The sequence below is a fragment of the Apium graveolens genome, chromosome 5 (genome assembly GCF_009905375.1).
Source record: "Apium graveolens cultivar Ventura chromosome 5, ASM990537v1, whole genome shotgun sequence".
NCBI lineage: Eukaryota > Viridiplantae > Streptophyta > Magnoliopsida > Apiales > Apiaceae > Apium > Apium graveolens.
This window is the reverse complement of record NC_133651.1, coordinates 116,419,149-116,491,237: the sequence shown is the minus strand read 5'-3', so window position 1 is coordinate 116,491,237 and position 72,089 is coordinate 116,419,149. Positions and strand designations below refer to the sequence as shown.

At 35.6% G+C, this 72,089-nt stretch overlaps 2 protein-coding genes and 1 long non-coding RNA gene across 5 annotated transcripts; 2 read left to right on the top strand and 1 right to left on the bottom strand.

Moving 5' to 3' along the window:
• The first annotated feature begins 40,823 nt into the window (after nucleotides 1–40,823).
• On the top strand, nucleotides 40,824–46,592 carry LOC141661719 (uncharacterized). 3 transcript variants are annotated; one of them, XR_012550100.1, is made up of 3 exons: nucleotides 40,824–40,950; nucleotides 41,258–41,354; nucleotides 46,333–46,592. It is a non-coding gene; the product is annotated as an uncharacterized LOC141661719 (long non-coding RNA). The 3 variants fall into 3 exon arrangements; XR_012550099.1 differs by adding an exon at nucleotides 45,615–45,874 and having other exon boundaries at nucleotides 40,824–41,354; XR_012550098.1 differs by having other exon boundaries at nucleotides 40,824–41,354.
• Nucleotides 46,593–51,651: 5,059 nt separating this feature from the next.
• On the top strand, nucleotides 51,652–51,999 carry LOC141660327 (uncharacterized). Its single transcript, XM_074467305.1, has one exon. The coding sequence runs from the start codon at nucleotides 51,652–51,654 to the stop codon at nucleotides 51,997–51,999; it is 348 nt and encodes a 115-aa protein (XP_074323406.1).
• A 10,060-nt stretch (nucleotides 52,000–62,059) lies between these two features.
• On the bottom strand, nucleotides 62,060–63,390 carry LOC141724402 (putative glycosyltransferase At3g07620). Its single transcript, XM_074526549.1, has one exon. The coding sequence runs from the start codon at nucleotides 63,204–63,206 to the stop codon at nucleotides 62,136–62,138; it is 1,071 nt and encodes a 356-aa protein (XP_074382650.1). The 5' UTR covers nucleotides 63,207–63,390; the 3' UTR covers nucleotides 62,060–62,135.
• Nucleotides 63,391–72,089: the final 8,699 nt, after the last annotated feature.

Genomic DNA, 72,089 nt, shown 5'->3' with positions numbered 1-72,089 from the left:
ATACATTGTTTGTAAACTTGTGAACTAAACATATTGGATGCTTATCAATCTAATAGTATACATTAATGTACGCACATATATGTGAACCGCACCTGAAAACTCTATGGATTGTAGTTTACGCGCACACGGAGTTTTAGGATTTGCACATGTTTCTCCATATATGTGAACACCTACAAAACTTATAATAAATCAATAATTAGAGATATAGAATATTAGTATAATTTGTAAAAATCTGTGGCAAGTTATGATTAAGATAGTTTGTACAGTTATTGTTCAATTAAGAATTATTACAAATATTGACCTGATGTTTGAGTACATTTTGAAAGTGATTTGTTCCCAGCGGGAGTGTATATCAAATTATCGAATAATCCTGTATAAGAAGATGGCACTGCACTACAGAATATTGTTGTTTCTTTGGCGAGCTATTTCTTGCCATGCACGCTAAATTTGTTTTTATCTGGAAAAAAAACAAATATAATTATGACAGTTAATAACATTTAATTTACGTATCTAAGTTGTGTTCACTTGATAATTTATCAAGTCGTGCCTGATGTGTGAGAAGCATCCAAAGGTGAGGTGTTTCTTCCAGGAGTGTGTAAAATGGTTTCGCTCAAACTTGTATTTTGTGGCAGTGTAGATCGGAATACATTATGATCCTTGGAACTGTAATTCTTTCCACGCACCCTCACTTGCTTATTTTGATCTAATTTCCAATCAAGAATTTTATATTAGCAAATAAAATCTTTAACATTTCCTCAGTAGATACTCAGTCATTATTACTTATCAGGCTGGGTAAGGTGGGGATTTGATCTTGGAACAGTATTGAGCGCACATCGGTTGTTAGCGAGAAGTTCAAAACTTGGTTGGAAATCAGTGTCAAACACGTCGTGGAGATTTGACATTAACAAATATTCTGTATATAAACTGTCATTACCAATGGGGTGGTAATCACTGTCACCTTAATCTGCATGATCAACATGAATTGTGAGCTTTCACTATCGCCATTCCGAATACTAAGTTTTAGAAGCTTACCAGGCGTGGCAGTGTAAATACTGCGCAGAGACTGATTACTTAAATTTACCGTACGGATATAGTATTCTCCAGAAATTGGTTGACTACATATTTGAACCAGAATATATTGTAGTAAATTGTTTCTAATTTTCTCGTTTTCACTTCCATACCCTGCCAATCAGGGTATCATATAAATCCAAAACTATATACTCTACCAAGTGCTTTGAGACATTTCTATGTATTAAATTGGTTGACTCCATATTTGAACATATATAATATGGCAAAGTCTGTGCTTGTATGTTAATTTCAATTACACAGATTCAAGTCCACTATACGGTATAGGTACAAAAACTAATATTACATTAAAAAATAAACACAAACATCACAGAGTGGACTAACCTGATTCTTCTGATTCATTGTTAAAGTTATCAACTCTTGATAGAGGTGTTAGATGAGAATGATGCAAAGAATTACCTGCATCCATGTCAGGATTGATACAAAAGTAGTTATACAATATGAGGCATAATAATATACACGATTGTTCTGCGATAAATGTTCGGGATACTTTATTTCATATGTCAAGTTACTGTTAATTGCTTGTAGAGGACCACAGCTGAGATGTACTTCTTTCGTCGTCCATAAACATTGCTTGATCGGCGAAGTTTGGTACCTGTTTAAGTAACAAATATACGACATTAGCTATAAGGAAATTCATAGAGTGAACCTTGGATAGAGTTTCTTATGATCTGAAGTGCACGACATACATTGGCTCTGCTTAGGACTGAATCGGCTGAAAGAGGCTTTGGTAAACAATATATCTGGTTTCTGATTCTCCTTGCCACTAACTGCTCGTAACAATGCATCTTCATGCAAACTTGGTGGATTAGATCCGGATATAACTAAACAAAAGATTAAAGAAAAACTTATTAATGTATCCAACATAACTTGTAAGGAATCATAACAGCGGTCACATGAGATATCATGTAAAAATTCAAAAAACAGTAGGGTACATCTATCATTGTTAACGGATTTAGCATGGTCATTCTCTGTAGGCTGGAGATTAGTCCTGTTTGAAAGAATAGAATTGACATTTCTTCCACGAACCCTACGTTTTGTATCTGGTTCGATAAAATCAACAAATCAGTTAAAAATAAATAGGGAAATGTTTACATGCTGCATCATCATGAGAATTAATACCTTGTTCACCCGAGGCAACAGATGGATTCAAGGTTTTCTCAATATTACGTCCACGAACACGCTTGAATCCTAAAATTGAACATAATCAGAAGAATGTCATGTACCGTTTCTATCATGATAACATCAAACAATCTAACCAAACAATTCTGGAGCCACCAAGGGAAAACATCAAACAATCTAACAAAAACAGTTCTGGAGCCACCAAGGTTTAGAAGCAATACCTTGAGATTGCATTGTAAACTCCAAGGAAAGTTTTTAAGTTCAGAAGCAGTGTAACTCCATTGTAATCTGTCGAATGAGGGAGAGAGAGGGGCAGGATGATTTGGAAAAAGAGAGAGAAAATGATGTTATAAATTGGAGCAAATCATGCATGATTTGATTTGTTCAAATCATTTTCCATAGAAAGCTTTATTTTCGAAATTCAAATAATAACCATATAGATTAAGATGGGTCAATTGAAGTTAATTGGATAGTCCATGAATATAGCAAATTATATAGTAACTGGGTCATGGGTAAAAAAATTTACCCATGGATAAATTAAGGAGTAGTCATTAAATATTATAGATTTAAAAATAACATTTTTAGTATTAGTTCCAAACTAGTTGATAACCGGTGCGAAGCACGGGTCCGAAATTAAATATAATAGTATCACATTATTAATTGCATAAAACTGAAACTCATAATCCATGCAAATACAGATCTAATATAATATATATATATAATGTTGTTAAAATATGTAGTTAAAAAAATCGAAGTTAAGTGTAACTTTAAAATTTGAACGTATATTTCTAGTTATGCATGCAACTAATTATTTACTTATATAAATATGACATGTTAACTTACTAATACAATTATTTTGAAGTAAACCGACGATTGGATGTTCAGCAACAAATAAAAATTGAAGAGAAATAAAATTTACAGAGAGTAAAGTTAATTTTTGTCAGTTGAGATTTTGTTAAATAAAATTTTAAAAATAATTGTATAATTTTCTAGTGAGTACCAAGATTTAGGACCTAAACATGATTTCCTTATTAATATAGATAGTTGATAAACCATGCGACACACGGGCCCGAGACTAAAAACATCGAATTAATATTTGTAGAGAATTATTCATAATTCGTGCAAAACACGAATTAAAATTAATATATTAATATCAATATTAAATTTGTACTTGCAAAAAATAGTTACGTGGTTAAAAAAATCGAATCAGTTAATTCTAATTTTGCATTTTTTTACTTGATATAAAAATCTAACATATTAGTTTTATTTTTGTGAAACGAATTGTATCTCTATCTTATGAACCAAGTATTTGTTCTTTAGATAATTTGATATTAATTAATATAATTTGATAATTATCTTATAATTAGCTTTTGCAATATAGGTTATTTAATTATCGATAAAAATTACGATTGGATGAACAATAACTAAAAATTTTTTTACAAAGAATAATAGTTATCACATTATTAATTGCATAAAACTGAAACTCATAATTCATGCAAAATATAGATCTAAATATAATATATAAAATATTGTTAAAATATGTAGTTAAAAAAATCGAAGTTAAGTGTAACTCTAAAATTTCAACGTATAGTTCTGGTTATGCATGCACCTAATTATTTACTTGTATAAATCTGACATGTTAATTTACTAATACAATTATTTTGAAGTAAACTGACGCTTGGATGTTCAGCAACAAATAAAAATTGAAGGGAAATAAAATTTACAGAGAGCAAAGTTAATTTTTTTTGGTTGAGATTTTGTTACATAAAATTTTAAAAATAATTGTATAATTTTCTAGTGAGAACCAAGATTTAGGACCTAAACATAATTTCCCTATTAATATAGATAGTTGATAACCCGTGCAACACACGGGCCCAAGACTAAAAACATCGAATTAATATTTGTAGAGAATTATTCATAATCCGTGCAAAACACGAATTAAAATTAATATATTAATATCAATATTAAATTGGTACTTGCAAAAAATAGTTATGTGGTTAAAAAATTGAATCAGTTAATTCTAATTTTGCATTTTTTTACTTAATATAGAAATCTAACATAATAGTTTTATTTTTGTGAAACGAATTGTATCTCTATCTTATGAACCAAGTATCTGTTCTTTAGATAATTTAATATTAATTGATATAATTTGATAATTATCTTATAATTAGTTTTTGCAATATTGTTTATTTAATATTATTTAATTATCGATAAAAATTACGATTGGAGGAACATAACTAAAAAGAAAATAAAATTTACAAAGAATATAAGTTATCACATTATTAATTGCATAAAACAGAAACTCATAATCCATACAAAATATATATCTAAATATAATATATAAAATGCTGTTAAAATAGGTAGTTAAAAAAATTGAAGTTAAGTGTAACTCTAAAATTTCAACGTATAGTTCTAGTTATGCATGCACCTAATTATTTACTTATATAAATCTGACATGTTAACTTACTAATACAATTATTTTGAAGTAAACCGACGCTTGGATGTTTACCAATAAATAAAAATTGAAGAGAAATAAAATTTACAGAGAGCAAAGTTAATTTTTGTCGGTTGAGATTTTATTACATAAAATTTTAAAAATAATTGTATAATTTTCTAGTGAGTACCAAGATTTAGGACCTAAACATGATTTCCCTATTAGTATAGATAGTTGATAACCCGTGCCACACACGGGCCCCAGACTAAAAATATCGAATTAATATTTATAGAGAATTATTCATAATCCGTGCAAAACACGAATTAAAATTAATATATTAATATCAATATTAAATTGGTACTTGCAAAAAATAGTTATGTGGTTAAACAAAATCTAATTAGTTAATTCTAATTTTGCATTTTCTTACTTGATATAGAAATCTAACATATTAGTTTTATTTTTGTGAAACGAATTGTATCTCTATCTTATGAACCAAGTATCTGTTCTTTAGATAATTTAATATTAATTAATATAATTTGATAATTATCTTATAATTAGTTTTTGCAATATAGGTTATTTAATATTACTTAATTATTGATAAAAATTATGATTGGATGAATACTAACTAAAAAAAATTACAAAGAATATAAGTCGATTTGTGTTAAAAATAAAGTTTATTGAGAATAGAAATCAACTTATATCAGGTAAGTACCAAATTTGGTACTTTGGTACTTTTAACACCAAATTATACATTGTTTCGCTTATTAATAAAGAGTATAGATTCCCATGACTATAATTTAGGAACAATATTTTTTTTGAGTTTTTTTGATAAATAAATACACAAAAGTAAATTTTTGCAACAATACTCTCTCAACCAAAATTTCAAAGCAACTCGACATCAAAATTTTAGAAAAATCATCGCTGAAAGGTGTGAAATATATGTTCAAATTGCTAATTAGTTGTTTAATTATGTTCAAACGATCTGATCTAATTACTAACGGAAATAATATGAGTTCTAACGATTTACTCTAGTTTGTAGTTGCAAAAGTTAATTAAATCTTCAATTACATATTTCATAGAGTTTTGACACCTACTTTCAGTTATTGTCCTTTTAACTGTGTTAACTTACATAAATAGAGGTCGTTATGGGTTGATTTTAGTGTATATATTTGAGGAGTATGAGTTATACTTATATTTTTGTTTGAGTTGATGTTGTTGTATTAAAATTCATGTAGTCTAGGTTATTATAGTTGTTTTGAATTAATTTTAGTATAAAGATTTGACGAAGATGACTTGTAGTTGAATTTTTTATTCAAGTTGATGTTGTGTAAAAATTCATGTACCAAAGGTTGCTATAGTTGTTTGAGTTGATTTTAGTGTATCGATTAGACAACGATGACTTTGTAGTTGAGGTTTTGGTTTAAGTTGATTTTTGTGTTAGCGACCATATACTAAAGATTGTTATAGTTTCTTTAAGTTGATTTTAATATGTATCAATTTACCGAGAATGTTTTGTAGTTGGGTTTTTTTATTTAAGTTATTTTTCTTGTGTTAGCGGTCATATTATAGAGTGTTATAGTTGTTTTAAGTTGATTTTAGTGTATCGATTTGCTTAGAATGATTTGTATTTGATTTTTTAGTTTAAGTTGATATTGTTGTGTTAGCAACCTTAAACTATAGATTGTTATGGTTGTTGGAGTTGATTTCAGCATATTGATTTGACAATAATGACTTGTAGTTGATGTTTTTGTTTAATTTAATTTTGGTGTGTTAGCAATCATATAATATAGGTTGTTATTGTTGTTTGGAGTTGGTTTTAGTATATCAATTTGTCGATAATGACTTGTAGTTATTATTTTGTTTAAGTTGATTTTGGGGTGCTAGCAGCCATATATTATAGGTTGTTATAGTTTTTTAATTGATTTTAGCATAATGATCTGTCGATAACGATTTGTAGTTGATTTTTGGTTAAAATTATTTTGCTGTGTTACGACTTATTTACTATAGGCTTTTATGGTTCCTAATCAATTGATGTGATGATGTTGTTTTATTGCAGGAATGGACAATTTTTATGTTGTGGTGCAACACGGTGGATGCTCGGATGATAATAAAATATACATAAATTTTGAAATTTTTGGTTTGCTCATTCCAAAAGATTGCAACTATACAACCTTGGCCACACTCATATCCGAAGAACTAAAGATTTAAATATATTTAACAATGCTGAAAATGGAATATCAAGTGAAATATGGTTATCCACCTTTGAAAATAGTTGATGATCAACATGTAAGTTTCTATATTGAGATCAAGAAAAAGGAGGCAAATTTCACTGCATATCCTCTATGTCTGACAACGAAAAATAGAAATTTTCAATTATATGCAGTTTCAAATCAAAGCGGATTTACAAGAAATAATTTGCCTTTAGAACATGGAAATACAGAAGGTGTTAGATATTAAATGCTATGAAATGTAATTCACAGGGGGTGAATGTGTTTCTTAAAATTTTCTCTGTTTTTAAGCTTGTTGGATTATGGTTTGAACAAAGCAGATAATATTTATAGAGATGCTATGTTTGAAAAAATCACACATAACATACAATATCAAAAACTCACCTAATTGTGTTAATTAAATTTGTTTTACTACAAATCTGTGTTCTTAAGAAAATAAGAACTCAACTTCTATTTCGAGAGAATACAAGAAAATGTAGATCTGCTTGTTACTTTTAACTAAGGACCCGTGCATGTTTTATAGACTAGCAACACAGGTTTACAAAACTTGCACTAAAATGTACTAAACCAATTTTTAAAGCAACCTTGTCTATTTCCTTTTCTGGTGTTAGCAAACCTGTGCAAAATCTTGCAGGTCTGTAACCACCCTTTATCAGGTGAATCTTGACCCTTGATCTTGTATTCTTCAAACTACTTTTATAGAATTTCCAATTCAGTGAATGAATTGTTTGTTGAATGATAATCTTGAATCTTGAACTTGTATGTATTCTAAATTTAAGATAGTATATTGAGATCTCATTTTGTTCTATAGAGAATTGGCATATCGATAAGTATAATGATTTATCGATATCTCTGAGTTCTCTATAGGTATATTTGACTTGTCGAGGTCTCCAATTCTTTACATGTGAAATGATTTGTCGATATTTCTGAGATCTCTATATGTAGAAACAACCAAAAGCCAGAACTTGTGTTTCAACTTGTGAATTTGAAAATGGAGGAAATGAAAATTGATATGGAGAATTTTGAGGATATGAAAATAGAAATAGAAAATTATGAGAATGTGAAAATTGATATTGAAAATTTGGATTTCGAGAATTAGTAACATTTTATGGATTTGGAAAATAGACATTTGGATATTGAATATGGAAATTGAGGGTTTGGATTTTGAAAATTTAAATTTTGATCAGCAGAGGATAAAAGAAAATCGACAGACAAAATACCCATGCTTTATCATATTTTCACATTTAAAAAATCGTATATTTATAAAAAGGAGAAACTCGGGGTGGTGACGTGGCAGCCTTGAGATCGCTGTCACGTGGCAGCCTTGAGATCACTTCAAACTTCTTTCTCGCCCTCTCTGATTTATTTATCATTATCAATATTATCAACAGAATAACCAAGAGGCGATTCATCCCCAACCAAATCAAATTTAATCATCATTAGTTATGGTCTTCTTGCCTTCTCATCCCATCTCAAACAGTATGAAATGATCGCTATAAATCTGCTATAAGCGACACAAATCAGTATGAGACTACAAATTGCCTCTTCTATGAAATTAAGGCTCAGGTAATTTTTAGTTCTTTGATTTGTGATTTTTTATATCATCTCAATGTTTGTTAAAATTGGATTTTTTGCATAAATATCATCTGGCCATGTGTTTTTATGTTTTGTTTTAGTAACTATGTTGTTATAATCTTCATCCATTGTTCATTTGTTTCCAATGTTACATGCAATTTGAGGAAATTACGAATAAGAAAAAATCGAACTTTATGGTGTGTTGATGTGTGACTATGGGCTAAACTAGGAGTGCTTGTGATTGAAGATTTTTCAACAATTGATTTTGTTAGTGAGATTAGGATTTTTCGGGGTGGAGGAGGTTTGGAATCAAATGGGGAGAAAACAATCGATAAGTTCTCAAAGGATGTGTATGTTAGGAACTTGAATCAAGATTCTTAGTTCATGACTAGTTTAGAGTTTTGTATTGATTTTTGCATAAAAAGTATAGGTTGAGCATATAAAGTAGGTGTGACAGTATTGATCAGGAGTTGTGAGAGATTTGTTTCTTATATTTATATAAAGGAGAAACTCGGGGTGGTGACATGGCAGCCTTGAGATTGCTTCAAACCTCTTTCTCGCCCTCTCTGATTTATTTATCATTATCAATATTATCAGGAGAATTACCAAGAGGCGATTCATCCCCAACCAAATCAAATTTGATCATCATCAGTTATGATCTTCTTGCCTTCCCATCGCATCTCGAACAATATGAAATGATCGCTATAAATCTGCTATAAGTGACACAAATCAGTATGAGACTACCAAATTGCCTCTTCTGTGAAATTCACGCTCAAGTAATTTTTTAGTTTTTTGATTTGTGATTTTTTATATCATCTCAATATGTGTTAAATATTGGATTTTTTGCTTAAATATCATCTGGGTATGTGTTTTTATGCTTTGTTTTAGTAACTATGTTGTTATAATCTTCATCCATTATATATTTGTTTCCAATTTTACTTGCAATTTAGGGTAATTTGGAATAAGAAAAAATCGAACTTTATGGTGTGTTGATGTGTGACTATGGGCTAAACTAGGAGTGCTTGTGATTGAAGATTTTTCAACAATTGATTTTATTAGTGAGATTGGGATTTTTCTGGGTGGAGGAGGTTTGGAATCAAATGGGGAGGAAAATATCGATAAGTTCTCAAAGGATGTGTATGTTAGGAACTTGAATCAAGATTCTTAGTTCATGACCAGTTTAGAGTTTTGTATTGATTTTTGCACAAAAAGTATAGGTTGAGCATATAAAGTAGGTGTGACAGTGTTGATCAGGGGTTGTGAGATATTTGTTTCTTATATTTATATAAAGGAGAAACTCGGGGTGGTGATGTAGCACCCTTGAGATCGCTTCAAACCTCTTTCTCGCCCTCTCTTATTTATTTATCATTATCAATTTTATCTGCAGAATTACCAAGAGGAGATTCATCCCCAACCAAATCGAATTTAATCATCATCAGTTATGGTCTTCTTGCCTTCCCATCGCATCTCAAACAGTATGAAATGATCGCAACAAATCTGCTACAAGGGACACAAATCGGTATGAGACTACCAAATTGCCTCTTCTATGAAATTCAGGCTCAGGTAATTTTTAAGTTTTTTGATTTGTGATTTTTTATATCATCTCAATATGTGTTAAAGATAGGATTTTTTGCTTAAATGTCATTCGGGTATGTGTTTTTATGCTTTGTTTTAGTAATTACGTTGTTATAATCTTCATCCAATTTATATTTGTTTTCGATGTTACTTGCAATTTGGGGTAATTTGGAATAAGAAAAAATCGAACTTTATGGTGTGTTGATGTGTAACTATGGGCTAAACTAGGAGTGCTTGTGATTGAAAATTTTTCAACAATTAAATTTGTTAGTGAGACTGGGATTTTTCGGGGTGGAGGAGGTTTGGAATCAAATGTGGAGGAAACTATCGATAAGTTCTCAAAGGATGTGCATGTTAGGAACTTGAATCAAGATTCTAAGTTCATGACCAATTTAGAGTTTTTTATTGATTTTTGCACAAAAAGTATAGGTCGAGCATATAAAGTAGGTGTGACAGTGTTGATCAGGGGTTTTAAGAGATTTGTTTCTTATATTTATATAAAGGAGAAACTCTTGGTGGTGACATGGCAGCCTTGAGATCGCTTCAAACATTTTTCTCACCCTCTCTGATTTATTTATCATTATCAATATTATCAGCAGAATTTCCAAGAGGCGATTCATCCCCAACAAAATCGAATTTAATCATCATCAGTTATGGTCTTCTTGCCTTCCCATCGCATCTCAAACAGTATGAAATGATCGCTATAAATCTGCTATAAGCGACACAAATCAGTATGAGACTACCAAATTGCCTCCTCTGTGAAATTCACGCTCAGGGAATTTTTTAGTTTTTTGATTTGTGATTTTTTATATCATCTCAATATGTGTTAAAGATTGGATTTTCTGCTTGAATGTCATTTGGGTATGTGTTTTTATGCTTTGTTTTAGTAACTATGTTGTTATAATCTTCATCCATTGTATATTTATTTCCAATGTTTCTTGCAATTTGGGGTAATTTGGAATAAGAAAAAATCGAACTTTATTGTGTGTTGATGTGTGACTATGGGCTAAACTAGGAGTGCTTGTGATTGAAGATTTTTCAACAATTGATTTTTTAGTGAGATTGGGATTTTTCGGGGTGAAGGAGGTTTGGAATCAAATGGGGAGGAAACTATCGATAAGTTCTCAAAGGATGTGTATGTTAGGAACTTGAATCAAGATTCTTAGTTCATGACCAGTTTAGAGTTTTGTATTGATTTTTGCACAAAAAGTATAGGTGGAGCATATAAAGTAGGTGTGACAGTGTTGATCAGGGGTTGTGAGAGATTTGTTTCTTATATTTATATAAAGGAGAAACTCGGGGTGGTGATGTGGCACCCTTGAGATCGCTTCAAACCTCTTTCTCGCCCTCTCTTATTTATTTATCATTATCAATATTATCAGCAGAATTACCAAGAGGAGATTCATCCCCAACCAAATCGAATTTAATCATCATTAGTTATGGTCTACTTGCCTTCCCATCGCATTTCAAACAATATGAAATGATCGCTATAAATCTGCTATAAGCGACACAAATCAGTATGAGACTACCAAATTACCTCCTCTGTGAAATTCACGCTCAGGGAATTTTTTAGTTTTTTGATTTGTGATTTCTTTTATCATCTCAATTACTGTTAAAGATTGGATTTTTTGCTTAAATGTCATCTGGGTATGTGTTTTTATGCTTTGTTTTAGTAACTATGTTGTTATAATCTTTATCCATTGTATATTTGTTTCCAATGTTACTTGCAATTTGGGGTAATTTGGAATAAGAAAAAATCGAACTTTATTGTGTGTTGATGTGTGACTATGGGCTAAACTAGGAGTGCTTGTGATTTAAGATTTTTCAACAATTGATTTTGTTAGTGAGATTGGGATTTTTCGGGGTGAAGGAGGTTTGGAATCAAATGGGGAGGAAACTATCGATAGGTTCTCAAAGGATGTGTATGTTAAGAACTTGAATCAAGATTCTTAGTTCATGACCAGTTTAGAGTTTTATATTGATTTTTGCACAAAAGTATAGGTTGAGCATATAAAGTAGGTGTGACAGTGTTGATCAGGGATTGTGAGAGATTTGTTTCTTATATTTATATAAAGTTGAAACTCGGGGTGGTGACATGGCAGCCTTGAGATTGCTTCAAACCTCTTTCTCGCCCTCTCTGATTTATTTATCATTATCAATATTATCAGCAAAATTACCAAGAGGCGATTCATCCCCAACCAAATCAAATTTGATCATCATCAGTTTTGGTCTTCTTGCCTTCCCATCGCATCTCAAACAATATGAAATGATCGCTATAAATCTGCTATAAGTGAAACAAATCAGTATGAGACTACCAAATTGCCTTTTCTGTGAAATTCACGCTCAAGTAATTTTTTAGTTTTTTGATTTGTGAATTTTATATCCTCTCAATATGTGTTAAAGATTTGATTTTTTTCTTAAATGTCATCTGGGTATGTGTTTTTATGCTTTGTTTTAGTAACTATGTTGTTATAATCTTCATCCATTATATATTTGTTTCCAATGTTACTTGTAATTTGGGGTAATTTAGAATAAGAAAAAATCAAACTTTATGGTGTGTTGATGTATGACTATGGGCTAAACTAGGAGTGCTTGTGATTGAAAATTTTTCAATAATTGATTTTATTAGTGAGATTGGGATTTTTCTGGGTGGAGGAGGTTTGGAATCAAATGTGGATGAAACTATCGATAAGTTCTCAAAGGATGTGTATGTTAGGAACTTGAATCAAGATTCTTAGTTCATGACCAGTCTAGAGTTTTGTATTGATTTTTGCACAAAAAGTATAGCCTTGAGATCGCTTCAAACCTCTTTCTCGCCCTCTCTTATTTATTTATCATTATCAATATTATCAGCAGAATTACTGTGGCGCCCTCCAAACCCGGGTCAGAAGTTTGGGGTCCACACTCACACCTTATTTATAACCTGCTTATAAAAATAATAAAGATAATAATAATATATGCAGTGACCCTACTTACCAACCACCACGGACCGCAACAGGTTAAAGTATGCACACAAGCTAAAAATACTAATATATTACAAACCGTTCAAATCCCAACTATTCCAAACTCAAAACTGAGTATTAAACTTTATTACAACTTTTACAACCTTAAATTATCCCAAAAGAAGCCACTAGCTCAGCTTCCTCAACCTGAACCTGAACCCTTAGCTCTCGCGCTGGACTGGGGATCCTCTTTACCAACTGGTTCCTTTTTAACTGGAAAGAATATAAACAACATCGCACAAATGAGCTAACTAGCTCAGCAAGTCACAATGACAAAACTGAGAATAATGATCATCAGGTGAACATGATTATGATATCAAGTGAACAATGGATTATGATTTAGAATTGGATATTATACTTTTAATTTAAAAACCAAGGTTAGGCTGCTGATCAGTCACGCACTAACCCCGAGCAAGGCACACATCATTGCTCTAACTACTGGATCCAAGGCACATATTGGCCTAACTTGACCATTGTATGGTCTGACCACGAATCTGGTCCACAATTTTATAAAAACAATCCAATTCTAACATAATAACAGAATATGCAATAATAAACAATAACCAGAATCATTAACAACAACGAATGTTTAACAATGAAAGGGTTTCAATCTTTGTAAGGATCAATAAGATAATTTAAAAGCTTGGATGCTGGGTAATGAAAGACTTGGATAACAAAGGAATCAACATTTCAGGGTTTCAAAGATTTGGGCTTTCAAAGCAAAAAATACAATGGTTTGAAGGTATAAGCAATCTGGATCCGTGTTTTATATTTAATATATATGTATTTATGGAGTAGTATTGTATACTTGAGGTTCGTGTTTGGGTATACAACAATCAATGGTATAGAAAGAATAAGGTTCATGGCTCAAGAACAATAACTGGAATCAGGGTTTGGGTTTCAGTGCTTCAAGCACTTTCAATATCAACAAGACTATCAAGTACTATAATATCTCGAAAAAGTTCAGAACACTTGCCTGGTATTAGCTTACTACACTGCACTCGCTTCCAATCACAATTGTCTTACTCCTCAACTACCTGTTTCCCTTTCCTATGCCTTGCCTCTTCTGCTCACATATCATAAACATCTATCAATCATCAACTCATAGGATTCTATTCAACACATACTTTTATCTACCCTTCATTTTACCCAAATCCGATTAACGGATTGAAAGTTATGCAATAATCAAGTAAACACCGAATGTATAGACCGATAGTCAACCAACATATCACATATAACACATAATACGTCACATAATCAATGACATATCATTTATAAAGACATTTCGGGTCATAAATAGGCTTTCTGTTATTTAAAATGATTTTTAAAACATTTTTTTCAGAATTAGAACGGGTCGTTGGATCAATTTCGGATTATTAAACAGGGTTCGGTTGGCCAATTCTGGCTCCGAAATAATTTTAGAATAATTATCGAGCCTTAGAAATAATTTAGAATAATATTTTAAAGCTCGAAACTATTTTTTGGAATTTTTAAATCATTTTTTAAATAATTAAATCTAATTAAATAATTGATTAAAATCAATTAATAATTAATTAAATCAATTAATCAATTAATTTTTGAATTAATTGACCAATTAATCAATTAAAAATTAACTGAAATTAATTAACTAATTAATTCAGATTTATTTTTGAATTAAAAATAATTTTCGGAATTAAAATACTAATTTTTAGAATTTTCAGAAATTAAAAATGAATTTTTATACTAAAAATAAATAGGAAATATGATTTTTAAACATTTTTAAAACAGGAATCCTAAATTTGCAAAGTTTGGTAACTTCAGGAACCAAACTGCATCGTTTTCAAAATTATAGGTACTAAACTGTAATTTTCCAGCCCCGTCGCCGGAAAATACAGGGGTGGCCGGAGAACACGTTCCCGGCGTCCTCACCCCACCAACACCTCCAGATCACATCTATATTTCACCAGGAATTCAACCATACCAACAAATCATTCTAATCATCCCTGAGTTGGCCAAAATTTGGCCGTGAAGTTTTCCAGTTTCCGGCGAACTTCGGAAAACTTCAAAAGACAACTCCCTTCTCTACAGACCTCGGTGATTCATGAAACTTATACGACTAGATTGCAAATTTCACAGAGAACACAATCCACTATATCATAACATCAATCTATTCCAGAATAAGAAACCCCCAAATTTCAATTAAGAACATTCATACGGGTTATAAACCCTAATTTTGAAATTCGAAAATCAAACTCAAATTTGAACATGTTATTGAACTCCAAATCAGACGTATAATATATCAAAATCATCAGGAAAACAAGCTCTATAACATGCAATCATCAAATCATACAAACAATCATCCGAACAAAAATTCATATTTTTAATAAATTTAATTCAAAAATAAATAAAATTATAGAAAATAAACTTTGATTTCTGCAGTAAAACAAAGCTCAGAATCTGGTAGAACACTTCAAATCCTTCGTTTTGGTTACTCAAGCTTTGAAAACAGAGATTGGTAACGCCTTCGTTTTGCTGTTTGATTCTTAGAACAGTTTATGTAATTAGGGTTTTTCTCTGAAAATTATAAAATTAACTATCTGCAAATGATTTTGATACGAAATAAAATACGGAAAAAAGCTATTTATAATTACGGAAAATTAGTATCCCGTTGGATCATTCCGGATATAAAACAGTACGTTTATAAAAACTGATCCAAACGGTATCGGTTTTCGAGATAATTATCCAAATCAGTACAATTTGTACTGCGCTCTTGGTCTCAGCGCCTGGTTACACGTATTACGAAGTGATAATTATGATAGTTTAATAAAAAGCTCCCGTTTATCGAAAATACAGGTTTTATTGATTTACCGAAACGAATATTGTATCGAAAATATTACGCCGGGACCCGCGCAAAATAAACCGTACGCCGGATCGAAAAAGTCGAAACATGGAATATGCTCGGAATATTACAATTAGGTTAAAAAGGAGTTCTCGGAAGAGTTTCAGGTTCCAAAAACGTAACAACGGTTGACGTCGGTTGGTTCCCGTTTTTATAAAATAGATTTTACATACTCGGAAAAAGATTTTAGAAATTTCATGTGATTCATATAGATCCATAAATCAACATAAAAATAATTATGAAGATATGACAATTATTTATATTTTATTTTGGACATATAAAAATTAAAATACTCAATTAATATTATTTTTGAATATCCAAGTACAGATATCACTTAACAATTAACTCACAGAATAGATACTGAACACACATAATAATTATTTAATAGCAAAAATAATTACACGATATATCCCGGATATTACATCCTTCCCTCCTTAAAAGGATTCTGTCCTCAGAATCTCCTAAGAAAACAAATGAGGGTACTTTTCTCTCATATTACTTTCTAACTCCCAGGTTGACTCTTCAACCTTTGGGTTTCTCCACAATACTCTTACTAACTTTACCACTTTATTTCTCAATACTTTCTCCCTTTCCTCTAGAATCTCTATCGGACTCTCTATATATGACAAATCTGCCTGAAGCTCTATTGGCTCATATTCTATTACATGCCTGGAGTCTAGATTATATTTCTTGAGCATCGATACGTGAAAAACATTGTGAATGTGCTCCATGTGCGGTGGTAACGCCAACTCATAAGCTACTTTGCCAACGCGCTTTAGGATCTCAAAAGGTCCGACATATCTTGGACTCAGCTTTCCTTTCTTTCCAAACCTCGTTAGTCCTTTCCACGGTGATATTTTCAGTAATACCAAGCTTCCTTCTTCAAATTCCATGTCTTTCCTTGACTGATCTACATACTTCCTCTAACGATCTTGTGCGGGTATTAATCTCTTCTGGATAATTTTAACAACTTCCTTTGTCTGCTGCACCAATTCAGGTCCGAGTATTTTGTGTTCTCCTACTTCGTCCCAATATACTGGAGATCTACATTTACGTCCATAAAGGACTTCATAGGGTGGCATCCCAATGCTGGCATGATAACTGTTGTTGTAAGCAAACTCTACCAGAGGTAAATGTTCGTCCCAACTTCCTTTGAAATCAATAGCACAAACACGTAACATATCCTCGATTGTCTTGATTGTTCTATCACTTTGGCCATCTGTCTGGGGGTGATAGGCCGTACTCATATTCAGTCTTGTTCCCAAACATTCTTGAAAACTCTTCCAAAATCTTGAATTAAACCTTGGATCTCGATCAGATACAATAGACACAGGAACTCCATGACGAACTACGATTTCCTTCAGGTACATATGGACTAACTTGTCGAGCGAAAATCTTTCGTTTATAGGCAGAAAATGAGCTGACTTGGTAAGTCTATCCACTATAACCCAAATGGCATCATGATTAGCCCTTGTCCTTGGTAATCCAACTATGAAATTCATGATAATATGTTCCCACTTCCACTATGGAATCTCCAATGGCTGTAGCAATCCGCTTGGTCTCTGATGCTCTGTTTTAACCCTCTGACAGGTATAACATTTGCTAACCCATTCCGCAATTTCCCTCTTCATGTCTGGCCACCAATAATTCTTCTTTAAATCTCTATACATCTTGGTACTTCCTGGATGGATGGAATACCTTGAATTATGTGCCTCCTATAGAATTTCATTCTTTAACTTTGTCACCGGTGGAATCCAAATTCTAGATGAAAACCTCAGAATACCTTGGTCATCTTTCTGCGTGCATAACTCTTCCTTTACCAAACGATTTATATCTTGATCCATTACATCTTCCTGACATTTCTTTATTTTCTCTAATAATTCCGGTTGGAAAATCATACTGTACACTTTTACTTCCTCATGCTTGCAAACTCTAATCTCCAATTCCAATTTCTGAAATTCCTTATATATCTCTTCAGGTACGGACAACACATTTAACCTTTCCTTCTGACTTAGCGCATTTGCTACAACATTCGCTTTACCGGGATGATAATTAATCGAGCAATCATAATCCTTGATCAATTCTAACCATCTCCTTTGCCTCATATTGAGTTCCTTCTGGGTAAATATATACTTCAAACTTTTGTGATCCGTATAAATTTCACATTTCTCTCCATACAGATAATGTCTCCAAATATTCAAAGCAAACACTATGGCTGCTAGTTCCAACTCATGAGTAGGATACTTTTGTTCGTGTGGTTTCAATTGCCTTGATGCATACGCAATCACCTTGTTGTGCTGCATAAGAATACATCCTAATCCTTTGTAAGAAGCATCACTATAAATTACGAAATTCCCTTGATCATCTGGAAGTGACAAAATAGGTGCCGTGATTAATCGTCGCTTCAATTCCTGAAAACTTTCCTCACATTTGTCGTTCCATATAAACTTCTCATTCTTTCGTGTAAGCTTTGTTAATGGTGTGGTAATCCTCGAGAAATTTTGAACGAATCGACAATAATATCCCGCCAATCCTAAGAAACTTCTTACCTCGGTGGGTGTTCTCGGTTTCTCCCAATTCGTAATTGCCTCGATCTTTGCCGGGTCCACTTTGATCCCTTCATTACTAACTATGGGTCCTAAGAACTGAACCTCCTGTAACCAAAATTCACACTTCGAGAATTTAGCATACAACTTCTTTTTCCTTAAAATCTCCAAAGCTGTCCTTAAATGTTCCGCATGATCCTCTTCTGTCTTTGAATAGATCAAAATATCATCTATAAATACAATAATGAACTTGTCCAAGTATTCCTTGAAGATTCTGTTCATCAGATCCATAAATGCTGCCGGGGCGTTGGTCAATCCAAAAGACATTACTAGAAATTCATAATGTCCATACCTTGTTCGAAAAGCTGTCTTTGGTATATCTTCTGGCTTGATCTTCAGTTGATGATATCCCGATCTTAAATCGATCTTGGAGAAATACTTGGCTCCCTTCAATTGGTCAAACAAATCATCAATTCTAGGTAACGGATACTTATTCTTGATTGTAAGCTTATTGAGCTCCCTATAGTCGATACACAGTCTCATGCTTCCATCTTTCTTCTTAACAAATAATACCGGGGCTCCCCACGGGGATACACTGGGTCTGATTACTCCTTTCTCTAACAACTCATGCAGTTGCTTTGCTAGCTCTTTCATCTCAACAGGCGCCATTCTGTACGGGGCCTTGGATACTGGTTCTGTTCCAGGTGCTAAATCGATCGCAAATTCAATTTCTCTATCTGGGGGAAGTCCTGGTAATTTGTCGGGAAATACGTCTGGAAATTCGTTTACAACTGGAATATCTTCAAGTTTTGCTGGCTCCTGACTTCTGTCGATCACATATGCCATGAAATGCTCACATCCTTGTCGTAGTAACTTATTGGCTTGAATCATCGTTAAGAACTTCTTTACTTGTTTCTGACCTTTGAACGTTACTATTCTTTCGTCTGGCGTTTTCACCATTACTTTCTTATTTCGACAATCTATCTGGGCATCATGCTTAGATAACCAATCCATCCCTAATATAACGTCAAATTCTCCTAATTTAAATGGTATCAAATCTACACAAAATTTACTAACAGAGATCTCAATCTCACAATTCCCACAAACTTTATTAACAGTTACACGTTCTTGATTTGCTAATTCCATAGTCATTATTTCATTTAAACACTCAACTGGCCAATTTAACTTACTAACAAAATCTTGTGAAACAAACGATCGAGTTGCTCCCGAATCTATTAACATTTTGGCACATAAAGAATTCACATTAAGCGTACCTGCCACGACATCCGTATCCTGAATAGCATCCTTCACATACATATCAAAAACTCTAACCCTTGGAGTCTCATTCACTGTTGGGGTAGATCCCATAATCCTCAATGCATTACTGACTGGGGCTGGTGTCTTGCAATCCCTGGCCATATGTCCTGGCTTCCCACATTTAAAGCATGTAAATCCAATGGCTGGAACCTTCACTGCTGGATTCCGGATAGGCTGATCCTTATTTGCTGGTTCTCTTGCTGGCTGATTTCGGCACTCCCTCGAATAGTGCCCTTTCTGATTGCATTTGAAACATACCACATTCAACTTATTACAAACTCCTCCATGCTTTTTCCCACATACTTGACAATCCGGAAAAGTTAGTCTCAACTGACTTGGTTGATTTGTATTAACTGGATGGTTGCTCTGACCTCCGTCTCCTGCATTCTGTCTTTTGAAATTAAAATTTCGCTCTGGCTGAAACTTGCCCTTCTTAAAATTTGGAAACTTCCCTGTTTGTGGCTGACCCTCACTTCCCTCAACCTTCCTTTTCTTGCTTTCCTTTTCCTTCTGGAACATCTCACTCTCTGTCTCTGCGATCATAGCCTTCTGTACTACTCCTGAATAGTTATCCAATTCAAAAATGGCTACCTTCCCTCTGATCCATGGTTTCAAACCTTGCTGAAATCTTTTAGCTTTCTTCCTGTCACTATCCACATACGACGGTACATACCTTGACAATTCCTCAAACTTACCCTCATAATCTGTTACCGACATGTTCCCTTGATTTAATTCTAAAAACTTCAGCTCCATTTGATCCTGAACAAACTGAGGAAAATACTTTTCTAAAAACAATTCCTTAAACCTTTCCCAAGTAATAACATCTGTACCTTCCAATGTCTTCACCATTTCCCACCAATAGGTGGCCTCATTCTTCAGATAGTAACTTGCAAACTCAACCTTCTGTTCTTCCTTTACTTTCACTAAGGAAAATGCCTTCTCTATTTCCTTTAACCAAACATTTTCTTCAATTGGCTCTAAGGAACCCTTGAATTCTGGTGGGTTTACTTCCTGAAAAGTTTTAAAAGTTACCTGGGGGTTGGTCTGTCTTTGTTGTTGTTGTGCCAGGTGAACTGTTTGTTGGGCCAAGATTTAAAGAATCTGGGCTATTGCTGGGTCTATGGGTCCTGGGTTCACATTCGGGTTTGTATCATCTTGGTTGTTGTTGTTGTTGTTGTTGTTGGTTTCTTCATTCTGGGTGTCGGTACGGGTATTTCTTCTGGGAGGCATTTTCTGTAAAGAATCAATCAACTTATTTGGCTTTTGAATCAATCTTTTGCATAAAAGAATAGTTTTGCAAAACATAATATTTCTTTTTGAAAACAGTTGTAACTAAATAAATTGCATGCTTCTTTACAGAATATAAACAGTTATGGAAAACAGGGTACATGGTATCACAGGGGTATAACTGGTGCAATAAATAAGGTAAGGTAAAACAGGTGCAATAAAGTAAATGACAGTGCTGGAAAGGAAAAAGGTACTGATATATATAGATCAAAAGTTTTAGGTAGTACAAGCGTAAAGACGCTTCGGAAGTAAAAGCGAAAAGGGTACAACAACCTACTCACTAGTCAGCATAGCTAGTCTATAAATACAACTCAAAAGTTTACTAATACACACTATACACTACTGTACATACTATGTAACCATATCAACACTGTTCAGAATTTCTGACTCATGACAAGTCTGGACCTCCAATCTCCTCAAGCTCCTCTAGAACCCACTTAGCCCACTCCACAAGGAAATCAGGGGTGATGTCCTCATGTGTAGCCTCAGCAATCCTCACAGCAGCTGCTCTACGAAACGCCTGTAGCCTCTCTCTGAGTCGCCTCTCATCACTCCCAACCTCTCTGGTACGCATGATATGTAGTAACTCCTGAATCTGACCCTGAAGGAATCGCTGCTCCATAAGGTAAGCCTCAAACTGATGATATGGGACAGGATAGGAAGAGAACTGAAAAGGTACTCCTGTAACTGAATGACTAGTAAAGCCTGAATCAGCAGGTGGGGGTCCTCTAACAGGTGGCCTCATGCCTGGAGGTGGAATAGCCTGCAGTGGTACGGGCTGCAACACAGGTGGAGGTAGTATAGCCAACACTGGTGGAACAACAGGATGTCGATCCGAAGACGGCACTCCAACTGAAGGCTCTGAGTGATCAGCTGATATAGGAATAAAAGAGTCGGCCATCGCTGCTATCTGAAATTATATCGTAATATAAGAATCTCGAACCACGACACGAATTATACTACTACTGGTTATACCGTAACACTCAACCTCTCAACGTTCTATCTTTCTATTCCTTACTTCTAATCCTAACCCTCTACCCATTCCCGTCAACCTAGGCTTGTGTCAGTGACTTATAACCTGTAGCTCTGATACCAAACCTGTGGCGCCCTCCAAACCCAGATCAGAAGTTTGGGGTCCACACTCACACCTTATTTATAACCTGCTTATAACAATAATAAAGATAATAATATATGCAGTGACCTTATTTACCAACCACCACGGACCGCAACAGGTTAAAGTATGCACACAAGCCAAACACACTAATATATTACAAACCGTTCAAATCCCAACTATTCCAAACTCAAAACTGAGTATTAAACTTTATTACAACTTTTACGACCTTAAATTATCCCAAAAGAAGCCTACTAGCTCAGCTTCCTCAACCTGAACCTGAACCCCTAGCTCTCGCGCTGGATGGGGATCCTCTTTACCAACTGGTTCCTTTTTAACTGGAAAGAATATAAACAACATCGCACAAATGAGCTAACTAGCTCAGCAAGTCACAATGACAAAACTGAGAATAATGATCATCAGGTGAACATGATTATGATATCAAGTGAACAATGGATTATGATTTAGAATTGGATATTATACTTTTAATTTAAAAACCAAGGTTAGGCTGCTGATCAGTCACGCACTAACCCCGAGCAAGGCACACAGCATTGCTCTAACTACTGGATCCAAGGCACACATTGGCCTAACTTGACCATTGTATGGTCTGACCACGAATCTGGTCCATAATTTTATAAAAACAATCCAATTCTAACATAATAACAGAATATGCAATAATAAACAATAACCAGAATCATTAACAACAATGAGTGTTTAACAATGAAAGGGTTTCAATCTTTGTAAGGACCAATAAGATAATTTAAAAGCTCGGATGCTGGGTAATGAAAGAATTGGATAACAAAGGAATCAACATTTCAGGGTTTCAAAGATTTGGGATTTCAAAGCATAAAATACAATGGTTTGGAGGTATAAGCAATCTGGTTCCGTGTTTTATATTTAATATGTATGTATTTGTGGAGTAGTATTGTATACTTGAGGTTCGTGTTTGGGTATACAACAATCAATGGTATAGAAAGAATAAGGTTCATGGCTCAAGAACAATAACTAGAATCAGGGTTTGGGTTTCAGTGCTTCAAGCACTTGCAATATCAACAAGATTATCAAGTACTATAATATCTCGAGAAAGTTCAGAACACTTGCCTGGTATTAGCTTACTACACTGCACTCGCTTCCAATCACAATTATCTTACTCCTCAACTACCTGTTTCCCTTTCCTATGCCTTGCCTCTTCTGCTCACATATCATAAGCATCTATCAATCATCAACTCATAGGATTCTATTCAACACATACTTCTATCTACCCTTCGTTTTACCCAAATACGATTAACGGATTGAAAGTTATGCAATAATCAAGTAAACACCGAATGTATAGACCGATAGTCAACCAACATATCACATATAACACATAATACGTCACATAATCAATGACATATCATTTATAAAGACATTTCGGGTCATAAATAGGCTTTCTGGTATTTAAAATGATTTTTAAAACATTTTTTTCAGAATTAGAACGGGTCGTTGGATCAATTTCGGATTATTAAACAGGGTTCGGTTGGCCAATTCTGGCTCCGAAATAATTTTAGAATAATTATCGAGCCTTGGAAATTATTTAGAATAATATTTTAAAGCTCCAAAACTATTTTTCGGAATTTTTAAATCATTTTTAAATAATTAAATCTAATTAAATAATTGATTAAAATCAATTAATAATTAATTAAATCAATTAATCAATTAATTTTTGAATTAATTGACCAATTAATCAATTAAAAATTAACTGAAATTAATTAACTAATTAATTCAGATTTATTTTTGAATTAAAAATAATTTTCAGAATTAAAATACTAATTTTTAGAATTTTCAGAGATTTAAAATGAATTTTTATACTAAAAATAAATAGGAAATATGATTTTTAAACATTTTTAAAACAGGAATCCTAAATTTGCAAAGTTTGGAAACTTCAGGAACCAAACTGCATCGTTTTCAAAATTATAGGTACTAAACTGTAATTTTCCAACCCCGTCGCCGGAAAATACAGGGGTGGCCGGACAACACGTTCCCGACGTCCTCACCCCCCCAACACCTCCAGATCACATCTATATTTCACCAGGAATTCAACCATACCAACAAATCATTCTAATCATCCCTGAGTTGGCCGGAATTTGTGCGTGAAGTTTTCCAGTTTCCGGCGAACTTCGGAAAACTTCAAAAGACAACTCCCTTCTCTACAGACCTCGGTAATTCATGAAACTTATACGACTAGATTGCAAATTTCACAGAGAACACAATCCACTATATCACAACATCAATCTATTCCAGAATAAGAAACCCCCAAATTTCAATTAAGAACATTCATACGGGTTCTAAACCCTAATTTTGAAATTTGAAAATCAAACTCAAATTTGAACACGTTATTGAACTCCAAATCAGACGTATAATATATCAAAATCATCAGGAAAACAAGCTCTATAACATGCAATTATCAAATCATACAAACAATCATCCGAACAAAAATTCATATTTTTAATAAATTTAATTCGAAAATAAATAAAATTATAGAAAATAAACTTTGATTTCTGCAGTAAAACAAAGCTCAGAATCTGGTAGAACACTTCAAATCCTTCGTTTTGGTTACTCAAGCTTTGAAAACAGAGATTGGTAACGCCTTCGTTTTGTTGTTTGATTCTTAGAACAGTTTATGTAATTAGGGTTTTTCTCTGAAAATTATAAAATTAACTATCTGCAAATGATTTTGATACGAAATAAAATACGGAAAAAGGATATTTATAATTACGGAAAATTAGTATCCCGTTGGATCATTCCGGATATAAAACAGTACGTTTATTTATAAAAACTGATCCAAACGGTATCGATTTTCGGGATAATTATCTAAATCAGTACAATTTGTACTGCGGTCTTGGTCTTAGCGCCTGGTTACACGTATTACGAAGTGATAATTGTGATAGTTTAATAAAAAGCTCCCGTTTATCGAAAATACGGGTTTTATTGATTTACCGAAACGAATATGGTATCGAAAATGTTGCGCCGGGACCCGCGCAGAACAAACCGTACGCCGGATCGAAAAAGTCGAAACATGGAATATGCTCGGAATATTACAATTTGGTTAGGAAGGAGTTCTCGAAAGAGTTTCGGGTTCCAAAAACGTAACAAAGGTTGACGTCGGTTGGTTCCCGTTTTTATAAAATAGATTTTACATACTCGGAAAAAGATTTTAGAAATTTCATATGATTCATATAGATCCATAAATCAACATAAAAATAATTAGGAAGATATGACAATTATTTATATTTTATTTTGGACATATAAAAATTAAAACACTCAATTAATATTATTTTTGAATATCCAAGTACAGATATCACTTAACAATTAACTCACAGAATAGATACTGAACACAAATAATAATTATTTAATAGCAAAAATAATTACACGATATATCCCGGATATTACAATTACCAAGAGGCGATTCATCCTCAACCAAATCGAATTTAATCATCATCAATTATGGTCTTCTTCCCTCCCATCGCATCTCACACAGTATGAAATGATCGCAATAAATCTGCTATAACCGACACAAATTAGTATGAGACTACCAAATTGCCTCTTCTATGAAATTCACGCTCGGTAACTTTTTAGTTTTTTGATTTGTGATTTTTTATATCATCTCAATATGTGTTAAAGATTGGATTTTTTGCTTAAATGTCATCTGGGTATGTGTTTTTATGCTTTGTTTTAGTAACTATGTTGTTATAATCTTCATCCATTGTATATTTGTTTCCAATGTTACCTGCAATTTGGGGTAATTTGGAATAAGAAAAAATCGAACTTTATGGTGTGTTGATGTGTGACTATTGGCTAAACTAGGAGTGCTTGTGATTGAAGATTTTTCAACAATTGATTTTGTTAGTGAGATTGGGATTTTTCGGGGTAGAGGAGGTTTGGAATCAAATGGGGTGGAAACTATCGATAAGTTCTCAAAGGATGTGTATGTTAGGAACTTGAATCAAGATTCTTAGTTCATGACCAGTTTAGAGTTTTTTTTATTGATTTTTGCACAAAAAGTATAGGTCGAGCATATAAAGTAGGTGTGACAGTGTTGATCAGGGGTTGTGAGAGATTTGTTTTTTATATTTATATAAAGGAGAAACTCGGGGTGGTGACGTGGAAGCCTTGAGATCGCTTCAAACCCTTTTCTCGCCCTCTCTGATTTATTTATCATTATCAATATTATCAGCAAAATTTTCAAGAGGCGATTCATCCCCAACCAAATCGAATTTAATCATCATCAGTTATGGTCTTCTTGCCTTCCCATCCCATCTCAAACAATATGAAATGATCGCTATAAATCTGCTATAAGCGACACAAATCAGTATGAGACTACCAAATTGCCTCTTCTATGAAATTCACGCTCAGTAACGTTTTAGTTTTTTGATTTGTGATTTTTTATATCATCTCAATATGTGTTAAAGATTGGATTTTTTGCTTAAATGTCATCTGGGTATGTGTTTTTATGCTTTGTTTTAGTAACTATGTTGTTATAATCTTCATCCATTGTATATTTGTTGCCAATGTTACCTGCAATTTGGGGTAATTTGGAATAAGAAAAAATGGAACTTTATGGTGTGTTGATGTGTGACTATTGGCTAAACTAGGAGTGCTTCTGATTGAAGATTTTTCAACAATTGATTTTGTTAGTGAGATTGGGATTTTTCGGGGTAGAGGAGGTTTGGAATCAAATGGGGTGGAAACTATCGATAAGTTCTCAAAGGATGTGTATGTTAGGAACTTGAATCAAGATTCTTAGTTCATGACCAGTTTAGAGTTTTTTTATTGATTTTTGCACAAAAAGTATAGGTCGAGCATATAAAGTAGGTGTGACAGTGTTGATCAGGGGTTGTGAGAGATTTGTTTCTTATATTTATAAAAGGAGAAACTCGGGGTGGTGACGTGGAAGCCTTGAGATCGCTTCAAACCCTTTTCTCGCCCTCTCTGATTTATTTATCATTATCAATATTATCAGCAAAATTTTCAATAGGCGATTCATCCCCAACCAAATCGAATTTAATCATCATCAGTTATGGTCTTCTTGCCTTCCCATCCCATCTCAAACAATATGAAATGATCGCTATAAATCTGCTATAAGCGACACAAATTAGTATGAGACTACCAAATTGCCTCTTCTATGAAATTCACGCTCAGTAACGTTTTAGTTTTTTGATTTGTGATTTTTTATATCATCTCAATATGTGTTAAAGATTGGATTTTTTGCTTAAATGTCATCTGGGTATGTGTTTTTATGCTTTGTTTTAGTAACTATGTTGTTATAATCTTCATCCATTGTATATTTGTTTCCAATGTTACCTGCAATTTGGGGTAATTTGGAATAAGAAAAAATCAAACTTTATGGTGTGTTGATGTGTGACTATTGGCTAAATTAGGAGTGCTTGTGATTGAAGATTTTTTAACAATTGATTTTGTTAGTGAGATTGGGATTTTTCGGGATGGAGGAGGTTTGGAATCAAATGGGGTGGAAACTATCGATAAGTTCTCAAAGGATGTGTATGTTAGGAACTTGAATCAAGATTCTTAGTTCATGACCAGTTTAGAGTTTTGTATTGATATTTGCACAAAAAGTATAGGTTGAGCATATAAAGTAGGTGTGACAGTGTTGATCAGGGGTTGTGAGAGATTTTTTTATTATATTTGTATAAATAAGAAACTCGGGTTGGTGACGTGGCAGCCTTGAGATCGCTTCAAACCTCTTTCTCGCCCTCTCTTATTTATTTATCATTATCAATATTATCAGCAGAATTACCAAGAGGCTATTCATCCCCAACCAAATCGAATTTAATCATCATCAGTTATGGTCTTCTTGCCTTCTCATCGCATCTCAAACAATATGAAATGATCGCAATAAATCTGCTATAAGCGACACAAATCAGTATGAGACTACCAAATTGCCTCTTCTATGAAATTCAGGCTCAGGTAATTTTTTAGTTTTTTGATTTGTGATTTTTTATATCATCTCAATATGTATTAAAGATTGGATTTTTTGCTTAAATGCCATCTGGGTATGTGTTTTTATGCTTTATTTTAGTAACTATGTTGTTATAATCTTCATTCTATTGTATATTTGTTTCCAATGTTACTTGCAATTTGGGGTAATTTGGAATAAGAAAAAATCGAACTTTATGGTATGTTGATGTGTGACTATGGGCTAAACTAGGAGTGCTTGTGATTGAAGATTTTTCAACAATTGATTTAGTTAGTAAAATTGGCATTTTTCGGGGTGGAGGAGGTTTGGAATCAAATAGGGTGGAAAATATCGATAAGTTCTCAAAGGATGTGTATGTTAGGAACTTTAATCAAGATTCTGAGTTCATGACCAGTTTAGAGTTTTGTATTGATTTTTGCACAAAAAGTATAGGTCGAGCATATAAAGTAGGTGTGACAGTGTTAATCCGGGGTTGTGAGAGACTTGTTTCTTATATTTATATAAAGGAGAAACTCGGGGTGGTGACGTGGCAGCCTTGAGACTGCTTCAAACCTTTTTCTCGCCCTCTCTGATTTATTTATCATTATCAATATTATCAGCATAATTTCCAAGAGGCGATTCATCCCCAACCAAATCGAATTTAATCATCATCAGTTATGGTCTTCTTGCCTTCCCATCCCATCTCAAACAGTATAAAATGATCGCAATAAATCTGCTATAAGCGACACAAATCAGTATGAGACTACCAAATTGGCTCTTCTATGAAATTCAGGCTCATGTAATTTTTTAGTTTTTTGATTTGTGATTTTTATATCATCTCAATATGTGTTAAAGATTGGATTTTTTGCTTAAATGTCATCTAGGTATTTGTTTTTATGCTTTGTTTTAGTAACTATGTTGTTATAATCTTCATCCATTGTATATTTGTTTCCAATGTTACCTGCAATTTGGGGTAATTTGGAATAAGAAAAAATCAAACTTTATGGTGTGTTGATGTGTGACTATGGGCTAAACTAGGAGTGCTTGTGATTGAAGATTTTTCAACAATTGATTTTGTTAGTGAGATTGGGATTTTTCGGGGTGGAGGAGGTTTGGAATCAAATGGGGTGGAAACTATCGATAAGTTCTCAAAGGATGTGTATGTTAGGAACTTGAATCAAGATTCTTAGTTTATGACCAGTTTAGAGTTTTGTATTGATTTTTGCATAAAAAGTATAGGTTGAGCATATAAAGTAGGTGTGACACTGTTGATCAGGGGTTGTGAGAGATTTTTTTCTTATATTTGTATAAAGAAGAAACTCGGGGTGGTGACGTGGTAGCCTTGAGATCCCTTCAAACCTCTCTCTCGCCCTCTTTTATTTATTTATTATTATCAATATTATCTGCAGAATTACCAAGAGGTGATTCATCCCCAACCAAATCGAATTTAATCATCATCAGTTATGGTCTTCTTGCCTTCCCATCGCATCTCAAACAGTATGAAATGATCACAATAAATCTGCTATAAGCGATACAAATCAGTATGAGACTACCAAATTGCCTCTTCTATGAAATTCAGGCTCAGGTAAGTTTTAGTTTTTTGATTTGTAATTTTTTATATCATCTCAATATGTGTTAAAGATTCGATTTTTTGCTTAAATGTCATCTGGGTATGTATTTTTATGCTTTGTTTTAGTAACTATGTTGTTATAATCTTCATCCATTGTATATTTGTTTCCAATGTTACTTGCAATTTGGGGTAATTTGGAATAAGAAAAAATCGAACTTTATGGTATGTTGATGTGTGACTATGGGCTAAACTAGGAGTGCATGTGATTGAAGATTTTTCAACAATTGATTTTGTTAGTAAAATTGGGATTTTTCGGGGTGGAGGAGGTTTGGAATCAAATAGGGTGGAAACTATCGATAAGTTCTCAAAGGATGTGTAAGTTAGGAACTTTAATCAAGATTCTTAGTTCATGACCAGTTTAGAGTTTTTTATTGATTTTTGCACAAAAATTATAGGTCGAGCATATAAAGTAGGTGTGACAGTGTTGATCAGGGGTTATAAGAGATTTGTTTCTTATATTTATATAAAGGAGAAACTCGGGGTGGTGACGTGGTAGCCTTGAGATCGTCTAAAACCTTTTTCTCGCCCTCTCTGATTTATTTATCATTATCAATATTATCAGCAGAATTTCCAAGAGGCGATTCATCCCCAACCAAATCGAATTTAATCATCATCAGTTATGGTCTTCTTGCCTTCCCATCCCATCTCAAACAATATGAAATGATCGCTATAAATCTGCTATAAGCGACACAAATCAGACTACCAAGTTGCCTCTTCTTTGAGATTCACGCTCAGGTAATTTTTTAGTGTTTTGATTTATGATTTTTTATATCATCTCAATATCTATTAAAGATTGGATTTTTCGCTTAAATGTCATCTGGGTATGTGTTTTTATGCTTTGTTTTAGTAACTATGTTGTTATAATCATCATCCATTCTATATTTGTTTCCCATGTTACCTGCAATTTGGGGTAATTTGGAATAAGAAAAAATCAAATTTATGGTGTGTTGATGTGTGACTATTGGCTAAACTAGGAGTGCTTGTGATTGAAGATTTTTCAACAATTGATTTTGTTAGTGAGATTGGGATTTTTCGGGGTGGAGGAGGTTTGGAATCGAATGGGTTGGAAACTATCGATAAGTTCTCAAAGGATGTGTATGTTAGGCACTTGAATCAAGATTCTTAGTTCATGACCAGTTTAGAGTTTTGTATTGATTTTTGCACAAAAAAGTATAGGTTGAGCATATAAAGTAGGTGTGACAGTGTTGATCAGGGGTTGTGAGAGATTTTTTTCTTATATTTGTATAAAGGAGAAACTCGGGGTAGTGACGTGGCGGCCTTGAGATTTCTTCAAACCTCTTTCTCGCCCTCTCTTATTTATTTATCATTATCAATATTATGAGCAGAATTACCAAGAGGTGATTCATCCCCAACCAAATCGAATTTATTCATCATCAGTTATGGTCTTCTTGCATTCCCATCGCATCTCAAATAGTATGAAATGATTGCAATAAATCTGCTATAAGCGACACAAATCAGTATGAGACTCTCAAATTGCCTCTTCTATGAAATTCAGGCCCAGGTAATTTTTTAGTTTTTTTATTTATGATTTTTTATATCATCTCAATATGTGTTAAAGAATGGATTTTTGGCTTAAATGTCATCTGGGTATGTGTTTTTATGTTTTGTTTTAGTAACTATGTTATAATCTTCATCCATTGTATATTTGTTTCCCATGTTACCTGCAATTTGGGGTAATTTGGAAAGAAAAAAAATTTAACTTTATGGTGTGTTGATGTGTGACTATTGGCTAAACTAGGAGTGCTTGTGATTGAAGATTTTTCAACAATTGATTTTGTTAGTGAGATTGGGATTTTTCGGGGTGGAGGAGGTTTGGAATCGAATGGGTTGGAAACTATCGATAAGTTCTAAAAGGATGTGTATGTTAGGCACTTGAATCAAGATTCTTAGTTCATGACTAGTTTAGAGTTTTGTATTGATTTTTGCACAAAAAGTATAGGTTGAGCATATAAAGTAGGTGTGATAGTGTTGATCAGGGGTTGTGAAAGATTTTTTTCTTATATTTGTATAAAGGAGAAACTCGGGGTGGTGACGTGGCAGCCTTGAGATTGCTTCAAACCACTTTCTCGGCCTCACTTATTTATTTATCATTATCAATATTATCAGCAGAATTACCAAGAGGCGATTCATCCCCAACCAAATTGAATTTATTCATCATCGGTTATGGTCTTCTTGCCTTCCCATCGCATCTCAAACAGTATGAAATGATTGCAATAAATCTGCTATAAGCGACACAAATCAGTATGAGAATCTCAAATTGCCTCTTCTATGAAATTCAGGCCCAGATAATTTTTTAGGTTTTTGATTTGTGATGTTTTATATCATCTCAATATGTGTTAAAGATTGGATTTTTTTCTTAAACGTCATCTGGGTATGTGTTTTTATGCTTTGTTTTAGTACCTATGTTGTTATAATCTTCATCCATTGTATATTTGTTTCCAATGTTACCTGCAATTTGGGGTAATTTGGAATAAGAAAAAATCGAACTTTATGGTGTGTTGATGTGTGACTATTGGCTAAACTAGGAGTGCTTGTGATTGAAGATTTTTCAACAATTGATTTTGTTAGTGAGATTGGGATTTTTCGGGATGGAGGAGGTTTGGAATCGAATGGATTGGAAACTATCGATAAGTTCTCAAAGGATGTTTATGTTAGGCACTTGAATCAAGATTCTTAGTTCATTACCAGTTTAGAGTTTTATATTGATTTTTGCACAAAAAGTATAGGTTGAGCATATAAAGTAGGTGTGACAGTGTTGATCAGGGGTTGTGAGAGATTTTTTTCTTATATTTGTATAAAGGAGAAACTCGGGGTGGTGACGTGGCAGCCTTGAGATTGCTTCAAACCACTTTCTCGCCCTCTCTTATTTATTTATCATTATCAATATTACCAGCAGAATTACCAAGAGGCGATTCATCCCCAACCAAATCGAAATTATTCATCATCAGTTATGGTCTTCTTGTCTTCCCATCGCATCTCAAACAGTATGAAATGATTGCAATAAATCTGCTATAAGCGACATAAATCAGTATGAGACTCTCAAATTTCCTCTTCTATGAAATTCAGGCCCAGGTAATTTTTTAGTTTTTTGATTTGTGATTTTTTATATCATCTCAATATGTGTTAAAGATTGGATTTTTTTCTTAAATGTCATCTAGGTATGTGTTTTTATGCTTTGTTTTAGTAATTATGTTGTTATAATCTTCATCCATTGTATATTTGTTTCCCATGTTACCTGCAATTTGGGGTAATTTGGAATAAGAAAAAATCGAACTTTATGGAGTGTTGATGTGTGACTATTGGCTAAACTAGGAGTGCATGTGATTGAAGATTTTTCAACAGTTGATTTTGTTAGTGAGATTGGGATTTTTCGGGGTGGAGCAGGTTTGGAATCGAATGGGTTGGAAACTATCGATAAGTTCTCAAAGGATGTGTATGTTAGGCACTTGAATCAAGATTCTTAGTTCATGACCAGTTTAGAGTTTTGTATTGATTTTTGCACAAAAAGTATATGTTGAGCATATAAAGTAGGTGTGACAGTGTTGATCAGGGGTTGTGAGAGATTTTTTTCTTATATTTGTATAAAGGAGAAACTCGTGGTGGTGACGTGGCAGCCTTGAGATTGCTTCAAACCTCTTTCTCGCCCTCTCTTATTTATTTATCATTATCAATATTACCAGCAGAATTACCAAGAGGCGATTCATCCCCAACCAAATTGAATTTATTCATCATCAGTTATGGTCTTCTTGCCTTCCCATCGCATCTCAAACAGTATGAAATGATTGCAATAAATCTGCTATAAGCGACACAAATCAGTATGAGAATCTCGAATTGCCTCTTCTATGAAATTCAGGCCCAGATAATTTTTTAGTTTTTTGATTTGTGATTTTTTATATCATCTCAATATCTATTAAAGATTGGATTTTTCGCTTAAATGTCATCTGGGTATGTGTTTTTATGCTTTGTTTTAGTAACTATGTTGTTATAATCATCATCCATTCTATATTTGTTTCCCATGTTACCTGCAATTTGGGGTAATTTGGAATAAGAAAAAATCAAATTTATGGTGTGTTGATGTGTGACTATTGGCTAAACTAGGAGTGCTTGTGATTGAAGATTTTTCAACAATTGATTTTGTTAGTGAGATTGGGATTTTTCGGGGTGGAGGAGGTTTGGAATCGAATGGGTTGGAAACTATCGATAAGTTCTCAAAGGATGTGTATGTTAGGAACTTGAATCAAGATTCTTAGTTCATGACCAGTTTAGAGTTTTGTATTGATTTTTGCACAAACAGTATAGGTTGAGCATATAAAGTAGGTGTGACAGTGTTGATCAGGGGTTGTGAGAGATTTTTTTCTTATATTTGTATAAAGGAGAAACTCGTGGTGGTGACGTGGTAGCCTTGAGATTGCTTCAAACCTCTTTCTCGCCCTCTCTTATTTATTTATCATTATCAATATTACCAGCAGAATTATCAAGAGGCGATTCATCCCCAACCAAATTGAATTTATTCATCATCAATTATGGTCTTCTTGCCTTCCCATCGCATTTCAAACAGTATGAAATCATTGAAATAAATCTGCTATAAGCGACACAAATCAGTATGAGACTCTCAAATTGCCTCTTCTATGAAATTCAGGCCCAAGTAATTTTTTAGTTTTTTGATTTGTGATTTTTTATATCATCTCAATATGTGTTAAAGATTGGATTTTTTGCTTAAATGTCACCTGGTATGTGTTTTTATGCTTTGTTTTAGTAACTATGTTGTTATAATCTTCATCCATTGTATATTTGTTTCCAATGTTACGTGCAATTTGGGGTAATTTGGAATAAGAAGAATTCAAACTTTATGGTATGTTGATGTGTGACTATGGGCTAAACTAGGAGTGCTTGTGATTGAAGATTTTTCACCAATTGATTTTGTTAGTGAGATTGGGATTTTTCGGGGTGGAGGAGGTTTGGAATCAAATAGGGTGGAAATTATCGATAAGTTCTCAAAGGATGTGTATGTTAGGAACTTTAATCAAGATTCTTAGTTCATGACCAGTTTAGAGTTTTTTTATTGATTTCTGCACAAAAAGTATAGGTCTAGCATATAAAGTAGGTGTGACAGTGTTGATCCGGGGTTGTGAGAGATTTGTTTCTTATATTTATATAAAGGAGAAACTCGGGGTGGTGACGTGGCAGCCTTGAGATCGCTTCAAACCTTTTTCTCGCCCTCTCTGATTTATTTATCATTATCAATATTATCAACAGAATTTCCACGAGGCGATTCATCCCCAACCAAATCGAATTTAATCATCATCAGTTATGGTCTTCTTGCCTTCCCATCCCATCTCAAACAGTATGAAATGATCGCAATAAATCTGCTATAAGCGACACAAATCAGTATGAGACTACCAAATTGCCTCTTCTATGAAATTCAGGCTCAGGTAATTTTTTAGTTTTTTGATTTGTGATTTTTTATATCATCTCAATATGTGTTAAAGATTGGATTTTTTTGCTTAAATGTCATCTAGGTATGTGTTTTTATGCTTTGTTTTAGTAACTATGTTGTTATAATCTTCATCCATTGTATATTTGTTTCCAATGTTACCTGCAATTTGGGGTTATTTGGAATAAGAAAAAATCGAACTTTATGGTGTGTTGATGTGTAACTATGGGCTAAACTAGGAGTGCTTGTGATTGAAGATTTTTCAACAATTGATTTTGTTAGTGAGATTGGGATTTTTCGGGGTGTAGGAGGTTTGGAATCAAATGGGGTGGAAACTATCGATAAGTTCTCAAAGGATGTGTATGTTAGGAACTTGAATCAAGATTCTTAGTTCATGACCAGTTTAGAGTTTTGTATTGATTTTTGCACAAACAGTATAGGTTGAGCATATAAAGTAGGTGTGACAGTGTTGATTAGGGGTTGTGAGAGATTTTTTTCTTATATTTGTATAAAGGAGAAACTCGAGGTGGTGACGTGGCATCCTTGAGATCGCTTCAAACCTCTTTCTCGCCCTCTCTTATTTATTTATCATTATCAATATTATCAGCAGAATTACCAAGAGGCGATTCATCCCCAACCAAATCGAATTTATTCATCATCAGTTATGGTCTTCTTGCCTTCCCTTCGCATCTCAAACATTATGAAATGATCGCAATAAATCTGCTATAAGCGACAAAAATTAGAATGAGACTACCAAATTGCCTCTTCCATGAAATTCAGGCTCAGGTAATTTTTTAGTTTTTTGATTTGTGATTTTTTATATCATCTCAGTATGTGTTAAAGTTTGGATTTTATGCTTAAATGTCATCTGGGAATGTGTTTTTATGTTTTGTTTTAATAACTACGTTGTTATAATTTTCATCCATTGTATATTTGTTTCCAATATTACCTCCAATTTGGGATAATTTGGAATAAGAAAAAATCGAACTTTATGGTATGGTGATGTGTGACTATGGGCTAAACTAGGAGTGCTTGTAATTGAAGATTTTTCAAAAATTGATTTTGTTAGTAAGATTGGGATTTTTCGGGGTGGAGGAGGTTTGGAATCAAGTAGGGTGTAAACTATCGATAAGTTCACAAAGGATGTGTATGTTAGGAACTTTAATCAAGATTCTTAGTTCATGACCAGTTTAGAGTTTTTTATTGATTTTTGCACAAAAAGTATAGGTCGAGCATATAAAGTAGGTGTGACAGTGTTGATCAGGGGTTGTGAGAGATTTTTTCTTATATTTATATAAAGGAGAAACTCGGGGTGGTGACGTGGCAGCCTTGAGATCGCTTCAAACCTTTTTCTCGCCCTTTCTGATTTATTTATCATTATCAATTATCAGTAGAATTTCCAAGAGGCGATTCATCCCCAACCAAATCAAATTTAATCATCATCAGTTATGGTCTTCTTGCCTTCCCATCCCATCTCAAACAATATGAAATGATCGCTATAAATCTACTATAAGCGACACAAATCAGAATGAGACTACCAAATTGCCTCTTCTATGAAATTCACGCTCAGGTAATTTTTTAGTTTTTTGATTTTTGATTTTTTATATCATCTCAATATGTGTTAAAGATTGGATTTTTTGCTTAAATGTCATCTGGGTATGTGTTTTTATGCTTTGTTTTAGTAACTATGTTGTTATAATCTTCATCCATTGTATATTTGTTTCTAATGTTACCTGCAATTTGGGGTAATTTGGAATAAGAAAAAATCAAACTTTATGCTGTGTTGATGTGTGACTATTGGCTAAACTAGGAGTGCTTGTGATTGAAGATTTTTCAACAATTGATTTTGTTAGTGAGATTGGGATTTTTCGGGGTGGAGGAAGTTTGGAATCAAATGGGGTGGAAACTATCGATATGTTCTCAAAGGATGTGTATATTAGGAACTTGAATCAAGATTCTTAGTTCATGACCAGTTTAAAGTTTTGTATTGATTTTTGCACAAAAAGTATAGGTTGAGCATATAAAGTAGGTGTGACAGTGTTGATCAGGAGTTGTGAGAGATTTGCTTCTTATATTAATATGAAGGAGAAACTCGGGGTGGTGACGTGGCAGCCTTGAGATCGCTTCAATCCTTTTTCTCGCCCTCTCTGATTTATTTATCATTATAAATATTATCAGCAGAATTTCCAAGAGGCGATTCATCTCCAACCAAATCGAATTTAATCATCATCAGTTATGGTCTTCTTTCCTTCCCATCCCATTTCAAATAGTATGAGTTGATCGCTATAAATCTGCTATAAGCGACATAAATCAATATAAAACTACCAAATTGCCTCTTCTATGGAATTCACGCTCAGGTAATTTTTTAGTTTTTTGATTTGTGATTTTTTATATCATCTCAATCTATGTTAAAGATTGGATTTTATGCTTAAATGTCATCTAGGTAAGTGTTTTTATTTTTTGTTTTAGTAACTATGTTATTATAATATTCATCCATTGTATATTTATTTCCAATATTACCATTAATTTGTTGTAATTTATAATAAGAAAAAATTGAACTTTATGGTATGTTGATGTGTGATTATGGGCTAAACTAGGAGTGCTTGTGATTGAAGATTTTTCTACAATTGATTTTGTTAGTGAGATTGGGATTTTTCGGGATGGAGGAGGTTTTGAATCAAATGGGGAGGAAACTATCGATAAGTTCTCAAAGGATATATATGTTAGGAACTTGAATTAAGATTCTTAGTTCATGACTAGTTTTGAGTTTTGTATTTATTTTTGCACAAAAAGTATAGGTTGAGCATATAAAGTAGGTGTCACAGTGTTGATTAGGGGTTGTGAGAGATTTGTTTCTTATATTTATATAAAGGAGAAACTCGGGGTGGTAACCTGGCAGCCTTGAGATCGCTTTAAACCTCTTTCTCACTCTCTCTGATTTATTTATCATTATCAATATTATCAGCAGAATTACCAAGAGGCGATTCATCCCCAACAAAATCAAATTTAATTATCATAACTTATGGTCTTCTTGCCTTCCTATCGCATCTCAAATAATATGTAATGATCGCTATAAATCTGCTATAAGTGACACAAATCAGTATGAGACTACCAAATTGCCTCTTCTGTGAAATTTACGCTCAGGTAATTTTTTAGTTTTTTGATTTATGATTTTTTAAATCATCTCAATATGTGTGAAAGATTGGATTGTTTGCTTAAATGTCATTTGGTTAGGTGTTTTTATGCTTTGTTTTAGTAACTATGTTGTTATAATCTTCATCCATTATATATTTGTTTCCAATGTTACTTGCAATTTGGGGTAATTTGGAATAAGAAAAAATCGTACTTTATGGTGTGTTGATGTGTGACTATGGGCTAAACTAGGAGTGCTTGTGATTGAAGATTTTTCAACAATTGATTTTGTTAGGGAGATTGGAATTTTTCGGGGTGGAGGAGGTTTGGAATCAAATGGGGAGGAAACTATCGATAAGTTCTCAAAGGATGTGTATGTTAGGAACTTGAATCAAGATTCTTAGTGCATGACCAGTTTAGAGTTTTGTAATGATTTTTGCACAAAAAGTATAGGTTGAGCATATAAAGTATGTGTGACAGTGTTTATGAGGGGTTCTGAGATATTTGTTTCTTATATTTATATAAAGGAGAAACTCGGGGTGTTGACGTGGTAGCCTTGAGATCGTTTCAAACCTTTTTCTCGCCCTCTCTGATTTATTTATCATTATCAATATTATCAGTAGAATTTCCAAGAGGCGATTCATCCCCAACCAAATCGAATTTAATCATCATCAGTTATGGTCTTCTTGCCTTCCCATCGCATCTCAAACAGTATGAAATGATCGCTATAAATCTGCTATAAGCGACACAAATCAATTTGAGACTACCAAATTGCCTCTTCTATGAAATTCACGCTCATGTAATTTTTTAGTTTTTTGATTTGTGATTTTTTATATCATCTCAATCTGTGTTAAAGTTTGGATCATCTGGGAATGTGTTTTTATGCTTTGTTTTAGTAACTATGTTGTTATAATTTTTATCCATTATATATTTGTTTCCAATGTTACCTGCAATTTGGGATAATTTGGAATAAGAAAAAATCGAACTTTATGGTGTGTTGATGTGTGACTATTGGCTAAACTAGGAGTGCTTGTGATTGAAGATTTTTCAACAATTGATTTTGTTAGTGAGATTGGGATTTTTCGGGGTGGAGGAGGTTTGGAATCAAATGGGGTGGAAACTATCGATAAGTTCTCAAAGGATGTGTATGTTAGGAACTTGAATCAAGATTCTTAGTTTATGACCAGTTTAGAGTTTTGTATTGATTTTTGCACAAAAAGTATAGTTGAGCATATAACGTAGGTGTGACAGTGTTGATCAGGGGTTGTGAGAGATTTGTTTCTTATATTTATATAAAGGAGAAACTCGGGGTGGTGACGTGGCATCCTTGAGATCGCTTCAAACCTCTTTCTCTCCCTCTCTGATTTATTTATCATTATCAATATTATGAGCAAAATTTCCAAGAGGCGATTCATCCCCAACCAAATCGAATTTAATCATCATCAGTTATGGTCTTCTTGCCTTCCCATCCCTTCTCAAACAATATGAAATGATCGCTATAAATCTGCTATAAGCGACACAAATCAGTATGAGACTACCAAATTGCCTCTTCTATGAAAGTCACGGTATAGTAATTTTTTAGTTTTTTTGATTTGTGATTTTTTATATGATCTCAATCTGTGTTAAAGATTGGATTTTTTGCTTAAATGTCATCTGCGTATGTGTTTTTATGCTTTAGTAACTATGTTGTTATAATCTTCATCGATTGTATATTTGTTTCCAATGTTATTTGCAATTTGGGGTAATTTGGAATAAGAAAAAATCGAACTTTATGGTGTGTTGATGTGTGACTATGGGCTGAACTAGGAGTTCTTGTGATTGAAGATTTTTCAACAATTGACTTTGTTAGTGAGATTGAGATTTTTTCGGGGTGGAGGAGTTTTGGAGTCAAATGGGGAGGAAACTATCGATAAGTTCTCAAAGGATGTGTATGTTAGGAACTTAAATCAAGATTTTTAGTTCATGACCAGTTTAGAGTTTTGTATTGATTTTTGCATAAAAAGTATAGGTTGGGCATATAAAGTACGTGTGACAGTGTTGATCAGGGGTTGTGAGAGATTTGTTAAATAAAAGCAAAAACTACGATGGCCTGCACAAAAAATATTGACATCTTGGGTGCTAAGTTGGCAAGGAGTGCAGTTGAGGTGCCAATTATATGGAATATACAAGTCAGCACCTGGCTGCGTCACTGTTAATTTCTCTTACTTGATCTATATTTTGTAAATTGTAACCATTTTTTATTCCATCTTCCTAACTATAAACAAGGCAAGTTGACAAACTATCTCAAAAATTTCCAATCCTACACCAAACAGACTAAAGTCATTATGGATGGTAATTAATTGTTGCTAATATATTTATATACATATATTTCTATGCCATAACTAACAAAAAAATTATCTTGTTATATTGAAATTAGAATAATGTGAGCTGAATTTTCATCAGGCGGGACTCCTTTTTATCTATCAAGAAGCCTGGTTCTCTCCCCTCTCTCATAATTGCACGCTACTGAAATGTCAAGAGACAATTTTTTATATTCATTATTCAGCCTTTTTATTTTCTAAAGCCTAAAGCTGAGACGCTCCGAGATTAGATTATTATAGCCTAACACGGGGGCCATGGGTACGATATACTGGCATCCCTGCAGAACAACACTAATTTTTATGAATGGCATAATGGTCCTATTTTTCCCTAAATTTCCTAAAGCTGCTTCATCCTTATTTGCACAAATTGTTTGCGATATAATTCTTATATCACAAAGCATTTGAGTGAGCGTGGTTCAGACCCTATTTTTTAGTTTATGTGTTAGATAAGTCATGTTTTATTTTTTGCCTATTCTTGAAGTTAATTAAACTATATGTTGCAGGTAAAAGTACTTAACTACCTTTGCTTTCTTTTATATTAGAATTTTCTTTGTATTTTGTTGCAGATGGGTTGTATATATTGTACTATGATTTTTAGCTACTTGGAGTGGTTGCTGATTACCCCCATTCAGTAATTCTGGATTCAGTGAAGGTGCTACAGTAGTAAGTGCCTTTCCCCCTTAAAACTACAACTGAGTTACTCTCTCGCAGTGCAGAAACATGTACACATCCCCTAGCTGTAGTTGTTTTTATTTTGATCTGCATTTTTTTGTCTTTAAACTCTGTTTATCTAAAATTTCTCGATGTTTTTGATAAGATAATGTCTGTGTGTGTACATGTGTAGATATTAGAATTAATAACTTGAAAATCATATTTTGCCATTCCATACTTTCTTAAAGGTAAAAAAAATAACAAGTGCCGATGTTCTCATCGTAAAATCTTACTATTCCGTGATTCTAATAATGTAAGGCTAAAAACTCTTCTCTTTCTGACATTTTTTGTTTGTTAGTTGTTACCACTGACAATATTCATACTTTGTAGCTCAGCTGATAATGTTGTAATCTCGGCATAGGGTGTGATTTTATCTGTTACGATCTTGATCAACATATATTGTTGTCATATGATGAGGTTATTACAGTCCCGAAACAAGGAATTCGTACCTAGCAAAATATGAACATAGACAGATATATTATAATGGTTTAAGAGTTTTTTAGCTTATGTGCTTCATATGGCGTCTCCGTATCTGCAACTAGATTACAGCTTTTGCTACTTTTGACAAGAAAAATAATCAGCTTCAATTATTTTATGCATATTATAGGTATTTTTCATATATATATATTTTTATATATATATTTATTTTCTTTATTAATTAACTCAAGGATGGATGTGCAGGGGAACTTGTGAGGCACATCTCCGAAATTCTTAAAAAATAATCTATTCTTTATATTATTTCTATAAAATAATTTGAATGTAGTCCTAACAAATTTAGTATCACTAAATTTAAGTGTTATTATATATTTTAATTAATTAGCATATGAGATTGTAAGAGTTGGTAAATTTAATCTTCTCCCGAACAATAGTTTATTGCCGAGATCATGGTAAATGAGTGAATGAAGTGTTTGACAAAAATTGTTTCTACAGATCCCTTGAGATATGTATGTTAGATTGAGAATTTTAATGTATCGTATTTATCTATAGAACGTGTTGGACTGTATCTGTCCAACCAGCTGTTCACTCGTGGACATTATATGTGGCACTAGGGCTGTTCACGAACCGAGCCGAGCCGAGTTTTGATTGAATAGAGCCGAGCTTTAATTTTTTTTCTGACGAACCGAGCCGAGCCGAGCTTTCTAATCGAACAAAAAACGTGTTCGAGCTCGAGCTCGTTAACTAACGAGCCGAACACGAGCTTGTTCGCGAACATAAACGAGCCGAGCCGAGTCGAGCCGAGCCGAGCCAGAAAAAATTCTGGTCAACCGATGTTTGACTGTGAAAATAACTTATCAAATAAATTTAATTTTTTTTGAAAATTTGGTTATATCACTAAAATATATATATATCTTGACATCCATACGGTTGGATCGAGGAAAAATATTTTTAAAAAAATCGAAACACCAATTAATGACTAAACACTAGTTAGTGGTAATAGTCAAACTAGTACTTGACTGTTAAAATAACAAACCAAATAAAATAATTTTGGTCTGAAAATTTGGTTATATCATTAAAATATATTTATTTTGACATCCATACGGTTGGATCAATTAAAAATAATTTTAAACAAGTCGAGATACTAATACAGGACTAAACACTAGTTACTAGTACTAGTCAAACTAATATTTGACTGTTAAAATAGTAAACCAAATAAAATTATTTTGATCTGTAATTTTGATTATATCAATAAAATGTATGTATTATGACATCCATACGGTTGGATCAATATAAAGTATTTTTAAAATAATCAAAACAACAAATCAGGACTAAACACTAGTTAGCGGTAATAGTCAAACTAATACTTGACTGTTAAAATAACAAACCAAATAAAATTATTTTGATTTGAAACTTTAGTTATATCATTAAAATATATTTATTTTGACATCCATACGGTTGGATCAATTAGAAATAATTTTAAATAAATCGAGACACCAATACAAACATTAGTTACCAAGACTAGTCAAACTAATGTTTGACTATTAAAATAGCAAACCAAATAAAATTATTTTGATCTAAAACTTTGGTTATATCAATAAAATATATTTTTTATGACATCCATACAGTTGGATCAATTAGAAATAATTTTAAATAAATCGAGACACCAATACAAGACTAAACATTAGTTACCAAGACTAGTCAAACTAATGTTTGACTATTTAAATAACAAACCAAATAAATTTATTTTGATCTAAAACCTTGGTTATATCAATAAAATATATATTTTATGACATCCATACGGTTGGATCGATATAAAGTATTTTTAAAATAATCGAAACAACAAATCTGGATTAAACACTAGTTAGCGTTAATAGTCAAACTAATGTTTGACCATAAAATAGAAAATCAAATAAAATTGTTTTTGATGTGAAATTTTGGTTATATCATTGAAATATATATTTTATAACATACATACGGTTGGATAGATGAAAAATATTTTAAAAAAAATCTTAACTAAAATATAATTATGAAGCTACATTTTAAAATTAGAAACTAAAATATAAAATTTCTAAATCACCTCAAAATATATCACATATGGTATGCAAAATTATCGTTGGAAGATAAAAAAAATACAGTGAAGTCGGATTTAAAAAAAAAATCATACCTATATAAAAATATTTAGGATATATTAAAAAATTTTTGAATTTTAACGAACGAGTTCGAGCCGAGCCGAGCCGAGCTCGAGCCGAACAACCCTAAACTCGGCTCGAGCTCGATTTGCTTAACGAACATATTTTTCTGTTCGAGCTCGAGCTCGAGTTCGTTAACGAGCCGAGCCGAACGAGCTTGTTCACGAACAGCCCTATGTGGCACGATCAAGATTCAAGAGTCACTAAATGATAAGGTCGGGTCGGGGTCAACGCTAATAGTGAAGTGAGGGACTAAACTTATAAATACTTAGGGATCCATACACGAAAACGGTATGATATCAACCCCTTCTAATTTTTGTATAGCACACACAACACACACGTCATGCATGAAAAAAATACTAAAGCCTCACATGTTTTTATGCCACCAAGAATACAAGTTATACTATTTGTTATAGTTTTCTTGCACCTCTGAAATTGAAATACTCAGACCAAGACACTAGTATTCCTAAAGCTGGAGTAGTAACTGGTGGATAACACACGCCATAAAGAATTAGGTTATTGTGCGAGGTAAGAGTAATAAAATGTTTAAGCTTGTGCAAAGAGTATGGCTGCACTGCACAAGCTTGTGTAAAGAGTATGGTTGCATTTTATGTTAGAAAATTAGGATTTTAGAGCTTAATTTAATTATGTTCTTGATGTTAATCCTAAAATCTAATGATTGGAAATTGTTCAATGATATTTGAACTTAAATTTTCATGTATGGTTTTAAGAATTTTCTTAATGAAATCCATATGAAATGAGAGATGAAAGTAGCTTGAAAAAGCTTGGAAAATTTGAGAATGTTTGTCTCACATTGAAATAAATAAAGGGGGTTGCGTGTTTTATATGGTATTACCCACATGAGTAGTATACAACTACTAAGGTGTGTGATGGTCCATTGTGTTGTTATGTGCTTCACGCGCACACACACGCGCGCGCCCCGCCCCGCCCCGCCATGCACCGCACCGGACCGGGTCGGGTCGGGTCGGGTCGAAGGGCGATTTGGGCGAATGTCTCGGCGTCTCGCGTACGCGAGGCGACCTGGGCGAGGATTTTATTTATTTGAGAATTATTTTAATTCGAATTTATTTATCGGTGATTGGATTATTGGGCTGGGTTCTGAAATAGGCTAACTAGTCTCAATATATTGAACCTGCAAATAATCTGATCTGTAACAAGTTCTGATATAAGAATCAGAACTTAATAACTGATGAATAAAATCAGAACTTAACAAGTTCTGATATCAGAATCAGAACTTAAGTACTGATGAGTCGAATCAGAACTTAAGTACTGATGAGTCGAATCAGAACTTAACTTAAGTTCTGATAATAATGTGGGTGTTAATGTGAAAAGCTGTTACAAATAATTTAAATTCAAAAGCTGTTCAGTTTTGATTTTTTCATTTATGAATTCAAAATCTGATCAGTTTTGATTTTTTCATTAATGGAGCAGTTTAATTCAGACATTAAGTGTGTGGACAGTTTCATTTTTCCTCTCCTATAAATAGAGGCTAAACTGAATGAATATAGAACATACTACATTCTCATCACTTCTCTTCAACCTCTCTGCTTTTCTCTCCCATAAGTCCTGAAGTGCTGATATTTTCCGGCGACTGAGGTGCTGGTCGAAGTGGAGATTTTGTTGCTGCTGTTAACATAAACTCCGAGCTGTTTTATCCTGGTGGAGATATTGCGCACATCCCAAACGCAGCAGGTAGGGGGCAATAATCTCTTCAAGAGCAGCCAGGACTTCGAGCAAGGCCTGGTGACTCAGCTGTAATCATTTTCTTGGCGTTTTGTATCTGTAAACCTTTATTTCAGTCACTGTTGAAAGCTATGGTTTCGGGTACATCTTTCTTTCTCTCTACGTTATTTCAGTTACTGATTTTGTTTACCTGCATGTTTTGTTTTGTTAACTGTGGTCTTGGCCTAAACTTGTTAAATTCTTTATACACTTGCCTCTATGTTGCTTTACTTGTTAGTGAGTTTCTCAACATTTTACTTATATCTTATAAGCATTTTGTTCATGTTTAATATTTAATTATACACTTTTAATGACTTAATCCAGTATATATAAAACCATGTTTGTCCTGAAATTATATTTAGCTTTCACAAATTTTATATATGGGAGTTATTGCAAAATTGCCTTCTACTTTTTTTTGGTCAGGAATTGCCTACTACCTTCGATTCCACAAAAATAGTTGTTTTTAATGCAAAAACCCTCAAGAAATAGTTGATGCACTGCCGTTATTGTTGCTATTGAAGAGGTGCATTGTAAAAGGTACACTCATTTTTTTTTCGCAGGCACATGGGATTGAAGATTTGATATATCGTGTATCCCCTATGGATGTATCTTAGGGTGTTGTTAAATGCTCTGAAATTTATTAAGCTACAAAAGTGAACTCTGCCCATGGTCTTAATTTTGTAAATATACGAGATCCTCGACCAAGTTGCTATGTAAATTTGTAACCTTGCGATCTTACTTTGGCCATTGAATTTTTGTTCTTTGGAATGCCAAGTAACACCTGCAGTCACTGCTTATTTATTTTCTACTAATTTATGCACATGCATGTAACAATGTTATTCTTTTTTTTTAGATTACGTCAAGGTTGTTTAGGGTTATAAACAGATTGTTTTAAAACAACACTATCATTTACTGCTATTTATTTGTATAATGGTAAAATTATGAATGCAAACTCACTGATTTACAATAGTGTCATGGGAACATAATTTCCGGGCTTTTTTACGGAAATTGGTTACTAACTTTTACTTTTTGATCTGTTGACTCTTTTAAATTGAGTTAGACGATATTATTATTAATCTTAAATTTTGGACGCCTGGTTAGCTATTTATACTCGACTTCTAATTTGATATACATGTCTACCCAAATTTTTATAATTTGTAAAATAAAAAAGCTGCAAAATATTTGACAAATAAAATATTTACTATAGGAATTTATGATACTACCTATTACCTTGACAAATATAAATATTTAAACAAATTTGATACATCTTAGATCTCCGAGTATCTTCTAACAACCGCGCAAAACGTGGTGATTTCACCCAGTTAAAATACTAAAGTGAGATCAAACCAGCGAAGGGTGATAGTATCAGTTTCCTTCAACGACCATTTCAGGCGGTCCAATGGTCTGTGCCAAGGTTGCTAAAAAAACACGATTTCCAGATCCCCTATTCTCTCATTTATTATAGTCTTTTTGCTAATTATAATTATTCGGTTGTGTGGTGACTTATGACCTGCCACGTGCAATTTTTGATGGCCCTTACAGTGTAAGATATTGTTCTTCCTGGAAATGTATTTAACTTTCTAAATTTTTTACTTCCAGGATTGTTTGAAAAATTACTTCCTAGCTTGGATTTCCCATAAATATACTGTTTCTTTGATTAAAAAACCTACTAGAAAGTAGAAATAATTGATGCATTTAGTTATTGTTTCCAACACAAGAGTGTTTTACAAAAACCATGATCATTTTTACCATGATCATTCTTTTGATGAAACACATGTTGAACATCGTATCAAAAATCTCTGTTATGAATGTATTCTAGAGTGCTGTTGAATGCTTTGTAATTTATTATGTTTCAAAAGTGCGCCTATGGGCTTACTTTTTGTATATTTGAGTCCCCGACAAAAAAATGGCTATTAGGCGGAACATTGCCATGTAAAATTTTAACCTCGAACAATTAATCTAACTCTTAAATTAGTGTTCTTCAGGATGTGTTGACGGAGGAATTTGGGAACAACAAAACTTGAGGTTAGTAGCCGGAAACAAGATCTGTGATGACAGTTCTTCGTCGGAAACGTGAACAGTAGTCGGTGGATCCGATGAACAGTATTCGTCGGAAAAGATGAACAGTGTTTGGTGGTGATAATTATTGGGGGTTGAGATTGCTTAGGGTTAGTGGTGGCTTCTTTGCGCTCTCGCTTCTGACCCCTTACAATTTGCCTACGTACCCCTATTTATAGGGGATCAAGCCCACGTAGTTCTTGGGGAACAAGAAATCTAATGGGCTTAGATTTCTTATCCCGAGGCCCAGTAGGAAACCCATTGGAAACCGTCTTCTACTAGCTTTAGGAATGCCCGCCGATGAGGCCCAACCACAAAGGCCCAAGGCTCGTCCGCAGCTTCGAGACTTCACGGATGAGGCATCTCCCTGGCCAAGGATAACCCTCCGCTACCAGCTGTTTCTCTAGTCCACGGACGTAGGTATAGCCATGATTCACCCCAAATGTTGGACGCATCCTTGTCCCCCGATAAGGAGCCCCTACCAGATTACAGGACAAGTGATCCCAAGCTTTTGGGTGGAAAGTGCAGGATACTCCGAAGTCTCCCACGAGGACACCCGTTGACTACAGAGACAGAGCTCCCAAAGCACACACCAAATTTCACCTCACATCCCCAATGAGGACACCCATTGACTACAGGAGGAGGCCTTCAGTCCAGGCATACCCCTGGAAGTCTCTGACCACGGACACCGCCTTTCCTGTAGATGTGCTACAGGGAGGAGTTCTTCAATAGAGTACCCGCATCAAATAGATTAGTAATAACATTCTCCATCTTTCTTGAATCTTCCAAAAAGTTCGTCCAAGTAGCATGTCAAAGATGCATTTATGTGCCAAGTAGAAGTTAAGGGCGCGCCCAAACATTCCTGCATGTTGGCGCCGCCCTGTGTCATCAGCCTTTAATCTCTTCCTTTATCAGTCTACATCATAGGGCGCGCCCTAATTTATTCATCGTTAGGGCTTGCTCTAACTCTGTTCAAGCCAAGGTGTGAGTCTGTCAAAGTAATCATGTCTGAGTAATCCGTCCAAGGAGCCTTTCTTACTTAGGGCGCGCTCTAAGGCTCACCACAGGACATATTCCAATCAAGGAATTCCTCTCCCCCTTTTTAGTAATTGGACGCGCCTCCCCATTATGTTTGAGGGCGCGCCTTTAGGGCATGATAACCACAACCGTCAATCAGCTATTCAATCATTGGGGCGCGTTCTTAGGGCACGCCTTCTTTTTTATGGAAAGTCAATCTTATCTTTTCCTAGATTTTAGGTATTTCTCCTTCGATTTTGCCTATTTTATCAATCTCAATTTGAATATTGTTTATACCAATTTTTGGGCATAACAACTACAACAAATTGGCGCTAGAAGGAGGGGCTAATCAAGATCTGCATCTGGAAGGAAGGATGTCTCAATATCGTGATGAAAGTTTTATGATGGAAGTTCTGAAGAAGATTCTGATCACGGCTATGAATATGAACCCTACGTTCCGCCAATGACTGGCCGTCCTACGTCGGACGTTGGGGGACAGCCGCCTGTACTCATCAGCAACGCCGACTTGTTGGAACAACTGTATAGCATGGGCGATGCTTTGAATGGTTTTGATTCAAGGTTGAGCACCGTGGAGCAAGGCAAGGCCAAGAGGGGTCTTCGCCGCGGCCGTACAACTCACGCACCTGGAAAAACACCCATGACTGATAGGGATGCCTCAGCCGGCCATGGCCACACCGAAGAAGGGCGTGTGCCGATAACCCCGCGTCGCCTGGACTATTCCAATGACACGTCCCCAATCATCGAGCTAGTGGAAGAAGATGCTGATGGTCGGCAAATTCTGCGTTTGGATAACCGAGGAGCCACCCATCCGCACCGGTCTGGACGTAGTCTCGAGAAACGCCGACAGGCAGAGTCGATGCCGGAGAATCAGCAACGGGGCTTCGCAGCTTTGAAAGATCGTTTGGGGATCCGCTTGGGCGATGATGAATTAAGAATGTTGTTACTTGAATGGCAGAAAAAAGCTGATCGTGGAGATGTGACGCCCCATGATACAACGCGTGTGCCCCTGAATTCCCAGGAAAATCGGGAGCGGCACCGCGATCCAACGCGTGTGCCCCTGAATTCCCAGGAAAATCGGGAGCGGCACCGCGATCATGAGAGAGCTCCTCCCCACAGATCGTTGGATCGATATGGGCGTGGGTATGGAAACGATCGTTGGAGAAGGCCTCAATGGAGGGGAAGAGGTGAAGGCCGAGGTAGATACTTAGAGGGATACCGTCACGATAATTACCGCGGTCATCTTGATTCCCACTGGAATAACCGAGCAGACGGCTATGACTATGCGGAACATGATAATCATAGAGACGAAGAAAACTACGATCGCGGTACGGTTCGAGGCCGCGGCCAGGGTCAAGAAGAAAATCAAGGGAGAAATCAAGGACGGAATCCCGAAATAATTGTGATACCCGAAGATGCCCAAAACACGAACCAGCAGCAAGCCCCTTCCGGGGGGAATCAAGTGAAGGCACCTCCATTACAACCCCAAGGTCCGCAGCCTCAAATGCAGACCATTCCAGGCGTGGAAACTTTCAAAGTGGGAGATCTAAAAAGGCTACTTAACCACCTGGAAGGTAGAGTATCGACCACAGCTGAAATCCCTTCCCCATTCTCGGTGGCGGTAAGAGAGGCGCAATTGCCGGCCGGGTATCGCAACACTACTAGCGATCTCCGTTTCCACGGAAACTCAGATCCGGTGGAATTCCTGGGTCATTTTAATATAGAGATGGATGTGTACCAAGTCCCGGACTTGGCTCGATGTCGTCTCTTGGAGGCAACCTTCAGAGAAAGTGCCCAGCAGTGGTTTCAAAAGCTCGGGCCAGGAGTGATCACCTCATGGGACCAAATGAAAACTCTGTTCTTAACCAAGTTCCAAGCCGTGGTGAGATATGCGCCCTCTGTCACAACTCTTGCCAATGTTAGGCAAAGGGAAAATGAAAGCTTGACATCGTACTTCAAAAGGTTCAACGTTGAATCTACCAGCGTGAGGGGAGCATCAGACGAAGCCATGAAATGCTTCTTGATCGCAGGATTAAGGGTTGGCTCAGACTTTTGGAAGCACTTGCAAGGGAAAGACCCGACTACTCTAGTAGGTGTCTTCGCTTTGGCAGAATCTTTTAAAGCTATAGAATAATCTCTGGCTGAAGTGCAACCGACTTCACAGTCGAGTCAGAGAAGCAAAGGAAGGAAGATGGATAGGTTTCCAAGCCCAAGGTACAAAAGAAAGTAGTCGAAGCCCAGACCGGGTAAATACCGCAAGCACGAGGAGGGGATGGAGTCCTCCCTCAAACTATGATAACAGAACAAGCCGGTACATGCCCTTGGTCGCATCTATCGAGCATATCTTCGAAGTAAACAAAAACAGAGGGCTATTTAGAAAACCTGAAGCTTTATCATCATGGCAAAGCAAAGACAAGAAAAAGTATTGCGAATACCATGAATCATCTGGACATAACACGCATGAGTACCGACATTTAAAAGATGAAATCGAATTGCTTATCAAGGAAGGATACCTTGGTGAATGGGTAGTCAAGGAAGTAAGGAAGCACAAGGATGAAAGAGCAAAAGAAGAAGAAAAGCGAGCCCCACGCGGGTCGAACAATGATACCCTGGAGCAAAATAAATTTATCAGGGATGGAAGTATCCGAACAATCTACGGGGGAGATCCCGAGATGGAATGCAGTAACCGAGCCTTGGCAAGATAAACTAGGGACGCCCGGTTCAGGCCTCTCACAGACATTCATATGATGGACACTCGACCGCCCAAAGTATTTAAGGGCGAGTCCATGGATATCACCTTCAGAGAAGCAGATGCCCGATGGGTACATCATCCCCACAATGATGCGCTGGTTATTTCTATCCAAATCGGAACCAAAAATGTCCATAGAGCCTTCGTGGATAATGGAAGCTCGGCAAATATCCTCTATTACAGCACCTTCAAGAAAATGGGACTACCTGATCAGGATATGTCGGGGGAAGACTCGTGGGTCTATGGCTTTTCAGGCGCAGGAGTTAGAGTCATGGGATCGATTCGGCTGCCATGTACTTTGGGGGAAAGCCCATTGTCGGTAACAAAGATGCTTGAATTTAAGGTCCTGAATCAGGAATCGTCCCACAACGTGTTGTTGGGATGACCTTTTCTGCGGTAGAGGAGAGTTATCACTTCAATCCACCACCTAACCATCAAATTTCCAATGCCAAATGGGGTGGGGAGTATAAAGGGCTCTCAGTATGACTCTCGGGAGTGCTACAGGCAAGCTATGAGAGGCTTTAGAAAAGACTCCCATGCCGAAGATACTTCGGACGTAGATCAAGAAAAAAGCATTGAACAACCAATCGAGGAAATCCGAGTCCACTATTATGTTGAGCAAGAAGATGAGCATCCCTCCAGGCTGCCTCCAACAATGTTGTACTTGGAAGACACAATCAGAATTGAGATGTTTGAAGAAGAGGAGGCAATGGACATCATAGTCCAAACAGATTTCAATGGGGAACGGTTAGAAGGAAGATTCGATGTCTTGTAAAGCCTCGAACAGGATGATGCCCTTCCCCCTGAGGGAGCACCCTTACCCGCAAAACATACTAAGGAAGTTGATGCCCCTGCTATGCAAGGCACGCCTTCTAAAGAAGTCGACGCTCCTTCTAAAGGGGATGCACCTTCTCTATAAGACAATGAAATCCATGATTCGCCTGACCTGGATCCCCGGATACCAATGCCGACGGAAAAGATGGGGCCAGCAGAAGATATGATTGAAATCCCTGTCGATGAAAAAGATCCGAGTAAGGTTTTGAGAATAGGATCCCAGTTGGCACCAAGGTTGAAGGAAGGTCTTTCAATATTTCTCTTGGCGAACCTTGATGTATTTGCATGGAGCCATTCTGATATGGTAGGAATTGATCCAGAGATAATGTGCCACCGACTGAATATCGACCCCAAGCATAAAGGGGTTCGACAAAAATGAAGGGTCATAAACGGAGAGAGAGCTTTAGCCCTGGCAGAGGAAGTAGAGAGGCTCCTGGACATCGGACTAATTCGGGAATCCTTCTACCCAGAATGGCTAGCAAACCCGGTGTTGGTAAAAAAGCCCAACGGCAAATGGAGAACATGCGTGGATTTCACCGATCTGAATAAGGCATGCCCGAAAGATAGTTTTCCCCTACCGAGAATTGATCAGTTGGTCGATGCCACGGCAGGACATGCCTTGCTCAGCTTCATGGACGCATACTCCGGTTATAACCAAATCCTTATGTATGAGCCTGACCAGGAGCACACCTCTTTCATCACTGATAGAGGGCTCAATTGCTATATCGGAATGCCATTTGGTCTGATCAACACCGGTGTCACTTATCAAAGATTGGTAAACAAAATGTTCAAGAAGCAAATTGGGAAGACGATGGAAGTGTATGTGGATGTCATGCTCGTAAAGTCGAAAAGGGCGGAAGACCACATCGCCGACTTAGCTGAAATGTTCCATATTTTGAGAAAATATAAGATGAAACTAAACCCGCAGAAGTGTGTGTTCGGTGTGGAGTCGGGGAAATTCTTGGGATTCATGGTCAACCACCGGGGGATTGAGGCTAACCCGGCAAAAATCAAAGCTCTGCTAGACATGAAATCTCCCACCAGCGTCAAACAAGTACATAGTCTGACAGGAAGGATTGCGGCCTTAAATCGATTTGTCCCAAAGTCATCGGATAGGTGCAAAGAATTCTTCAAGGCAATCAAAGGAAGGGGGAAGGATTTTCTGTGGACTCCTGAGTGTGAAGAAGCTTTTCTGAAAATCAAAGAGCAGTTGGGAAATCCTCCGATGTTGGCCAAGCCAGAAGACGGAGAAACGTTGATTCTTTACTTGGCAGTATCTGAATACTCCATCAGCGCGATGTTGGTAAAGGAAGAAGCAAGCCACCAGTGGCCCGTATACTATGTGAGCAAAAGGTTGTTGGATGCGGAAACCAGGTATACCAACATGGAAAAACTAGTGTACGCTCTTATTCTTGCGGCACGAAAGCTAAGACCATACTTTCAGGCTCACCGAATAGAAGTTCGCACCACTTATCCGCTTCGGCATATTCTACATAAACCTGAATCGTCAGGGAGAATGTTAAAATGGGCAGTGGAGCTAGGACAACTCGATTTGGAATATTGTCCTCGCACGGCAATCAAGGGACAAGCGCTGGCTGATTTCATACTTGAGTTCGATACAGAAGTTGATGACAAGGCCATAGTGTTGGCGGAACCGACCTCGCAAGGAAGTTCTCAGGATGAGAAGAGGCAGGAACTCCCACACCCTTGGTGGATATTACATGTTGACGGGGCCGTGAACAACAATGGATCAGGTGCCGGGATTATCTTGATCACTTCGGAGGGGCACCTTTTGATGAGTGCTATCCATTTCAAGTTTTATGCTACTAACAATGATGCTCAATATGAAGCCTTGATCAACGGTCTGAAATTAGCTCTGGAGGTAGGGGCCGTGAATCTGATAGTTCGAAGCGATTCCGAATTAGTTGTGAACCAGGTCAACGGAGGTTTCCAAGCCCGGGGACCGCGAACAGAGTTATATATGAGATGTGCGCAACGCCTACTGAAGAAATTTTCAAATGCCAGGCTAGAAAGCGTTTCGCGAGAAGAAAATAGTAATGCGGATGCTTTGGCCAAGATGGGTTCACAGATGGACAGCGTTCAACTTGGACAAATCCCTTTGAGAATCCAGGAAATCCCAAGTATTCCAGAGGTAGAGGTGCTTCAGACGCAAGAAGTCCCGCGAGAAAGCTGGATGACCCCCATTCATAACTATATTCAGACAGGAGTTGTACCAGAAGATAAATTACAGGCTCGACGCCTTCGGTACCAGGCAGCAAAGTATGTGGAATATGACGGGATATTATACAAGAGAGGATTTAATCAGCCACTGTTATGTTGTGTGGATATGGAAGAAGGAAACTATATTCTCAGAGAGGTGCACGAAAGAATTTGTGGTAATCACTCGGGGGGTGGTTCGTTAGCATTAAAAGTACTCAGACAAGGATACCACTGGCCGACTATGAGAGAAGATGCCTTCAATTTTGTCCGGGCTTGTGATCGTTGCCAGCGATTCACCAACTATTTTAACACCCCGGCATCCACAATTACCTCATTGGCAAGTCCCTGGCCTTTTGCCATGTGGGGAATTGATCTCATTGGAGAGTTGCCCAAAGCAAAGGGGGGTGTGAAATACGCCGTGGTGGCTGTGGACTACTTTACCAAATGGGCAGAGGCTATGCCACTAGCCACGATCACGGCAAAGAAGATAAGGGATTTTGTGATCAATTTTATAGTATGCAGGTTCGGTATCCCCTACAAATTCATCTCAGACAATGGGAAGCAGTTTGATAGTAAAGAGTTAAGGAAGCTTTGTGAGGACTTGAAAATTAAAAAGGACTTCGCCGCGTTTTATCATCCGCAGAGTAATGGTCAGACGGAAGCCATAAACAAAATCATAAAACATACCTTGAAGGCAAAGTTAGAAGAGAAAAAAGGAGATTGCCTAGAGGAGATGCCCATGGTCCTTTGGTCTAATAATACGACCCCTAGATCGACCACAGGAGAAACCCCCTTTCTGCTGACTTATGGGTATGAGGCCATGGTTCCCGTGGAGGTAGGAGCTAAATCCCTCCGGAGAGATGTGTTTGTTGAGGAAGATGCAGAAGTTAACCAGAGGCTTCACTTGGATCTGTTAGACGAAGCACAAACGAACTCTCAATTAAAGCTTGCTGCGTATCATCAGAGAATCGCAAGGTATTACAATAAAAAGGTAAAATCCGTACCGTTCAAGGTTGGAGATCTTGTGTTGCGAAAGGTTATGCCTAACACTAAGATAGCTCAGCACGGGGTGCTTCGAGTTAATTGGGAAGGACCGTACAAGGTTAAAGATATACTCTGGAAGGGAACCTATCGCTTAGAAGATCTGGATGGTAAACTTATTCCTCAAGCGTGGAATGCAGAACATTTACGGAAGTATTACCAGTAGGGTGTGGATGTGTCCCCCTTATTTTCTTATTTGATTCTTATGTAATAGGCTATTCCTCCTAGCCTAGGGGGGTAGTACATGTGACTGCGAACCTTGGAACTAGCAGAAGGAAGAAATTTTTTTAAATAATTTCCCCATAGAGCATAGTAGCCATGAGACTGGTGTAATTTATACACTAGAGCGCATTATCAATAAAAGGGAAAAGTTACTTCAAATTGCTTTATTTGCTTGACATGAAATTTCTCATTTGAAAAACATCAGAGGCGCGCCCTATGTTGAGGCGCGCCCTATCTAATAACTTCTGCTTCATAATCAAGATAAACATAGTATACAAGGATGAAAGGAATAAATGTACATGGTCAGCAAAATAAGCTAAGGCAAAAGCTCCCCAAATTAAGGCGCGCCCTTGGACTGATAAGTAAGTAAAATATCGCAAAGGCATTACTGATAGGAAAAAGTATGTGTTATTTGCAATATGGCGCGCCCTCATATCTGAGCGCTACGATAAAAGGGACGATAACAACTTCGAGATCACGTAAAAAAAACACCCACAAATGTGCTAAATAAATAAGTTCTGATATCAAAGGGCGCGCCCTGTAGCAACATAAGTCATAATGAACTGACAAGATTTATGGTGATATGAGGGCGCGCCATCGTGAAGATATGAGTCATGTTTTTATAAGTAATCAAGAGAAGGTCAGAGTGCCTTAACAAATTTTTATGTATACTGAGAGATAAAATCATATTAAGTCATACGAAATGTCGTGATACAAAGTAAAAGAGTAACATAAAAATAAGTCGTACAACTTTGCACAACATCAAAAGAGGGCTGGCTCCTCAGAAGTATTTGAAACTTAAGTACAAATAAAGGAAAGACATAAATCAAGGCGCGCCTTGAGACTGGTCTGTTGGAGGAATGGTTTGAAGAGAAACAGTGGGATCAGCTTCAGGCGCGTCCTTGGGGATTTCCTCTTGAGGCGCGCCCTCACCTTCTTCCTCCTCCAACCCAAGTTCTATCCTCCTTGCCTTGATTTCAGCAGCATGCTCCTTAAATTCCACCATCTCAGCAACAATCTCTTCCCCAAACTTCTCAAAAGTATAATCAGGGTCATTGGCCACAAAACCAACCCTGTAGAAGTGGAAACCACTGACAAATGCTTCATCAGTCATTTCCCTCTTCTCATCAGGCCAGCCCAGTTTCTGCTGCTCCTCCTGATACTCAATCCTCAAGTTGGCTGCACCAAGCTCAGTGTGAAGAGAGGTAGCCTTTTTGTTGGCAATCTCTAGCTGAGAAGTGAGATTGGCCACATCATCCTTGAGAAAGGAGATTTCAGAGTCCTTGGCCTTGATATCTTTAGCATGCAAAAAGTCCTTGTCCTTGAGAGTGTTTCTCAGAATGTTGTTGTCACCCTGCAGCCTCTCTAGGCGCGCCCCCTCTTCAAGTAGCTTGTCCACCACTCAAGTGGAGTGGATGAACAATTGGCAAGATGCCTTTATAGAAGCACGAGCAGCATCTCCCAAATCCATGGCTTGCCACTGTTCCACTTCTTCATCTGAAACGTGAAGGGAACCTATGGGGCCAAGAGTGTTTAAGGCAGCAGAAGAGCCAGAAGGCGCGCCCTCTGCTCTATGCCTCTTAGGCGCGCCTTGTTTATCTGTAAGATCAATCACGGGTCTTTTCAAGACAGGAGTTGTTTGAGGAATAGGAATTGGATTGGGACGGATGCCTGTGCTGCAGGAGCGTCTTTCTTTGGCTTAGGCTTGGATTTGTCACCAGGGCGCGCCCCAAAAGACTTGGGAATTCTTTGAGGGGCCATTTCTGTATAAAACATGGGACATGTTAATTGAACGTGACAGTTAAGTGTGTTGAACAGAGCAATAAATAAAAGCAATTGATAAAGGTAACATTGATAAACATGTATAAAATGTTACGCCTAGAGAGAAAAGGCGCGCCCTGAGAAGCGGAAAGATTAACCACATAAGGAATTTATATCCAGTATGCTAATACGAAAGCTAACAGAAAAGAAGTTAGGACGCGCCAATTGTAAGAGGGCGCGCCTTTAGACTCTACAATTATTGAACCTGAAGGATCTTGGCCTTGAAAAGAGCTGTCATCTGCTTCTTCTTCTTCTTCAGCCTCTTCCTCACTATCTAGGTCGATTATACGGGAAACAGGGGCGCCTTTCCTAAACTTTACATATTTACACTTTGTCCCTACTTGGTCAGAAAGGATTCCGACTCGCATCAGATTAGTCCGGGTGACTAAGGTCTTTAGGTTCCACCTGTCAGCAGCCACTCTAAGAAGGGCTTCAGCTTATTTTTTGGGCTCGCCCTTAAGTGGTTTGGCCACTGGCCTGTCTAAAAAAAAAGTGTAAAGGTGTGAAAAGGAGCAAATAACGTAGAAATAATACAAGGAAAGAAAGAAAGGGTGCGCCCTTACTTGGTGACTTGTTAAATCTTATCCTTATTATGGGAACGTCATACAAATAAAAGAAGTTTTCCTTCCAGCCTTTTTCATGGCTAAGCTTGCCAGAGGAGAAACCCTTCTTGTTATGTTGCTTGTCTACAACCAAGTAGTAGTACCCATGGTCAGATTTTCTCAGGTTAAAGGAATAAGCAACTTCAGCCATGGAAGGTTGAGGGAAGCCCAGGTCTGTATAGAGAATGAACAGGGCCAGAATAAACTTGTAGTTGTTGGGAGAAAGTTGGAGTGGAGCCACGTCGTAAAGTTCTATCACTTCCTTAGGATAGGGGTGTAAGGGTGCGCCTATACCCAAAGATACCAGCTTTGGGCTGGTTACCATTCTAGGGATCTTAAAGTTCCTACGATAATTGAATATATGGGGCCGCATCATGCTTAAAGGGCGCGCCCATATGCCTTCCATATCATAAAACTCCATGAGCCATCCTAGCTGCTCATCTGAACAAGCTGAGGACAGGCCCACACAGAAAAGCTTCCCATGCTCCTTCCTGAAATGTTTCTTCACAGCTTCATTGCATGGTTCGAATTCATCCCAATCAAAGTCTAATTCATTGTCAGAAACTTCCCAGTGTTGGAAGGGGATTGGAGAAGGTTCAGGGGAGGTGGAAAATTGGAAGGAGTCCTCATCAAAGAAATTTTCTTCATCACGTAGAGGTGACGCACTTACTTCAGGCGCGCCCTCAGAAACAGGAGAAGTAGGAGCGCCCTGTGTTTGTTGAGGAGATGAGCTTGGGGAAACAGCCCTGTAGGATACTTTAGAAGGTCATGCACCTACGTTGACACCCCTCTCAACACCCCTATACCTATCGGCATTAAAACTCTCAAACCAGTCATCATCATCCACATCTGTCCTGTCTGGGGTTGGGGATCTGTCCTTTTGGACTAGCTTCTGCTTCCCGTGTCTACGAGATAAAGGAATGTTGTCCGTAGAAGAACTGTCTGAGGAGTCTGCCATCAAGATACCCTTTTTGGAGTCTTGAACAATTCGCGCCACCCGATTCAGAAATTCGGGGGTATGGTGAGCGTTGGGAGGCTGAGGATCGAAGTAGGTGTTTGGAGGCGAATAGATTCCCAAATTTATAAGGAAATCCTTGAAAGGGTGAAAAGGAGAGGACGCGCCCTCGTCTTCCAGCTGTCAAGAAAACCAAAAGAAATGTTGAGGGTGCGCCTAACTCGAAAGGATGAGATACCAAAGTATGAAGGAAACAAAAAAAGTAGGGGTAGAATTAAGGGAATGGTATTCCCTATGATCTATGTTAGCTCCTTTCCAAGACAGGACATACATTAAGAAGGCGCGTCCTATCAATACTAGACTCTATGAAAGCTACTATACAATATGAACGTTAAATAACAATGGCGTTGCTGAAAATAAACAAGGACGCGCCCTGTATGAATGAAAAGGCACGTCTTATTATAAGATATATATTTTATAAAGGATAAACAGTTGGGCTTCCTAGAAACATAAAATTAAAAGTTAGACCTAGTAAATTTGGATCTAAAACAGCAAAAAGTCAGAATTACACATATATATACAGATACATACATCATTTTATGCACATCCTCAAGAACAGGAATGAGAGATGAAAAGTTAATGAGACATGCAATGTGGTTTACTTGACGAAATTCAGAGATGCAAAAAGTTGTTTGTACCTTTTTGAATGGGGAAGGAGTTGACTGGAACGGATTTGAGAAATGGCAGCGGAGACAACTGATTCCGGGCAAAGCTTCTTTTCGCCGGTAGGGTAAGTTTTGGAAAAAGGTAAAGTGGGAGAGAGAGTAAAAGTGAAAAGTAAAAAGAAAGGGGGTGACTGGTATTTATAGTTGAAAATGATAGCTGTCAAATCAGTCATATCAATTGTGAATCCCTAATAATAAGGGGAACTGCTTCTAAACCATTTGAACTTCTGGGACGCGCCCTATTGAAGGCGCGCCTTATTCGATTATTATGAAATCATTGAAACTTTACGGGAAAAATTGGAAGGCACGCCCTGTTCAGGGCGCGCCCTGTAAAAAGTATTGGAAGATTTGTTTAAACACATTTTGATAAAGGTGAAGAAAAATTCCAATCCCATTTTCAATAGCATATGGAATTTGAGGGGTAGTTGTTATGCGCAAAAATTGGTATAAACAATATTCAGATTGACATTGATAAAATAGGCAAAATCGAAGGAGAAACGCCTAAAATCTAGGAAAAGATAAGATTGACTTTCCATAAAAAAGAAGGGCGCCCTAAGAACGCGCCCCATTGATTGAATAGCTATTGACTGTTGTGGTTATCATGCCTTAAAGGCGCGCCCTCAAACATAATGGGGAGGCGCGTCTAATTACTGAAAAGGGGGAGAGGAATTCCTTGATTGGAATATGTCCTGTGGTGAGCCTTATGGCGCGCCCTAAGTAAGAAAGGCTACTTGGACGGATTACTCGGACATGATTACTTTGACAGACTCACACCTTGGCTTGGACAGAGTTAGAGCAAGCCCTAACGATGAATAAATTAGGGCGCGCCCTATGATGTAGACTGATAAAGGAAGAGATCAAAGGCTGATGACACAGGGCGGCGCCAACATGCAGGAATGTTTGGGCGCGCCCTTAACTTCTACTTGGCACACAAATGCATCTTTGACATGCTACTTGGACGGACTCTTTGGAAGATTCAAGGAAGATAGAAAATGTTATTACTAACCTATTTGATGCAGGTACTCTATTGAAGAACTCCTCCCTGTAGCACATCTACAGGAAAAGCGGTGTCCGTGGTCAGAGACCTCCAGGGGTATGCCTGGACTGAAGGCCTCCTCCTGTAGTCAATGGGTGTCCTCATTGGGGATGTGAGGTGAAATTTGGTGTGTGCTTTGGGAGCTCTGTCTCTGTAGTCAACGGGTATCCTCGTTGGGAGACTTCAGAGTATCCTGCACTTTGCACCCAAAAGCTTGTGATCACTTGTCCTGTAATCTGGTAGGGGCTCCTTATCGGGGGACAAGGATGCGTCCAACAATTGGGGTGAACCATGGCTATACCTGCGTCCGTGGACTAGAGAAACAGCTGGTAGCGAAAGGTTATCCTTGGCCAAGGAGATGCCTCATCCGTGAAGTCTCGAAGCTGCGGACGAGCCTTGAGCCTTTATGGTTGGGCCTCATCGGCGGACATTCCTAAAGCTAGTAGAAGACGGTTTCCAGTGGGTTTCCTACTGGACCTTGGGATAAGAAATCTAAGCCCATTAGGCTTCTTGTTCCCCAAGAACTACGTGAGCTTGATCCCCTATAAATAAGAGTACGTAGGCAAATTGTAAGGGGTCAGAAGCGAGAGCGCAAAGGAGCCACCACTAACCTAAGCAATCTCAGCCCCCAATAATTATCACCACCAAACACTGTTCATCTTTTCTGATGAATACTGTTCATCGGATCCACCGACTACTGTTCACGTTTCCGACGAAGAACTGCCATCACAGATCTTGTTTCCGGCTACTAACCTCAAGTTTTGTTGTTCACAAATTCCTCCGTCAACAGGATGCTAGATAACTCCTGCAATCACTGGCTATAATATCTATTCTCATTTGTAGTAAATAAACGTGTAAACATTTTTACTATAAATTTGATATCATGCTACCTAATATCTTAATAAATATTATTATTTTGGCAAAAATAATTTTCAGTGACATTACTAATGTGCACCATAAATATTTTTTGTTTACGCGGTTCTTTCAGCTAATTTTATAAATAAATTTATATATCCTTGTTAAATTACAATTACATCTTTATTTAGAATCAACAAAAAAGAACCCTCATGCAAACTCCCTCCGTGTATACCTAATTGTATGCCGTCTCAACCACAACTGATACATCACCATATAAAACGCATCGTACCGCTCCGGCACTGCGTTCCACACTAAGTTCCTACTCGCGACCACACCTGATTCCTTCATTCTCTCATACTTTTCTTCACTAATTTCACTGAGCAACAGCTTCATCCCCTTAACACCGCCACGTGTACTTATCACCACCGCAATCTCCGACCACTGGAGCACGTCCATCAACGGCAAGTCCTGGATCGGACGGTCAGTAATTATCACCGGCACACATCTCGATGCAATCGCCTCCACAAACCAATTCATATCGCTATTATAGATGAATATACAGTATTTACTGGTGTTTATGTTTGATTTATGATCGAACGGCTCAGATTCGATCAGAAAGTCCTGATCGTCCATCATTTCGTCGATCAAGCTCCACGTTGACTGATCGTCTTTGTTTAGTTTCATATATCCCAGAAACGACGCCGTTTTGTTAGCCCGCGCGTGCGGGAGCTCAATTACCGAATCTACTACCGGCGGAAGTGTTATGTCTTTGTGAGGTACAAAGTTACCGGACTTTGTGGGAAAATATGAGATTTGAACCGAGTTTTTCTTCAATTCGAGCACATTTCGGTCGGATCCGTAGTCAATACCAGCGCGTGAGATGAAAAAATGATCGGCGCCGAGCGAACGGTTCCAGTACGAGAAGCTCTGCCGGATCTCTCTAACTAAACGCGCTAGAGCGCGCGTGGAGGTGTCCGGAGCAAACGGCAAGAAGAACAAGTGAGCATCATCGGCGTTTTGCGTAACAAACTCGCTGTTAAGAAGATTAGAGTAGAATATCGACTCCGGCGAGCTCGTAAATGTCGGCGAAATAGCCTTGGGAGTTTTGTAAATATAAATTTTGAAGTCGGCGATCATTTTGTCATAGTTTGCGAATAAGATCGTAGGAGAAAGATAAGTTATTTTCGCTGTGCCGGAAAGTGACGTGGAATGAGATTGAATTGATGTGAATAGAAAGAAGCAGAAAAAGATGAGAGAGAGCTGAAGAGTGATTGTCATAGTTATTATTGTGAATGTTGTTTAGTTTAGCAAGCAATGAAAGGTAGCTGGTGCCGGTGGCTTTGAAATGAAAAAGTTGTATAAAATAAAGCTGTGTGTATAATTGGTAGTTAAGCAGGCCTTCTACGACTTGTTCAGTTGTCTCATTGGTTATGATAACATTAATTTAACAGTTATCCCCAGGGTGTTTCGTTGTTACTGATATAGTGATTCTATTCATAACAAACACGCGAAAGGCATCAAGAAAGAAAAAAACCAAACAAATGAAAGATCGGCGTATTTTTTTTTTTGTGTTTGTTAAAAAATATTAAGTCATTAGCGCAAATCCGAAGTGATCCAAAAATTCAAATTTGGGGCAGATTATCTCAAATTTCATTCCAACAATGATCCAAATGCTGATCCAAATTTGGATCACTTGATTTAATATAAAATAATGGTTTTGTTATTTGTAGTTTATGAGATTTTAAATTTATTTTTGATTATTTAATTATATAATTAATAATATAATATAATTAATAGTTAACAAAATTTATTTTTAAAATAAAATTTAAAATAATGAGAAAACATAATTTCATTAAAATTTTAAAATAAAAAATAAAGAGGCACATATTGCACTTAGAGATGCATTATTTGAGCATTTGTGGGAAGAATATACTAATTCGGAAAATTAGTGCGTTACAATGATATTTTGTATGTTAATTATTGCAATAAATGTGTTTTTCATGAATTAAGTGCACAATTTTAATATTTTTATGTGTATTTTTTTGATTTAATTAATTTATGAAATATTATATAAATTGTTAATAATGATTAAATGATAAATTTAAGATAAAATTGCTTAATATGATATTTATATATTATTATGTGTAAAAAGTAATTTGGATCAAATATTTGAATCACACTGTTGAAATTAGTCAGAAATTTGGATCAGTTGATGATCCAAATTTGGATTTTTGGATGAGATGGCCTTAATATGTTATTCATCTTTTCTATGAAGCAGTAAGTTATTCTAGCGTTGGCGTCCGAGAGAAGGCATGGAAATTCATGATATTGGTGGGCACCGATACTCATTTGTGTTCTATCACTGGTCAGATATGTAAAAGGTCTTGGAGGGTGGCCCCTGGACGTTTGAACAAAGCTTGTTGATATTTCATCAGTTACAGGAGGGTAAAGATCCTCATACAGTCATGTTAAATCAGTTTGATATATGGACACAAATATATGACATTCCAAATGGTTTGTTCTCGGAAAAGATAATACAGAACATTGGTAATTTCGTTGGACGGCTAATCAAAACTGATCCATCAAACCTGAATGGCATGTGGAAAGCGTACGCCAGAGTCCGGATTACAATGGATGTAACAAAACCATTGAAACGAAGGATGAAACTTAAACGTGAAGGAGGGATATGGAGTTAGGTTAACTTTAAATATGAGAGGCTTAGTACCTTCTACTTTGTGTGTGGTATACCAGGTGATAGGTCCCGCGAGTGGGTTCGATAAGCTAGAAGGGGGGTTGAATAGCTTATCACCTTTTTAAAATTTAAGAGCTTGGCTTTTTGAAATTTCTTTTCTCCTCTTTAACATTAACTACTTGTAAGCAAGCTAGTTAAGTGCGGAAAATAAAGATACGAAAAGAAGATGCACGACACGGTCGATTTATCCTGGTTTGTGGTGGCTAACTCAACAAACGGAGTCCACTCACCCCTACTCCAGTCCCCGAACTCGAGATTTTCTCTACTATAAAGAACCTCATCTATAGTAGGCGGAGAAACCTTTACAAACTAACCACTATTTAAATGTCTCGGAACGTTACACACACGTAACTTCCTCAAAATAAATAGCAACCCTATTACAAGACTATCTTGGAGCGTAATAACCTAGTCACCTCCTCAAGCACTCGTAAATCCTTTTACGTAGCCTTCGTCCTTCTTCTTCTTGGCGGGTCTCGGATCTAGGTCTTAGATCTCGGGTCTTTCCTTTGCCTCACGGTGCAAAGGCTACTAACTCCCCGTTAGTACGCCTAAGACTTGGGTCTTAGCACAAGGATCACCTCACTTCACTTCACCTCACTGCAAAGAAAAGAAGACAAGCTACAAGCACACAAGCAAACAAGCAATATATATTTGATGAGAAAATATATAAATTGACGCTATTATGCGTTAAACTATTCGGCTTTCGCCACGCTAATACGCGTTACACTAGTGCGGAAACTATATAAAAGTTGGCGTGCGCCACGCTATTACGCGTTAGACTCGTGCGGAAACTATTATAAAGATTGCCGGGATATGTCACGCAATGGAAAAATCACACAAACAAAATGCAAGACAAGCAAATAAATATGAATGCAAGTGTGTGCTCTATTCGGCCAAGGATGAACACGGAACATGTAAGGGCCGAATGAACAATTTATAGGCTCGTTCTTTAAGTCCTTTCAAGACATAGAATGAAAGGGTCAAGGACTTAAGAATACAAGTCTATACATTTCTAAATGCACTTGGTAAATAGATCGAAACTATCGAAATGCAACCAATGTGTCTAGCAAAACTATTCGACCAAGAATAGTAAAACTGAATGCTTTTTCGTCTCGTTTCTTTAAGTTATTTCAAGAGAAAGTATGAAAGGGTAAGAACTTAATAACACAAGACTATATCTAGCTTAGTGCACTTGTTAAAGAAAAAAAACAAGCAAGAAACGCAAGGCACTAGAGCTTTTGTATTCGGCCGAGTATAACAACTCGTATGGTCGAAAATTTGAACTTGCTTCTTCAAGTTCAAATGGCCTAGTTTGTTATGTTCTTGTTCAAGATAACTCCTCTTGATAATCAAGAATCAAATAACAAAATCAAGACTAAACTTAGACAAGATTTCGGTATTCAAAAACGAAGAATAAAACCATACTACACCATAAATGGCATATCGCAACGTCCTCATCATGGATGTTGCTGAATTATGTTACCTTAGATATGTTACTTTTAGCCTACTACAACATTGTTGTTTTGGTGTTACCTTAGCTGCAAACTTAGTGTTACCTTAGATAAAAAGCGTTAAACATTGCAACATGTATGAATAATGTTGCCGTAGATTATTAATAAACAAATATATAATTTTTTTTCAAAAAGAAAAATTAAATATTATTTCGAATTCAGAAATTTCTAAACTATATCAAAGTAATTAATTTATTTTTCTTAAAAATAAGCGTTTTCAACATAAGTCAATTTATTTTTTTAATAGTATAAAAATATTTTATTTTATTAAATTTATGTAATATTTTTTTACTTTAACAAAATTAAATATTAAATTTGAGTGAAAACATAAATATATAAAAGTTATAACTACATTCTAATGTAAATAAAAACTTATTAGATAAGTAAGTTAATACTTTTAAATATTAGTTAAAATATTTATTGATTAAATTTAAAATTTTGAAAATAAATAAATCGAATATTCATAAATATAAAATGTAGCCCACTTGTGAATTGCGGTAGAGATGAAATTTTAGAGTGGCAAAAAAACCGCTAGTTTTTTGCCATGGACCACCTTTAATCTTTTTCACTAACGTGTCTCATTGTTTCAATCTCATCTATGCAACTCTCTCTCCCTCTCTCCCCCCTCTCTCTCAAACGCTTTTAGTTTCTTCAAACTGAATCTTCTTCAAATTACATGTGTTCTATTTAGGTTGAATTAATTATATTTTATTACTTAAATTGGGGCTAATTATTCTCTCAAGGGATATTGAGTAGGAAAAAATTGTTCTCTATTTTTCTATCTATGTCCCCCTTTATTAGATATCTTCTTTGTCTCTCTCAGAATTTTCTTCAAATCAGGTTTTAAGGCATCGGTTTTATAGTTTAATCGACTACTCAAATCTAGGCTTTAAAAATCGATTTGGTTCTTCAAATTAGGATTTTTCGATTTGCTTTAATTGAATTTATTTGCTTTAATTTATTACAGGTACACGAAGACCTGGAAGAAATTGCAGAGTGGAGTCTTGAACAACAGGAAAACAAACACATGAACGAACCCCTTCCAATATTGAATGAAACACGTGCAGTATGAGCTAGTTCGAGTGAACAACATCGAAGAGGCACGAACCCGTTCGAGCAAACAGATCAGGAGTGAGCACAAACAACCTGAAATTAAGATTGTAGTGAGTTCTTATCTCCTATAGTACTGCTGTGTTCAAAATCCTTGCAGTGCATAATTGGTCTTTATGGTGATGTGCTTGTTTGTACTCGTTTCAGTATAAGATCTAAAATTCAAGGGTTAGATTTTACTTTCAATTGTAAACTAGCTTATTTCTTATTGCAATTGTAACAACTTCCTTCTTTTCGTTGTCACTGTTTCACAAAACCTAAAACAATCCGTAATGTTTTTCCCATATCTATATTTGTTCTTGTCCTTAACCCTTGTAGGTCAAACTATCTAAGTCACGGAAATAAATCAGAGATATTAAGAGTAATAACACTCACTTATCCTTCACTTCCATAGCGCGTCACAAGCAAAACAAGAAATTACAAAGTAAATCGATATATTTGTTTTCTTTAAATAATAAATAATGAAAAGCTAACGAAGCCCTGAGTTATTTTAATAGGGTTGTTTAATTATAATTGACTATCCCCTGTTTTTATATTATAATAGAGTAGTTTGTGAGTTCAGAAAATGTTAATCTAATCTTTTGTACTATAATTTTAGATAATGTTTGAATGTGAAGGCCGTCTGTGCTTGAATTGGCGGAGTTCCAACCTATTTTGTTTTAAAGAAGGAAGTTGTTTGTCTTTTGTTTCACTACAGGCCACAATGACCAAGGATTCAGAGAAGAACTACAATTATTGTGTATATGACCCTGAAATTTCACTAAAGAGTAAGTGAACTAAAGTGAGTCAGATGGTTGGATCAGATCTATTACTACCTTTTTTGAGTTCCAAAAGAGTATATGATTAGTAAAGTTAGATTCTGCCTTCAGCTTTTCTTAATAACAATTTGTAAATCTGACATGTGGAATACCGTGATTTATGGTAGATAAAATAATTAGTTTTGTATTAAACTCATTAAAGCATGTGAGAACCGTGATTAGTAATGAACCTCAAGGATCAACTGAACACATAGGTTGGATTAGCAAGTGATTAGGACTTGCATCTTCAAGTTCATCGGAAGAAGGTGCCTAGATTAGGATATATCCAGTTGGGGCTTGCTCAGATTTAGACCTTGTTTTATATTTAGAGGTTTTTTCCAAGTGAAGTAAAAAAAAGTTATATACTAATGCACAATTCAGTGTTTGTAAATGAAGGTGTTCTCTTTGTATTATGCTAATTTGATGATTATGCTGTCGTTTGAGTGTCCCAACTCTACAATATACTCGATGTTATAATTTAATAAGATGATGGTAATATATTTGCCTTAACTGGAATGTGTCTCTTTGATGACACCGGCTAATTGTGTTCATATATGTGACTTTATTTTGCATACACACACACACCTGCTAATTGTGATTGAAAGTTTTCTTGTCGCACTTTATTTGACTTATGAACATACAGATTTTTTTGAAATGTTAAGAACAAAGCTGACATAATAGGCATGTGGACTTGATCAAAATCTACATGCTTATCCTTTTTTATACTAATAACATTTTAAATTTTTTATCATCAAAATATGAGAGAAATTGTACAAGTTTGTCTATCATCAGTAACAACTTGTATTGTGATAATTAGTACCCCTACATATAATAAGACATTTCTATTAAAGATTAAAAACTTTGGAATATTGTACGTCGCCATTACGTTTCTCAGGTTCATGAATCGTTTGCTTCACATGAAAGTATGAAGCAGCTTCATCGGTTCTTGTTTGTTCTGGGCTAAGGTGATGGCTCTTCAAGGATCAGAAGGTGATATGGTTATATGTTGAATATTATTCTCACATTATGATCTGGCCATAGAAAAAGTATTATTCAATTATTCTTCACTCTTTTTTTAATCATAAACCCATTTTTTAACATTCTCATATATTTCTTAATTTATTCCCCAGAAGCTACTTCAAGCAATGAAAAAATGAGAAGAATGACTACATTCGTGTCTAACCACACATCCCATTCTTGGAGCAAGCACAAGGTTTTGGTTTGGCTGGTAAGCACACATCTATGTAAATGTATTAAGAATGAACTTGATTTCTGTCTGCTAAGATGCTGCACACTATCAACATATAAAATTTATTAATGTTTTGATTGTGTTTAGTATATATATTAGTAAAGTCAGCACAACCATGCCCATGAGTTATCTAGTGGACTAGGTGACAATCATTGCTTCTAATTTCTTTCAACTGCTTATTTTCACTCTCATGAGTAGCATTGTCTACCACGAGAATTTGTGTATTCAATTTTTATGTAAGCTACTGGATAACTGGTATGAAAAATAATTCTAAATTCATAACAACATGATACATGATACCTGATAGTGTGTCGGTGTATTTTGTTTATGCATAATCTGTTTATAACATGCATCTGAAACATTTGTTTTGAAACCTTATCTTTCTGATAACCTGCTTTCCACTCCATAATTCACTGTCTTGATAATTTTATTGTATGACATGTCTCAAGTGCTTTGGAGGTCAAGCTCATGTTTTCCCAGTTTGCAGCTTTGTTTCAGTCACCAATTTTGGAGTTCTATAAACCGAGCTGACTACATGGCTTTGCGACTAGGATTCATAACAGTGAGTTTGCATTTGGACTATAAAGAAATCATTTCTAAATAGATCAACTTGGTTTTTTTTGACACCAACGTCTTACAGACAAACATGCTTAATGCTCATTATTTGGTACTACATTTGTGATTGTGCCGGTTTGAAATCCCAAGGATTGCTCAAGCCATCAGGATAAAGCTCTATTAGGAATGATTGATTCTTTCTATTATATCAGTTTAGTATACATTATTTGATACTTCTATTAAAGTTCTAAGAGAGTGGTAGTATGTCTTCTGAGTAGATAAATACTTCTATTATTTAGTATACATTATACTGGCATAGCTTGCTTTTCAATATTATCTGGAAATGGAGGTCATATGGTGTTATTTCTTCCCTGACATACATTATTCATTACAAGCAAGTCTGGTATCTCTTTATTGTAATTCTTTTATTGCTTTTGGGTAATATTCATGGTCTAAATACTTTAATATTAGTTTGGCATGGTTAATTTTTATCATGTCCTGAAGCTACTTCTGCTAGAGTAATTATTTCTCCTTTTTTATCAGTGTTTAGTTAATCTTAAATTGTTTTTTCTTGTCAATTAATTTTTCTAGTTTAGTGATATGTATATGTAACAGTATCGATTTGTTGTTTGCTTATAAATTTGTCTGATTAGGTTGCGATACTCATACGTCGCTGCATTGGCTTCCATGGAGCAACTGGTATGATACAATACTTTTAAATTTTAATGAATTACGCAACACTTTACTTGCTCCTGCTTTCTTTCTGTTTACGAGTTTATGAAATTGTTGGAAGAATTAAGCATTTAGCTTTATTATTAGAATATCGAATGACTATAAGAGATTATACCGATTAAAATTTGGAGTTTGTTGGAGATTCATTTGTCTATATGTATTATTTGGTTCTGATTGAAAGAGTTAATAGAAAGGAAGAGGTTTTATTGTATCCAACATGCAGGTTGAATATAGAAATGTTACAAATTGTAATGTTGGTCATGTATGGCTTAAAGGTTTCATCAGATTACATACTAGACTTTTTAGAGATACTTGTTTGATTTTATTGTCAAGTATTTCGTTCTAAATATATTTTGATTATATTTAATAAATTTTGACTGTATTTGTTTTTTTTCTAATACAGCCTTTGTGAATGAAGAATGTGGTTAATATACTATTCTCAATCCCCTACCTTCTAAATAAAGTTGTAAGTTTTATTTACATGTATGCTTGATTGATTAGTGCAATTTATGTATATAACCACTACAAGAAATATTGAATCAGACAATGGTTTTCCACCGTTGTCTAAAACATGAATTTTTCGTTGTCTATCCGGGGGCGGTGTGTTTGGCACTCATACAATGGTTACGCACCATTGTAACAAATACATCACACAACTGAATATAAAACCTTTGTCTTATTTTATTCACACAACGCATATGACCCTTTCTAATATTCCACAAACAACAGTTTCTTAGCCGTTGTAACAATTTAGAGGCACAATAGTTAAAAATAGTGTTATGTGAATTTACTCCTACAACAGTTTATGTATAAATTTCATCTAGTTAAACAATGGTTTTTATTAAGAAAACAATACTTTAGACAACGGTTTTTTATTTTTTGGGTATTGTGTTTCAGCTATGCTCACACCAGTTTTTGTAATGACCAAGATATTGTTAGAAGAAAATAATTTTATAAAGTAACACATACAATGGTTTTAATAATTTTTAATGGCTTTCACACAATTGTGTACCAGATCAAACTCATTGAAAATAAATCAAATAGTATTGTTAAAATAAAACTGTGTCTTAATCCTATTGTAAAAATTACAAATAAAATTAAAATTTAATATTCAAAATTTATAAAGAAGAATTACAATTGTAGCTACAAATCTATTTTTAACACTCATTTTTCAATTAAGAAATTGAGATCTTGAGCTCCCCTCCTTTTCTCTTCCATCTTCAAACTTAACATCATGTTACCTGCAATATTAGTTATTTGTTGGAGTTAGGACATGAATTAAATCAAATTGAATGCATCGAAAAAAGCTTATCAAAAGTGCACAAATTTTACATTATATACAAGGTACTAGTATAAAATAAATCAATTTCAGATGTATACTAGGACAATCTAATTTTTTATCCAAGATACATGCTTATTTTTTATCCAAGATACATGCTCTTTTTTACCCAAGAA

Excerpts from the sequence above, each read along its gene's own strand:
- LOC141724402 (XM_074526549.1), bottom strand. The coding sequence starts at position 63,206 with ATGACAATCACTCTTCAGCTCTCTCTCATCTTTTTCTGCTTCTTTCTA.
- LOC141660327 (XM_074467305.1), top strand. The coding sequence starts at position 51,652 with ATGGATATCACCTTCAGAGAAGCAGATGCCCGATGGGTACATCATCCC.